The sequence below is a fragment of the Triticum aestivum genome, chromosome 3B (genome assembly GCF_018294505.1).
Source record: "Triticum aestivum cultivar Chinese Spring chromosome 3B, IWGSC CS RefSeq v2.1, whole genome shotgun sequence".
Classification (NCBI taxonomy): Eukaryota; Viridiplantae; Streptophyta; class Magnoliopsida; order Poales; family Poaceae; genus Triticum; species Triticum aestivum.
The window spans coordinates 3952494-4024125 of NC_057801.1; the positions used below are offsets into that span (position 1 = coordinate 3952494).

Consider the following 71632-nt stretch of genomic DNA (forward strand, 5'->3'; position numbering starts at 1 on the left):
AGAAAGCAATAGCAACATACTAAACGATCAAGTGCTAAGCTAACGGAATGGGTCAAGTCAATCACATCATTCTCCTAATGATGTGATCCCATTAATCAAATGACAACACATGCCTATGGTTAGGAAACATAACCATCTTTGATCAATGAGCTAGTTCAAGTAGAGGCATACTAGTGACACAATGTTTGTCTATGTATTCACACATGTATCATGTTTCCGGTTAATACAATTCTAGCATAAATAATAAACATTTATCATGATATGAGGAAATAAATAATAACTTTATTATTGCCTCTAGGGCATATTTCCTTCAGTCTCCCACTTGCACTAGAGTCAATAATCTAGATTACATAGTAATGATTCTAACACCCATGGAGTCTTGGTGCTGATCATGTTTTGCTCGTGAGAGAGGCTTAGTCAACGGGTCAGCAACATTAAGATCCGTATGTATCTTGCAAATCTCTATGTCTCCCACTTGGACTTGGTCCCGAATGGAATTGAAGCGTCTCTTGATGTGCTTGGTCCTCTTGTGAAATCTGGATTCCTTTGCCAAGGCAATTGCACCAGTATTGTCACAGAAGATCTTCATTGGTCCCGATGCACTAGGTATAACACCTAGATCGGAAATGAAATCCTTCATCCAGACTCCTTCATTTGCTGCTTCCGAAGCAGCTATGTACTCCGCTTCACATGTAGATCCCGCCACGATGCTTTGTTTAGAACTGCACCAACTTACAGCTCCACCGTTTAATAAAAATACGTATCCGGTTTGCAATTTAGAATCGTCTGGATCAGTGTCAAAGCTTGCATCGACGTAACCATTTACGACTAGCTCTTTGTCACCTCCATATACGAGAAACATATCCTTAGTCCTTTTCAGGTATTTCAGGATGTTCTTGATCGCTGTCCAGTGACCCACTCCTGGATTACTTTGGTACCTCCCTGCCAAATAATAGCAAGGCACACATCAGGTCTGGTACACAGCATTGCATACATGATAGAGCCTATGGCTGAAGCATAAGGAACTCCTTTCATTTTCTCTCTATCTTCTGCAGTGGTCGGGCATTGAGTCTGACTCAACTTTATACCTTGTAATACAGGCAAGAACCCTTTCTTCGCCTGATCCATATTAAACCTTTTCAATACTTTATCAAGGTACGTGCTTTGTGAAAGTCCAATCAAGCATCTTGATCTATCTCTATAGATCTTAATGCCCAATATGTAAGCAGCTTCACCAAGGTCTTTCATTGAAAAACTTTTATTCAAGTATCCTTTTATGCTATCCAGAAATTCTATATCATTTCCAATCAACAATATGTCATCCACATATAATATTAGAAATGCTACAGAGCTCCCACTCACTTTCTTGTAAATACAGGCTTCTCCAAAAGTCTGTATAAAACCATATGCTTTGATCACACTATCAAAGCGTTTATTCCAACTCCGAGAGGCTTGCACCAGACCATAGATTGATCGCTAGAGCTTGCACACTTTGTTAGCTCCTTTAGGATCGACAAAACCTTCTGGTTGCATCATATACAACTCTTCTTCCAGAAATCCATTCAGGAATGCAGTTTTGACATCCATCTGCCAAATTTCATAATCATAAAATGCGGCAATCGCTAACATGATTCGGACAGACTTAAGCATCGCTACGGGTGAGAAAGTCTCATCGTAGTCAACCCCTTGAACTTGTCGAAAACCTTTCGCAACAAGTCGAGCTTTATAGACAGTTACATTACCGTCAGTGTTAGTCTTCTTCTTAAAGATCCATTTATTCTCAATGGCTTGCCGATCATCGGGCAAGTCAACCAAAGTCCATACTTTGTTCTCATACATGGATCCCATCTCAGATTTCATGGCCTCTAGCCATTTGGTGGAATCTAGGCTCATCATTGCTTCCTCATAGTTCGTAGGTTCATCATGGTCAAGTAACATGACTTCCAGAACAGGATTACCGTACCACTCTGGTGCGGATCTTACTCTGGAAGACCTACGAGGCTCAGTAGACACTTGATCTGAAGTTTCATGATCAATATCATTAGCTTCCTCACTAATTGGTGTATTTGTCACAGGAACTGATTTCTGTGATGAACTACTTTCCAATAAGGGAGCAGGTACAGTTACCTCATCAAGTTCTACTTTCCTCCCGCTCACTTCTTTCGAGAGAAAGTCCTTCTCTAGAAAGGATCCATTCTTAGCAATGAATGTCTTGCCTTCGGATCTGTGATAGAAGGTGTACCCAACAGTCTCTTTTGGGTATCCTATGAAGACACATTTTTCCGATTTGGGTTCGAGCTTATCTGGTTGAAGTTTCTTCACATAAGCATCGCAGCCCCAAACTTTAAGAAACAACAACTTTGGTTTCTTGCCAAACCACAGTTCATAAGGTGTCATCTCAACGGATTTAGATGGTGCCCTATTTAATGTGAATGCAGCCGTCTCTAAAGCATAACCCCAAAACGATAGCGGTAAATCAGTAAGAGACATCATAGATCGCACCATATCTAGTAAAGTACGATTACAACGTTCGGACACACCAGTTCTTTGTGGTGTTCCAGGTGGCGTGAGTTGCGAAACTATTCCGCATTGTTTCAAATGTAAACCAAACTCGTAACTCAAATATTCTCCTCCACGATCAGATCGTAGAAACTTTATTTTCTTGTTACGATGATTTTCCACTTCACTCTGAAATTCTTTGAACTTTTCAAATGTTTCAGACTTATGCTTCATTAAGTAGATATATCCATATCTGCTTAAATCATCTGTGAAGGTGAGAAAATAACGATATCCGCCACGAGCTTCAACATTCATCGGACCACATACATCTGTATGTATGATTTCCAACAAATTTGTTGCTCTCTCCATAGTACCGGAGAAAATGGTGTTTTAGCCATCTTGCCCATGAGGCACGGTTCGCAAGTACCAAGTGATTCATAATCAAGTGATTCCAAAAGTCCATCAGTATGGAGTTTCTTCATGCGCTTTACACCGATATGACCTAAACGGCAGTGCCACAAATAAGTTGCACTATCATTATCAACTCTGCATCTTTTGGCTTCAACATTATGAATATGTGTATCACTACTATCGAGATTCAATAAAAATAGACCACTCTTCAAGGGTGCATGACCATAAAAGATATTACTCATGTAAATAGAACAACCATTATTCTCTGATTTAAATGAATAACCGTCTCGCATCAAACAAGATCCAGATATAATGTTCATGCTCAACGCTGGCACCAAATAACAATTATTTAGGTCTAAAACTAATCCCGAAGGTAGATGTAGAGGTAGCGTGCCGACCGCGATCACATCGACTTTGGAACCGTTTCCCACGCGCACCGTCACCTCGTCCTTGGCCAGTGCTCGCTTATTTCGTAGTCCCTGTTTCGAGTTGCAAATATTAGCAACAGAACCAGTATCAAATACCCAAGTGCTACTACGAGCTCTAGTTAGGTACACATCAATAACATGTATATCACATATATGTTTGTTCACTTTGCCATCCTTCTTATCCGCCAAATACTTGGGGCAGTTCCGCTTCCAGTGACCAGTCTGCTTGCAGTAGAAGCACTCAGTTTCAGGCTTAGGTCCAGACTTGGGTTTCTTCTCTTGAGCAGCAACTTGTTTGCTGTTCTTCTTGAAGTTCCCCTTCTTCTTCCCTTTGCCCTTTTTCTTGAAACTAGTGGTCTTGTTGACCATCAACACTTGATGCTCCTTCTTGATTTCTACCTCTGCAGCATTTAGCATTGCGAAGAGCTCGGGAATAGTCTTGTTCATCCCTTGCATATTATAGTTCATCATAAAGCTCTTGTAGCTTGGTGGCAGTGATTGGAGAATTCTGTCAATGACGCTATCATCCGGAAGATTAACTCCCAGTTGAATCAAGTGATTATTATACCCAGACATTTTGAGTATATGCTCACTGACAGAACTATTCTCCTCCATCTTGCAGCTGTAGAACTTATTGGAGACTTCATATCTCTCAATCCGGGCATTTGCTTGAAATATTAACTTCAACTCCTGGAACATCTCATATGCTCCATGACGTTCAAAACGTCGTTGAAGACCCGGTTCTAAGCCGTAAAGCATGACACACTGAACTATAGAGTAGTCATCAGCTTTGCTCTACCAGACGTTCATAACATCTGGTGTTGCTCCTGCAGCAGGCCTGGCACCCAGCGGTGCTTCCAGGACGTAATTCTTCTGTGCAGCAATGAGGATAATCCTCAAGTTACGGACCCAGTCCGTGTAATTGCTACCCATCTTTCAACTTTGCTTTCTCAAGGAACGCATTAAAATTCAACGGAACAACAGCACGAGCCATCTATCTACAACAAACATAGACAAGCAAAATACTATCAGGTACTAAGTTCATGATAAATTTAAGTTCAATTTAATCATATTACTTAAGAAGTCCCACTTAGACAGACATCTCTCTAGCCATCTAAGTGATCACGTGATCCAAATCAACTAAACCATAACCGATCATCACGTGAGATGGAGTAGTTTTCAATGGTGAACATCTTTATGTTGATCATATCTACTATATGATTCTCGCTCGACCTTTCGGTCTCCGTGTTCCGAGGCCATATCTGCATATGCTAGGCTCGTCAAGTCTAACCTCAGTATTCTGCGTGTGCAAAACTGGCTTGCACCCGTTGTAGATGGACGTAGAGCTTATCACACCCGATCATCACGTGGTGTCTGGGCACGACGAACTTTGGCAACGGTGCATACTCAGGGAGAACACTTCTTGATAATTTTTAGTGAGAGATCATCTTAAAATGCTACTGTCAATCAAAGCAAGATAAGATGCATAAAGGATAAACATCACATGCAATCAATATAAGTGATATGATATGGCCATCATCATCTTGTGCTTGTGATCTCCATCTCCGAAGCACCATCGTGATCACCATCGTCATCGGCACGACACCTTGATCTCCATCGTAGCATCGTTGTCATTTACGCCATCTATTGCTTCTACGACTATCGCTGCCGCTTAGTGATAAAGTAAAGCAATTACAGGGCGTTTGCATTTCATACAATAAAGCGACAACCATATGGCTCCTGCCAGTTGCCGATAAGTTCGGTTACAAAACATGATCATCTCATACAATAAAATATAGCATCACGTCTTGGCCATATCACATCACAACATGCCCTGCAAAAACAAGTTAGACATCCTCTACTTTGTTGTTGCAAAATATAGCAAGAACCAATCTCACCTACGCATCAAAACCACAGCGATAGTTTGTCAAGTTGATGTTGTTTTAACCTTCGCAAGGACCGGGCGTAGCCACACTCGGTTCAACTAAAGTAGGAAAAACTGACACCCGCTAGTCACCTGTGTGCAAAGCACGGCAGTAAAACCAGTCTCGCGTAAGCGTACGCGTAATATCGGTCCGGGCCGCTTCATCCAATAATACCGCCGAACCAAAGTATGACATGCTGGTAAGCAGTATGACTTATATCGCCCACAACTCACTTGTGTTCTACTCGTGCATATAACATCAAACCATAAAACCTAGGCTCGGATGCCACTGTTGGGGAACGCAGTAATTTCAAAAAATTTCCTACGCACACGCAAGATCATGGTGATGGCATAGAAACGAGAGGGGAGAGTGTTGTCTATGTACCCTCGTAGACCGTTAAGCGGAAGCATTATGACAACGCGGTTGATGTAGTCGTACGTCTTCACGAATCGACCGATCCAAGCACCGAACGTACGGCACCTCCGTGTTCAGCACACGTCCAGCTCGATGACGTCCCCCGGGCTCCAATCCAGCGAAGCGTCGGGGATGAGTTCCGTCAGCACAACGGCGTGGTGACGATGATGATGTTCTACCGGCGCAGGGCTTCGCCTAAACTCCGCGACGATATGACCGAGGTGGAATATGGTGGAGGGGGGCACCGCACACGGCTAAGGAACGATCCGTAGATCAACTTATGTCTATGGGGTGACCCTCGCCCCCGTATATAAAGGGGGAGAGGAGGAGGGGGCCGGCCTAAGGGGAGGCGCGCCCTAGGAGGGGGAAACCTACTCCAAGTAGGTTTACCCCCTCCCTTTCCTATTCCAAGAAGGAGGGGGAAGGAAGGAGTGGGAGAGGGGGAAGGCAAGGGGGGCGCCGCCCCCCCCCCCCTTCCTTGTCCTATTCGGACTCAAGGGGAGGGGCGCGCCTCTTGCCCTGGCCGGCCCCTCTCTCTTTCCACTAGGGCCCAACAAGGCCCATTACTTCCCGGGGGTTCCGGTAACCCTCCGGTACTCCGGTTTTTCTCCGAAAACACCCGGAACACTTCCGATGTCTGAATATATTCATCCAATATATCAATCTTTATGTCTCGACCATTTCGAGACTCCTCGTCATGTCCGTGATCACATCCGGGACTCCGAACAAACTTCGGTACATCAAAACTTATAAACTCATAATAAAACTGTCATCGTAACGTTAAGCGTGCGGACCCTACGGGTTCGAGAACTATGTAGACATGACCTAGAACTATTCTCGGTCAGTAACCAATAGCGGAACCTGGATGTTCATATTGGTTCCCACATATTCTACGAAGATCTTTATCGGTCAAACCGCATAACAACATACGTTGTTCCCTTTGTCATCGGTATGTTACTTGCCCGAGATTCGATCGTCGGTATCCAATACCTAGTTCAATCTCGTTACCGGCAAGTCTCTTTACTCGTTCTGTAATACATCATCTCATAACTAACTCATTAGTTACAATGCTTGCAAGGCTTAGGTGATGAGTATTACCGAGAGGGCCCAGAGATACCTCTTCGACAACCGGAGTGACAAAACCTAATCTCGAATTATGCCAACTCAACATGTACCTTTGGAGACACCTGTAGAGCACCTTTATAATCACCCAGTTACGTTGTGATGTTTGGTAGCACACAAAGTGTTCCTCCGGTAAACGGGAGTTGCATAATCTCATAGTTGAAGGAACTTTGTATAAGTCATGAAGAAAGCAATAGCAACATACTAAACGATCAAGTGCTAAGCTAACGGAATGGGTCAAGTCAATCACATCATTCTCCTAATGATGTGATCCCATTAATCAAATGACAACACATGCCTATGGTTAGGAAACATAACCATCTTTGATCAATGAGCTAGTTCAACTAGAGGCATACTAGTGACACTATGTTTGTCTATGTATTCACACATGTATCATGTTTCCGGTTAATACAATTCTAGCATGAATAATAAACATTTATCATGATATGAGGAAATAAATAATAACTTTATTATTGCCTCTAGGGCATATTTCCTTCTATATATATATATATATATATATATATATATATATATATATATATATATATATATATATATATATATATATATATCCAATTGGATGTAAGTTAGCATGAACTATTATTGTTGACATTACCCTTGAGGTAGAACGTTGGGAGGCAACACTATAAGCCCCTATCTTTCTCTGTGTCCGATTAAAACTCCGGAACCATAAGTATTGTGTGAGTGTTAGCAATTGTGGAAGACTAAATGATAGTTGAGTATGTGGACTTGCTGAAAAGCTCTATTATTGACTCTTTCCGATGTTATGATAAATTGCAATTGCTTCAATGACTGAGATTTTCGTTTGTTAGTTCTCAATGAAGTTTCTGAATCATACTTGACATTGTGAATAGATTGTTACTTGAGCATAAGAAATCATATGACAAAATTTATATATGTTGATGTTATAAGAATGATCATGATGCCCTCATGTCCGTATTTTATTTTTATCGACACCGCTATCTCTAAACATGTGGACATATTTTTTGATATCGGCTTTCGCTTGAGGACAAGCGAGGTCTAAGCTTGGGGGAGTTGATACGTCCATTTTGCATCATGCTTTTATATCGATATTTATTGCATTATGGGCTGTTATTACACGTTATGTCACAATACTTATGGCTATTCTCTCTTATTTTACAAGGTTTAACATGAAGAGGGAGAATGCCGGCAGCTGGGATTCTGGGCTGGAAATGGAGCAAATATTGGAGACCTATTCTGCACAGCTCCAAAAGTCCTGAAACTCCACGAAAGTCATTTTTGGAATTAATAAGAATTATTGAGGGAAAGAAGTACCAGAGGAGGCCCACACCCTGACCACGAGGGTGGGGGGCGCGCCCCCTGCATCGTGGGCCCCCTGGTGGCCCTCCGGTGCCCATCTTCTGCTATATGAATTCTTTTACCCTGGAAAAAATCATAAGCAAGCTTACGGGACGAAACTCCGCCGCCACGAGGCGGAACCTTGGCGGAACCAATCTAAGGCTCCGGCGGAGCTGTTCTGCCGGGGAAACTTCCCTCCGGGAGGGGGAAATCACCATCGTCATCACCAACGATCCTCTCATGGGAGGGGGTCAATCTCCATCAACATCTTCACCAGCACCATAACCTCTCAAACCCTAGTTCATCTCTTGTATCCAATCTTTGTATCCAAACCTCAGATTGGTACTTGTAGGTTGCTAGTAGTGTTGATTACTCCTTGTAGTTGATGCTAGTTGGTTTATCCGGTGGAAGATCATTTGTTCAGATCCTTAATGCATATTAATACCCCTCTGATCATGAACATGAATATGCTTTGTGAGTAGTTCCGTTTGTTCCTGAGGACATGGGTGAAGTGTTGTTATTAGTAGTCATGTGAATTTAGTATTCGTTCGATATTTTGATGAGATGTATGTTGTCTCTCCTCTAGTGGTGTTGTCTGAACGTCGACTACATGACACTTCACCATTATTTGGGCCTAGAGGAAGGCATTGGGAAGTAATAAGTAGATGATGGGTTGCTAGAGTGACAGAAGTTTAAACCCTAGTTTATGTGTTGCTTCGTAAGGGGCTGATTTGGATCCATATGTTTCATGCTATGGTTAGATTTACCTTAATACTTCTTTTGTAGTTGCGGATGCTTGCAATAGGGGTTAATCATAAGTGGGATGCTTGTCCTCCCAAGCACCGGTCCACCCACATATCAAATTATCAAAGTAACGAACGTGAATCATATGAGCGTGATGAAAACTAGCTTGACGATAATTTCCATGCGTCCTCGGGAGCGCTTTTCTCATTATAAGAATTTGTCCATCCTTTGCTACAAGAAAGATTGGGCCACCTTGCTGCACCTTATTTACGTTCATTGCTTGTTACTCGTTATAAATTATCTTATCACAAAACTATCTGTTACCTACAATTTTAGTGCTTGCAGAGAATACCTTACTGAAAATCGCTTGTCATTTCCTTCTGCTCCTCGTTCGGTTTGACACTCTTACTTATCAAAGGACTATGATAGATCCCCTATACTTGTGGGTCATCAAGCCCCGGCCCCCATTGGAGGACGACCCATGATAATACCCGCCTTCACCCCACTGATTTCCGCCAGTGTGATAGTGGTAGCACTAACCCTCATAGCCGACGTCACCGCCACGCCCACTAGCAAGGCCACCACGTCCGCCGCGGAAACCACCATGGCCTGCATCGTCGCCGTCGTGAGGAGCACTTGGTGCCCTTCCATCCCGGTCGTCCGGTCATGCCGTGGCTGGATTGTAGCGAGGAGGGAGGTTGTGGTCCAGTACCCCTGCCCACCATGGCCAGCGCATTCAGGCCCATAGTCGCCGGCGGCACACCAAGTCTCGTCGCCTGACCAATTCGCGATGGGAAACCAGGAAGCACCCGCCACGGTCTAACCCTAGTCAAAAGGACGTCACCTCGACCCCCCTTGTATGCATGCGTCGAGTCGGCCCGACTTAAGCCTGCAGCAGTCCAACTGATATGATGCAATCAAGCCCGAAATCTGCTGAACGAAACTGGGCCAAATACCCAGTTGTCATCGGGACGTCCTATGCCGAATCCGGCCCATCACGACCCAAAAGTGAATTCAAACGACCCTTCCTGGCACCCTGATCGCTCCTACTGGATAGGCTGCCGCCGGCGGCTGCGGCAGTGACAGCCTCATGAACTGCTACCCCTTCTTCCTGCGCCGCTGCACCATTTCCGAGGAACCAATGAAGTCACCAAGAGTAAGGGATAGAAGACTTACCTTCGGGAGTGGTCCCTTCCAAGGTCGCACCGCCGTCGGGGTAGTCCACCGGTCAACCACTCGCCGGAGGACCTCCACCTTGTCGACGTCGCCTAGTCCATCCCAGGCCCTGTCACTCCTAGGCATGATTTCGTCGATGCAGTCAGCAAATTCTCCTTCGGAGTAGCCCACCCGAAGGGATTCGCAAACGAAATCAGATGGCGTCGGAGATGACGCCTCCCCTGCCGTTCCGGCGACGATCCGGCCATCCTCATCGTCTGAATCATCTGAGTCCGAATCGGCGAGCGCCCAGAACCTATTAACCCGCTGGGTCCCTGATTCGGCCATCATGGGGGCGCCGCCGTGATTGCCCCCCCCCCCCCTCCTCTCCTCGTCATTGCTCTCTTGCTTGACCCTTGCTTCTCTCCTGCAATTCAACACACAAACTCTAAATATGGGTGAGAATTTCACTTCTCCGGCCTCTACACCAACTAGGATTTTTGTCTCGGTTACGCACAAAGTCTAGTCCTCAATAAATCCGTGAGTACCAGGAAAGTCTGGTCCTTAAGAATAAATAGGGACCTACGCATACGGCCTTTTAAGTATGAGTACTAGGATTTTTCATCTTAGTTACGCACCGAGCCTATTCCTCAATAAATGCGTGAGTACCAGGAAAGCCTGGTGCTCAAGAATAAATAGGAACATAAATTCGTGTTCATGGGGATTTGAACCCAGGTGTTGGGTTTGTACATCCACTCCCCCAACCAGTTGACCTAGGCTCACTCCCCATTAAAAATTGGGGGTGAATTTCACTTCCCCGGCCTCTACACCAACTAGGAATGCATACAGCCTTTTAAGTATGAGTACTAGGATTTTTAATCTTGGTTACGCACCAAGCCTAGTCCTCAATAAATGCGTGAGTACCAGGAAAACTTGGTCCTCAAGAATAAATAGGAATTTGAAATTCGCCTCCGTGAGGATTTGAACGCAGGTGTTGGGTTTGTACATCCACTCTCTCAACCAATTGAGATAGGCCAATGATGCATGTGGGTCGGAAACGCTGATTAGCGGACCTGAGATTACGTAACAAAAACAACAATATCTCCACCTTATTAAGGAGTGATATTAGATTGTATAATCAGGGCGAGCTAAAGTTGAATGGAGCAATTGCACTGCAACTGACCTGGCAGTGGCGGTTGTACCAAACACGAGCAAATAAGCACGTGATCAAATGTGTACTCCTTGTTTTAGAACACATAGATCACATTCAGCTAAGCAGACAAAATTTCCATCAATCGAATTTTGTTCAAAATAACCGACAGTAGGATGGAACTGCACCCAGACATACATAATTGCAAATATCATACTCACTCCGTCCCAAAACAAGTGACTCAACTTTGTACTGACTTTAGCAAAATTTATATCATACTCACTCCGTCCCAAAATAAGTGTTGCCCCGGCTAGGAAAGCATGCGATGTCACTTGGCGTAGAGGGTTTGATGTTGGGGCATCAGATCTCTCTGCAGTGGGTAGTCTGGAGTATGGACTTGACCCTCAGTGCGTGAACGGAAGAAATAGCTAGGCTAGCTAGTAGGGTGTTTCTTAGAGGTTTCCTTCCAGACAGAGGCAGGGGTGGCCAACAGCTTCTTCTGCTTTTTGGTTTTCGTACATACATACAGACATGCACCACTGTCTATGTCGGGTTCGCTTGCACTGAATCCTGCACGACTGCACCTGCCACGCTTCGGTTAATTTATGAGCTAGATAGGTTATCTTATACCCTGCTCCAATAGTTTATGGTTGAGACACTTGTCACTTTGACCCCCGTTTGCAGCTTCGTTGGTCAATAGCACGCCGCTGCAAGTCGTGCAAAGGGCCCCACCACATGCCTTCCTGTGGGCCCAGGGGCTCCACCAGCTCTCTTCTGCGCGCCATGCTTGGGCTAATGGAGTATATATACGCCCCACACCGCTGGATCAAGCACCAACACCACTCAATCACCACTCCCTAACTGGTAATCAGTCCGGCGGTAGCAGCAGGCAGGAGGCTACGCGTCACACTCAGCAGCTTGCTTCTGCACCGTTCGAACTACTGAGGCCCGAGGTACGTACTTCTACTTCTACGCCAGGTGCTCTCTCTCTCTCTCTCACTCTCACTCTCTCTCTCTCTATCTATCTATCTCTCTCTTGCTCTCTCTCTCTCTCTCTCTCTCTATCTCAGTGGTTTCTAGTGCACGTAAATAAGTTGCAAGGATGCAGGGCTCTCTCTATCTATCCATCCATCATTCCATCTATGGTTTTTGATTGTTATCATATGATGTGTGGTTTCACTATCTTTCCCTCCCCTCCCCTCCCCTCCCCACTTCTCTCTCTAGCTTCTGAAATTATATCCTGTGATGTCTTGTTTCTTCTCTTTCTTGCAATACCCCTACCCCCTCTCTGGGTTCTGAATGTTATCATTTGTGATGTATTGTGTATTTCCAAATGTCACGTAAATAAGTTGCAAGGATGCAGGACTCTCTCTCTCTCTCTCTCTCTCTCTCTCTCTCTCTCTCTCTCTCTCTCTCTCTCTCTCTCTCTCTCTCTCTCTCTCTCTGCATTCTTGATGTTATCGTGTGATGTCTTGTTTCTTTCTACTATAACGTAAATAAGTTGCAAGGATGCAGGACTTAGAATATATCCATAATAAAAGTCATACTAGGTGCAGGCTACCAGCAATTTATCATCACTTCAGTAATTTGACCTTTGTATCATGTATGAAGAACCAAATTGCGCAAAATAAATAAATATAGTAGCAGGATCTCATGGCCTTTAAACGAAAAGTTCCTTTGTAGGTCGCGCTCCATAAAATCCTGAACTATTTCAAAAGCAAACATATTATTCTAATTCGCCATTATTTGTTCCTTTGTTGTCACTATTTGACTCAAACTAATTACCTTTTCTGGCTAAAACTGATTACGAGCTTGCTTCTCCCGTTATCTCTTAATAGTTAGTACTCCATACGTTTCAAAAAACGAATGCATTTTGGCAACACCTCGCATAAGAGCGGTTGTGTAGGGTTCATGCATTGGCTCAAAGAGCCGTTGGTCATAAATGCTCATGCATGCATACCCTATTTCCTAATACGCATTGTAATGTGGAAATAAGTTAACAAAAAAAAACCCTCTTTGAACCAAAGGGAGATCAAGCTTCTGAATACTAATAAAAAAAGTGTTCGCAGGTTGATACAACCTTGACACACAAACACTCTTCACGCCCTATCTGGCCGCTGAGAGGATGCAGTTCTGGAGCCGTCCTACAGTAACACTGCCGATTGAGTACAATGAACAAGGTGTAGTTGACAACCTTACTGAAAATAATGTGAGAAGGATGTGGGCTAGCAGAAGGATAGGGGAGGATGAACTATACTTAGTGCATGTTCAGGACATTGTTGGTATTGGTCTCCCGACTACACTAGTCGTCAAGAAATTCCAGAACATGAACCCAATGCTATTAGTAGATGACAATGTCAAGAACCGTTGCAAGTCTGAGATGATCCTGTTAGCTAGCATCTGTCACGACAACATCATCAAAATCCTAGATGTTATTGAGAGGGAGGAAGCAATCATGCTCGTCTACAAGTACGAGGTGAATGGAAGCCTTGACTACTTGTTGCACCAGGCAAAGGATGCTGGTGGGCTGCTAAGCTGGCCAGAGAGGAGATCCATTGCCATCGGCGTGGCCAAAGGTCTCTGCCACTTGCACTATGGATGCAATAAGCCAATTGTCCACCACAACATCAACTCTAGCAACATCTTGCTTGATCGGGAGTTGAATCCCAAGATCGCCAGTTTTGGTGCTGCGCAGATGAATATGGCCGGGTTCAACCAACCGTTGCCAATCACGGACCTGCCTCCTGGTAAATTTGGGTATGCGGCTCCAGGTAGGTTGGGAAATGGAATTATGTCTTCACTTGCTTTGTCTTTTAAGTAGTAGTAATATCTGATTACCTGCAGAATATGGGGTTGCAACAAGCCAACTGACGGAGAAGGTAGACACTTATAGCTTCGGTGTAGTGCTGCTGGAGCTCGTGACTGGGCAGGTGGCCACTAGAGCTGGAGCGGATGGCCAGTTAGCAATTTGGGTGCGAGACAATTGCGATGAGCTTATGGCAAACAACATGGAACAGTTTAAGGTCGTCGTCGACAAGGGCATCCCAGATCAATCGCGATACATGGAGGAGATGGCCACCGTATTTAGGTTGGGCATGGATTGCACCGTCGAAGATCCACAACAAAGGCCATCCATGCAGATGGCTCTCAAACGATTGCGTCGTGGTCGTGGGCATGGTCGATTTGGTGGTCTTCTCACATGCTATAGCTTATAAGCTCATTGGCTGTCAAGTGCATTGGTTACTTAGAAAAATGAAAAAACTAAGGGCCCTCCCTACTGTTCACATGAAAATCAAAGAAAAATAAACATCCCGGATTACCATAGGCACCTATATATAAAATGTTTGCTTCCTCCCTCAAGAATGTTCATTACTTGCTTCTTTTTATGTGTTCATTACTTGCTTTTATCCGTGCACAATGTGGTTGCATGCTCGAAAACAGGAGGATTTTCATAATGCCATCTAAACAGTGTTTGATGTGTTACTCACGACAACATCATCAAAATCCTAGATGTTATTGAGAGGGAGGAAGCAATCATGCTCGTCTACAAGTACGAGGTGAATGGAAGCCTTGACTACTTGTTGCACCAGGCAAACGATGCTGGTCGGCTGCTAAGCTGGCCAGAGAGGAGATCCATTGCCATCGGCGTGGCCAAAGGTCTCTGCCACTTGCACTATGGATGCAATAAGCCAATTGTCCACCACAACATCAACTCTAGCAACATCTTGCTTGATCGCGAGTTGAATCCCAAGATCGCCAGTTTTGGTGCTGCACACATGAATATGGCCGGGTTCAACCAACCGTTGCCAATAGGTTGGGCATGGATTGCACCGTCGAAGATCCACAACAAAGGCCATCCATGCAGATGGCTCTCAAACGTTTGCGTCGTGGTCGTGGGCATGGTCGATTTGGTGGTCTTCTCACATGCTATAGCTTATAAGCTCATTGGCTGAATCAAGTGCATTGGTTACTTAGAAAAATGAAAAAACTAAGGACCCTCCCTACTGTTCACATGAAAATCAAAGAAAAATAAACATCCCGGATTACCATAGGCACCTATATATAAAATGTTTGCTTCCTCCCTCAAGAATGTTCATTACTTGCTTCTTTTTACGTGTTCATTACTTGCTTTTATCCGTGCACAATGTGGTTGCATGCTCGAAAACAGGAGGATTTTCATAATGCCATCTAAACAGTGTTTGATGTGTTACTGATTGCTTCACAATTGCATATACGAACTAACACCGCTGTTGGATCTTAAAGGATGTTTGTCTTTGGAGTGTTTGCTCATTTTGAACTTGCAATATTAACTTTCTACCTAATATTGAGTAAGTACGCAGCACATTGCTTAAATTTCTGACAACAAAGACTTGAATTATTTGGAATCTGTGTTACGGTGCTTGGCAAGTACATTCAGGTACTTACCCCTCTGAATTTTACTTACCATCGATATGGAGAGGTCCTTCTAATAAAATATTAAATTTATGTAATCAAGGGTATTATAGTCAGCAGTGTTCCTTAAGCCTAAGTGCTTTGGAAAACTTGATATTTCATAGACCCACCGTACACTATAAGATTACACAAAATATCTAAATTAAAAAAATTGATTCCCGCTACTTGAAAATTGGTCATTGTCAAGTGCCATTACTTTTTGCCGAAAATCAAAATGCGGAAGCTCGGCAAAAACAATGTAAGCCGAGTAAGTAAAAGTAACGCTTCCTTCACAGACTTGTTTTGCATAATGAAAGCCTTACCCGACGCAATCTTTCTGGCCGCCTGGATTTTCTGAAGGGCGCTCTTGGCCGCGGCTGGAGCCTCTTGTGCGCTCTGGCGGGCGTTCACAAGTTCGGACGCTTGCGTCTTAGAATCATGCTCCAAGGACTCGTACTTCTTGACGGCATCCTGGAGCTCTTGCTGGACCTCGCCGACCCGGGCCACGTGCTTCTCGCGCGTAGCGCGCTCCTTGGCCGCTTTGTCCTCGGCCTCGGCTAACGCCTTCTTGAGGGACGCCACCTCGGTCATGGCCCTTAATAAAGTTCATGACACTTTAGTCAGCACGAACCATTCATCCTTTCTAAAATATACGCACAGGTTATTGCATACCTTGGCTGTCCTCCAGCTGCTTCTTCATGAGGCCAAGCTCTTCCTCGGCCCGCTCCAGGCTCCGCTTCAGTCTGGAGACCTTCGCAGTATGAGCGGCAGCAGCTAGCAGCGACGCCTGCTTATTCACATAGACATCTTATGTTAGACTCCTGCGAAAATTGTTTAGATCCTCTGTTCGGCTTTTTCTTTCCGAACACCGAACAGAGCATCAGGGGCTACTGTCTACGCTGTGATATTCTTTCTAAATTATTACATCAAAGCCTGTTAAAAGGCTAGCGCAGGCTTCGGTCAGTCCGCTTTTGGTAGACTGAACCTTTTCGATCACCGTACCCATAAGGACACGGTGTTCATCTACAATGGAAGCGCCTCGCAGCGCTTCCAGCAAATTATCCGGTGCCTCTGGTTGGACAGAGGTCGCTGGCCGAACAGGCACACCTTCTCCTTTCGGGGAAGGCCGTTCGCTGGACTCCGGAGCTGTGTAGGTCTCCGGAATGGTATCCGGCTGAGGGCCGAATGGAACTCGGCCCCCATCATCAGTCCCCATGGGGGCTTTTTCCCCCATGTGTCCGGCGGCCGAGGAGTCATCCTTGGACGCCACCCTGACGATCTCCGGAACCTCCCGGTCGAGGAAGGTCCTTTGGGGCACCACCTCGTCATCACCCTTGGGCGAGACAGAGTGAGCAGGCGGCAGTGACATGCTAGCCATCTCCTTTGAGTCTAGCGAACCCTCTGTCGAGGATCGCGGGGAGCTGTCGCGGGCCGGACTGCAATGGCATAATTCAAACGTATTAATATTACAAAATGGAAAGGTCGGGCATTTGGATGTGCATAAGGTTCGTGGTACTTACGAGGCGGCCCGAGGCTTGGTCCGGGGCATTCGCTTCGGACTGCTATCGACATCCCACGTGGAGTTATCCTCAAGGGAGCCCTTCCCCCTCTTGGGCGCTTTCGTCTCCAGATTTGTGGAGGCCCCCCTCTTTTTCCTTCCCCCCTGGGAGGGGAGTCGCTTTCTTCCTCCTCCTCCTCGTCGTCTTCGGCAGCTGAAGAGTCGGTCTCGTCTTCGGACGACAGGTCCGAAGTACCCTTTCAACGAAGGCCACTCCTGGTCCCCTTGGTCATCTTCTTGGCCTTCTTCTCCGGCACATCGTAAGGCGCTGGAAACAACATCTTCGTCAGGAGTGGGGTTTCTTTGTCTTCGGGTAGCGGGGTCGGACAATTAATCCGCCTCGCTATGTTAGTCCAGGCCTAAAAAATTGATAAGAGGGCTTAGACTCCTTCCTCAAAATACGCCAGTAAAGGTTATACCTTGAAAACATGAAAGAACTTACCGAATTAGCCTGGCGCTTTAAGCTAAGCCCACGATCCTCGGTCGTAGGTGGTGGTGTCTTGCTGGCCTTGAAGAGCACTTTCCAGATATCTTCGTGCGTTGTGCCGAAGAGCTCTAGCAGCGTCTGGTGCTTGGCCGGATCGAATTCCCACAAATAGCAAGTCCGACGTTGGCACGGAAGGATCCGGCGGATGAGCATAACCTGGATCACGTTGACAAGTTTGATCCTCTTGGGTATCATGTTCTGGACACACGTCTGGAGCCCAGTCAGCTCGTTCAAAGAACCCCAGGTTAGGCCCTTCTCTTGCCAGGAGGTGAGCCGCATTGGAACTCCAGATTGAAATTCGGGGGCCGCCGCCCAGTTGGTGTCACACGGCTCGGTGATGTAGAACCACCCCGATTGCCACCCCTTCACCGTCTCCACAAAGGAACCTTCGAGCCAGGTGACATTGGGCATCTTGCCCACCATAGCGCCTCCGCACCCTACCTGTTGGCCGCTTACCACCTTCGGCTTCACATTGAAGGTCTTCAGCCATAGGCCGAAGTGAGGTGGGATGCGGAGAAAAGCCTCGCACACAACTATAAATGCCGAGATGTTGAGGATAAAGTTGGGGGCTAGATCATGGAAGTCTAGCCCGTAGTAAAACATCAGTCCGCGGACAAACGGGTGGAGAAGGAATCCCAGCCCGCGGACAAAATGCGCGAGGAACACCACCCTCTCATGAGGCTTAGGGGTAGGGATGATCTGTCCCTTGGCTGGAACTCGGTGAACGATCTCCTTGGCCAGGTATCCGGCCTCTTGGAGCTCCTTATATCTTTCTTCTTAACGGAGGAGGCCATCAACTTGCCTCCAGCTCCGGATCTGGACATGGTTGGAGTGCTTTCTCAGACAGGGAAAGCTAGAGCTTGGGCGCTGGAGCTCAAGGATGGAAGGGCAGAGGAAGGAGAAGGCGTGAGTAGACAAGGGTGAATTCTTATCCCCTTATAAAGAATCGCGAATATCAAGCGCCTCCTCACTCGCCTTAGAACCCGCCTATTCCCAAGGGCTGTATAAACGGCACGGTTGGGTTACCCATACACGTATTGATGAGAATCCCACAATGAGGGGACACGGTCTCTGCTTTGACAAGATGTGCCAATGGCAACCGCGTCTTGAAACGTGGGGCTGCAGTCAAAAAACGGTTCGAAATCATGATCGGACAGACGTGATGTCATGTTACAAAAAGTTGTCGGCGGATTGGATTCGTGAAATATTATATTCTCTCTACGGTTGTGTGCGGTGTGTGTTATAGGTCCGGACACATCGGTACGTTCGAAGACTATTTTGGAGTTCGGAAGGAGGAACCCGCCTTGCAATGCCGAAGACAGATCTACGCGCCGGATACCTTGTCATTGAAGCCAGGTTCAGGGGCTACTGAGGGAGTCCTGGACTAAGGGGTCCTCGGGCGTCCGGCCTGTTAGCCATGGGCCGGACTGATGGGCTGTGAAGATGCGAAGACCGAAGACTGCACCCGTGTCCGGATGGGACTCTCCATGGCGTGGAAGGCAAGCTTGGCGACCGAATATGTAGATTCCGTTCTTTGTAACCGACCTTGTGTAACCCTAGATCCTCCCGGTGTCTATATAAACCGGAGAACTTAGTCCGGAGGGATATACTCATTACCATAGTCATACAGGCTAGACTTCTAGGGTTTAGCCATTACGATCTCGTGGTAGCTCAACTCTTGTAATACTCATATCCATCGAGATCAATCAAGCAGGAAGTAGGGTATTACCTCCATAGAGAGGGCCCGGACCAGGTGGTAAACATCCTGTCCCCTGTCTCCTATTACCATCGACCTTGGACGCACAGTTCGGGACCCCCTACCCGAGATCCGCCGGTTTTGACACCGACAGTTCCTCCACCTGAATATATTACTCAAAGTGGCCATTATGCCAGGAGAGTGATCCAGTTTATCAAGGAAACCGGATCAAAAACCTGAACAAGTTGACCCGTTTATAGGAAAAGCAGGCCGAAAACCATACAAGTAACAAGGTTACAAGAAAGGAGAGGAACAAGACACTCAACATAAGGCAGGACATACCTAGCAGACTAAGAGGACCATCGCCACGAAAGACACAAGTAGTTGTGGGGTTTCATCGAGGGATCCCAATACCAAGACTTGCGAGCAATCTAACGCACCGCACCGACGTGCATACCAAACCCACGACGCAACACAGGAGCACCACAATCAACGAGTGCCAAACACGAACCTTGACTGGGAGCTCCGCCAGTGAATTCGGGATGATTAGCAAGTTGGGGAGGCTGGGTGGACATATAATTTCTTTCCACCGACTTCGCATTAGCAACTTGATAATTTAAAGTTAGTTATCCCATGCACTGACCCTGCGACTCATTTTTTTAAGGAAAATTTTTTGCCTGCTGCACTGCAGGGGGGCACAATCCAGACGATCAAGGTGGCTCAAGACTGGGTAGGGTAGGGGGTGAAAGGCAAGGGCTGATGATCACACCGATTGTGCCGGATGAGAGTCCTTAAACCGAAGCTATAGGCAGAAGAGCAATCAATTCTGCACAACTTTTGAGGCGTATTATTGCATTTGGGCCTAAGTTAACTCAGTGGACATTTGCTGGCTAGATCAACCTAGGCTGCAAATCTTATGTGCTGTTAAGTTCTAATTTGCTTGACAGTTTAAGACCACGATTTATAAGGATATCTATAGTACGTTTTTTAGGGGAACATATATCACGAGGGCTATATCTTGCCTACAGGAGACGATATTCCGTCTCATAGTAGGCGTTCGCTACACAGGCTAGCCCAATATGGCCGGTTTTAGGAAGCTTCTATTGCTGGTTTTAGAAGCTTCTACATGTTTTTTGACTGGTTTACTGTGCTTCTTCATTGGTTTCCTTAGTTTTTTTTGTTTTCTATTTTTCAACACATGACTACTTTTTCAATATACATTGTACATTTTTCATATACGTGTGAAACCTTTTTTGATACACGCTGAACCTTTTTTAAAATACATAATCTATTTTTTTCAAACATATGTTTTGAAAAAAAATATGTTAAACATTTCTCAAATACAGGTTGAACCTTTTTTAAAATTGCACGAACCTTTTATTAACAATTTACACCGTATAAACAGTTTTTAAATCTCATGAACACATTTTATATAACACATGAATATTTTATTGAATGGTATGAAAAGCTATTGAATTGCACAAACTTTTTTTTACTATGTATTAAAATTTAACAAAAATAGCAGTAACATCTTTTGAAATGTGTCATTTCTTTAAATGTCAAGAGCTTTTTCGAATGCTATCAAAACAAATTAAAAGTTGTGTGGTGTTTTTAACTGCATGAACAATGTTTAATGTGCTATGAACGAGTAATTAAAATTTTAAAATATATAATATATTTTAAAATATTCCAATGTAAAAGGAAAACAACGTACGTAACACAGCTGGGCAGGCCCACCATAAGTCTGCTTGAGGCAAGGTTATGCTCTATATCGTGTCAAGCGAGATATAAGAAGCACCCAGCATATATAAAAAATGGCCCAAACCCTATATGGCACCTTCAGTGCCGTTTAAAGACTAATTGGCCGAATGGAGCACCCCCCCCCCCCCCCACAACCCCCTCTGTGTTGGGCCGGCCCATTTATCCTTTTTCAGCAAGGATCTCAGCACTCGTGCCTATTAACTACTCTCTTTTCATTTTCTTCCTTTTCAGTTCACAGAGGCCCCATGTTTTGGGAAGCTTCCCAAATCGGTTTTCCTGCTTCGCTGAATGGTTTTTGGACGGTTGTTGTTTAGGTTTCTTTTCTTGTTCCTTTTCCTTCTTTTTTATTCTTACTTTTTATTCTTTTATTTTTTTCCTTAAATGCGTGAACTATTTGCAAATTCAAGAACATTTGTTTATAAAAATAGATCTTTTTTAAAAAAAAGTAAGCTTTTTATAAATATCAATGAACTTTTCCAAAATTCATGAACGTTTTTTCAAATCCGTCAACATTTTAAAAAGTCAATGATCTTCGAAATTCGTAACTTTTCTTCAAAAACGATGAACTTGTTCCAGAGTCGTGAACTCTTTAACAGAATCGATGAACTTCTTTCAATTTCGTGAACGTTGTTTCAAAATTGATGAACGTTTTTCAAAATCGATGGATTTTATTAAAATTTGTGAACTTTTCTTCAAAATCGATGATTTTTTTGTCAAAAATGTGAAATTTTTGTCAAATTGATAAACCTTTTTTTCAAAACTGATAATTGTTTTCCAAATATCTATGAACATGGTTAAACGGTCAATGGAACGACCGAATTAGAGATTTTTTTTGTAGCAGACCCGATCGAGCGAGCGATCCAGCTGTTGAGCGATCAAGTGTAGCGAGCTCTCATGCTAATGAGCCGGCCGAAAGAGAACATGCACGTAAGTGCTTGAAGCGCTGGTTAAGAGCTGCCTCCTATTTGTGGCCTCGTAGCGTTAAATAGGATATGCTCCACCCTAGGATAGCCAGGAAAAATGGGCCGGCACACTTTTCATGAGTTTATTTATTTATTCATTTGTTCTTTTTGTCTTTTAGTCGTTTCTATGAAAAAATCGGTTGTACTTTTTAGGGTGCTAGATATTTAAAAACATTTTAATACTAAAATATTTCTAAAATTTGTTTAATATTTATAGCTGTGGGCCCAGCAGGTGTGTAGCCAAAAAGAATATCATGATAAAGGCAGACAATATTATAATGAATTTCTCACATGATGTCCATCTATAAATATTTATACTCCATATCAATGCATTTACTATTTTTTTACTAGAGCTCATTTATTAGTTGATTTTTGTATAAATTTCTACTATCAAAGATTACTTTATCTTTCCTCTCATAAAGAAGATACATTAATTTGGGAATTCTAAGCTCAATGAAAGTAGGGGTACCCTTATTTTTTGATTTGATGCATTTATTCTACATTTAATAACTACATCACTATTTGATTCGCAAGTACTATTACACATTTGATATGCGCTTACCTTTAGCAAAAAGAACAAATAGACCATCATTAAGGCATATCATATCAGTATGATTAATGATTTCCTCACATGTGCCGTGTATATATAGATATGTAGAGTCGCCATGTATTACATCAACACAGCAACGCCTAGGTTCATACAAAGTGTAAACTACAATGGCAAGCGTTGCAACATCCTTAGCTATGGTTTTCATTGTAGTTGTCGCCATGTCCTATGGCCTCCGCGCCACCCACGCCGACATCAACTTCATTGCTCGCACATGCAAGAAGACCAATAACTTTGCATTGTGCATGGCCGTGCTAAGGGCCAACCCAAAGAGCGCCCAAGCATCCACCGAGCATGACCTTGCCAGCATTGCTCTGCAAATCGCCACCAACACCACCCGGAAGAACGCCGCGGCCATCTGTGACCTAGATTATAAACACCAGGGCACACCCGAGGCACCAGTGTGGCATGTATGTGTCAAGGCACATGTCCTTGCTGCAGCCGACCTCATCGCCGACGCTGGCCCCAGCTTCCACGTTGGGGACTATGCTGATGTGTTGAAGATTGTGTCTGAGGGGAAGGGCGCAGGAGATACATGCGAGAACGCATTCAAGGCGATCCACAAAACGCCTCCCTTGGCTGACATGGACCGTCAGACGACGGAGCATTGCGGTCTCGCCGGCGACCTCATCCGCCTGCTCCTCACCAAATGATCTATAATAGATCATTTCTCGGCTTGTCTGTTCCTCTCAGTAATAAATTTTTTTTGCTTGTCGAGAAAAAAAAGAGAATAATGTAAAGTGTTCCTACAATATTTTTCTATAGACATTTAACATTTTCTAATGCATGATTAACATTTTTTAAATATAAAGTGTTTCTGTAATATATATATATTTAGAATGTTTATAAGTATAAACAAAAAAATGTGAAAGAAAACAAAAATAGCGAGCGCTTTGAGGCCTGTGGCCTCCCGCGGCGGGTCCAGTCTCGTGCTCCTCAGGCGATACTAGCTTCTGTATCGCACGAAGCGAGACATAGCTTCGCCCTAGGGCATACAAGACATATCACCGTTTGGTACCACATCGCCCAGGGAGGAGGCCCAGAAGCAAATCATAACTTAGCCTGGGGCCTATGTGCTCTGTTTGCATCGCAGTAGGCTTTTCTTTCCTAGCAAGCTGTTGAACAATTTCAGGAAAAAAAAAAACCTGAATTTTCCCAGATCATCAATGCCATGATGAAAACACATTCGTTGAAAAACTAAGAAAAGTTCGTTGACAAAAATTCAGAATTTTTTGTATTTTACTGTTCATACCAACTGGGATTAGACGACAGTTTCGGTCTCAACATGATAGGGTTGTTCCTTTCTATGTTCTTAATTGTACATAATTGTTCTTCTTGACCAACTTATAAATCATTGTTGAATGATAAAATTTAGGTGGTGGGATTGCCATGTCCAGATACACTTCGTATCAACTTTCATTAGTAAAGGTAAATATATTTGTAGTTGGTACTTCATTAGTTGACTGTCTCCATTTATTACTCCCTCCGTTCCCAAATACTTGTCTTTCTAGGCATTTCAAATGGACTCAACATACGGATGTACATAGACATATTTTAAAGTGTAGATTCACTCATTTTGCGCCGTATGTAGTCACTTGTTAAAATCTCTAGAAAGACAAGTATTTATGAACGGAGGGAGTACATTCTTGGAACAAAATTCCGACTCATGGAAAGCATAATGAGAGTACATTTATTTCTTGATTTGCAAAACAATCTGTACATGTATTCACTGATGAATTCAAGAGACTTAGAGTACTCACTCGATCCTTCATTTACTTATTTGATTTCTTATTACACTCCATATAGCAAAAGGAATAAATATATTGTGGTTAAGGCAGATCATATCATAAGGATTTTCTCGCATGCCGTCCATATTATAAAAGTATATACTCCATGCCACTACATAAGAATGTTTTTGCTAGAGCACATTTATTAGTTGATTTTAGTATAATTTTTTCTATCAACATGCATTTTTCCTCTCATGAAGAAGGTAAATTAATTTACACTTATTTGCCAATTAGATGCATTGGACATTTAATAACTGGATCACTACTACTATTTGATTTGCTAGTAGTACCACTCATTTAACATACAATTACGGTTAGCAAAAAGAATAAATAGACCATCATTAAGGCGGATCATATCATAAGGATTTTTCCCCATAGCGCGTGTATATATAGATATGTAGAGTCCCCATGTATGACACCAATACATCAACGCCTAGGTATATACAAAGTGCAAAGTGCTAGCGAGTGCTGCAACATCCTTAGCTATGGTCCTCGTCGTACTCGCCACCTTGTCCTATGGCCTCCCCGCCGCCCGCAGCGACATCGACTTCATCGCCCGCACATGCAAGAAGACCACTAACCCCGCGTTGTGTGTGGCTGTGCTAAGCGCCGACCCAAAGAGCAGCCACGCGTCCACCGAGCATGACCTCGCCAGCGTCGCCCTGCAAATCGCCACCAGCACCGCCAAGAAGAACGCTGCAGTCATCTGTGACCTAGGCGGTAAGCACCAGGGCAAACCCGAGGGGCCCGCGTGGGATGTATGTGTCAAGGCACATGTCATTGCGGCAACCGAACTCATGGTTGATGCCCGCCCCAGCTTCAACGGTGGGCAATATGCCGAGACACTCATCTCCGGTGGCCGACATGGATCGCGAGACGACGGAGCGGTGCGGCGTTGCGGGCGACCTCATCGGCCTGCTCATCACCAAGTGACCAATAATAAATCATTTCTCGCCTTGTCTGTTTCTTCTTCTTAATAATAGATCATGTTTTGCATGGGCAGAAGAAAATGCTGGCTTTTTTTTTGAGAATAAAAAAATATGCTGGGCCAGTCTAGAAGGCAAGCCCACCTTATATCTGGTAGAGTCCAAGCCCAGAACGGCATTCCGTTATCCTCTAACGGCACGGCATTTATGGTCTCTCTCTCTCTCTCCTAGTCATTCTTCTCCGATCGCTGCCGTCCCCGTCTCTCCCTCTCTCCGACCAAATCCGCCCGCCGCCGGCGAGCACTAGCGTGGCTAGCACACGGCGGAGCAGGAGCGAAGCCGGCCCAACACGACCATGGCGCCGCCCCCGAGCACCAGCGCCCCCGACGGCGGCCTGGATCCCAGGGACGTGTGCGTCGTCGGCGTCGCCCGCACGCCCATCGGCGCGCTGCTCGGCTCCCTCTCCTCCCTCCCGGCCACCAGGCTCGGCTCCGTCGCCATCCAGGGTAACCAAATTTCTCTTCTTTCTCACTCCCCCGCCAGTAGTAATCAAGCAGTCGCTCAAATCGCCTCGCGGTGGCCGGATCCGAGCCGTCGGCCGGTCAGCCATCCTCCGACGTCTTACATCCGATTGATTGATCAGGCGCTCTCCGGCGAGCCAGCGTCGACCCGGCGCTGGTGCAGGAGGTGTTCATGGGCAACGTCCTCAGCGCCAACCTCGGCCAGGCCCCCGCCAGGCAGGCCGCCCTCGGCGCCGGCCTGCCCAACACCGTCCCCTGCACCACCATCAACAAAGTCTGCTCCTCGGGGATGAAGGGTATCCAAAATTCATCCCCTCACCTACAAAGTTGCTTGTCAGTTGTCACTGCTGCTCATAAACTTATGTTGTTCACCTGCTCCTGGCAGCTGTCATGCTCGCGGCGCAGTCGATTCAGCTGGGGATCAACGACGTCGTGGTCGCCGGCGGCATGGAGAGCATGTCCAATGCCCCCAAATACGCTGCAACGGCAAGGTTTCTACTAGTTTTTCTCTTGATTATAGCTTTCGGTGGAGCAAAGGTCCTCTCTTGTGTAGCTTAATTGCTCACAGTGACCTCCTGTGGAGATGAATCGCAGGCGAGGGTCGCGGTTTGGGCATGATGTCCTCATCGACGGGATGCTCAAGGACGGGTTGTGGGATGTGTATAATGATTTCCATATGGGGATGTGCGCTGAGCTGTGTGCTGATCAGCACTCCATTACAAGGGAGGAGCAGGTTGCCAGCATTTCTGACCGATTCTTGTCATTTTCAGACTTTTTGTACAGCCAGAACAGCACATGCTAGTTATCTGAACGAACTTTGCTCTTTCATGTAGGATGCTTATGCCGTCCAGAGCAATGAGCATGGAATAGCAGCTCGAGACAGCGGCGCGTTTGATTGGGAAATTGTTCCGGTATGTGCATTATTTGAGGGCCCAACCAAAACTCTTCTTCTGTATGAAATATTGACGCTTAGGTACCAATTTCAAACAATTCTTGTTGACCAGGTTGAAATTCCTTCTGGTAGAGGCAGACCACCAGTTGTAGTTGACAAGGATGAGAGTCTTGCAAAGGTAGTCCCACAATCTAGTTAATCTATTGACCATCTTAAGGAAGGAATTTCTTTTATGTCATTTATGCATGTTTTGATTTTCTTGAAAACCGACATGGTTCAGTTTTTTATGTTGCAGATTCAATAGAATACAGAAATTAAGTTGTGGCAATAGTAACCATCAGCATACCCATTTTATTCTTCTCCTTCTGGTTTTGACACGTTTGCTCTGGTAATCTATGTGCACAGTACGATCCAGTGAAGCTGAAGAAACTTGGACCGGCTTTTAAGAAGAATGGCGCTGTAACTGCCGGCAATTCTTCTAGTATAAGGTTTGCTGTTCTCGTACTCTGACTAGTCGTTTACTATCTTTGTGGATAGCTTCTTAGATGGAAACCTTGCAGAGTAGTTAATGTGCAGCCACTGTCCAGTATGATATCACAATGTTGAATAGAGCATTTGAATGTAAGCTAGTTGATATTGAGGATTGAGCTCTGTGATCGAAGTGTCCCTGATGAATACTTCTAAACTGAACAGTTTCATTCAGAATTATGACACTTCTGAGAGTAGCATTGTATCTTCATTTTTACATGATCAGACTACCTTCTCTATGCAGTATGCAGCCAAACTATGTTGTATGTCTTCAGTACTAAATGTATCATCTTAAGAGTGTACTGAAGCTAGATTATTTCATAGCTCGAATTTTAGGCTTTCTTTGTGGTTAATATGAATTATGTAAAGCAATGTTTACTGAAGTTTAACTGTAGTGTCATTCTTATATTCCCATGTTCAGCGATGGTGCTGCTGCAATTGTGCTGGTCAGTGGGGAGAAAGCCAAGAACCTTGGCCTTCAAGTTCTTGCGAGGATCAGAGGGTACGCTGATGCTGCTCAGGTAGATCTTACATGCCTTGTCATTAATCATTGTTGGTGAGACAAATTTCATTTCATTTGAGAAATCTTGACCCATTGTTCTTGTTATCATGAAAGACCTGTACCGACATTATCCTTTCCCCTGTCTCAAAACTGTGAACCTTGCTGCTCTCATTCAATGATCCTTTCCTCTATGATTCGTGCTTATTTTTTTCTTTTATCTTGTTATCATGCATTATTAGAAAGAGTTTGTTGCATTGACACTACTTACAACTTCAGGCACCTGAGCTATTTACAACAACTCCAGCTCTTGCTATCCCAAAGGCTATATCAAATGCAGGTCTCCGAGATTCACAAATAGATTATTATGAGATAAATGAGGCTTTTTCGGTATGTTAATGGTCTTTTCATTTTTTTTAAGAGTAATAAGACCTGAAGCATGAGGGTGAGACTTAGCTATATTCTGGACATTGGCAGGTTGTTGCAGTGGCAAACCAGAGACTTCTTGGCATCTCTCCTGTAAGCTGCTAAACTTGAGTAAACTATCTTTTTTCAGAAAATATGTAACTGTAAACAATTTTATGAATATTAATGGACATTTCACCATTTCAGGGAAAACTGAATTTAAGTGGTGGCGCTGTTTCCCTGGGCCATCCTATTGGTTGCAGTGGTGCACGAATCATAGTCACCTTGCTCGGGGTATGTATGTTTCCATCCCATACTTTTATATTTCATCAAAATTGTTTATAATCCGCAAGGGTATTGACCCTTCCTTTGCCTTGGTAGAGTAGCTCTGGAATCTCTCTCCTCTTAAGCTAAAAAAATAGCTTTTATTTAAGTTGGATATCTTGATCTTGCTGCTGTCCCGTCCTTTGGTATAGTTGCATTCAATTTCATACTGCTGAACTTGCAGTGTTTTTGCTCCACCACAGATTCTTAGACAGAAACAGGGCAAGTTTGGGGTTGCCGGGGTGTGCAACGGCGGGGGTGGTGCTTCAGCCATCGTCGTAGAGTCCATGTAAGTTTCTCATGTGCTCCTCAGATTTCCTTCCATAAAGAAGTCTTGTGGTCTTTACCACGCTGACGATCTGGCCGAAGTGGAATAGTAATAATAATCAAGGGTGCATTACAAGATAACACAATTAACAAGTGGAATAGAGCTTTTCCCTGAGCGATTCTGACCAGATGATGATGCAGGCAATCTTCGTCGCGCCTACGTTCCTCGCTGTGATGTGAAGTTTACCATGAGCGTACTGGCAAGGGCTGCGGTGTAAAGGTTGTTGTATGCTGACTGTATCTTGTGTGAGCTGTAGTGGGGAGGGCAGGACTGATCCATGGTGTGTGTATCAAGTCGAACGAACATGATGCATCGCTCAGCAACTAGATGTAGTAAGATAAGATGATGTGCAGCAGAGGAGATGAAAATAATTGGGTTTGCAGCCCGAGCCCGTAAATGTTGTGAAGCAAATAACTGTGTAACTGGGAGTTCCTTACTGGAGCTTTGTACTGGTAGATCACATGGATGGCTTTTGGTTCCCATGGGATTATAACCAAGCGCTTTGTATAGTATAGTTGGTGTGGCCTGGCTAGGATGCATATTAGGATACTGTCGAAATCAACCTTTTTTGGCCCATTCATTCAGGTATAAAAGGTAGTATTGCTACCTATAAATGCAAACACTAGGGGGAAAGTGTAGATGATGAAGGATTAAGCCCAGACGTGCTACTTGAGCCACCGCCGAGTGATTCTTGGCTTCTTCTTCTTCTTCTTCTTCTTCTTCTTGTTCTTGTTTTGAGTGATACACAATGGCTTGGCTCGTGTCTGATTAGCACTAGTAGTAGGTGGTGGGAGTCCGTAGTGGTGATGCGCATGGGCCACCGTCACACATGACAAGAGAAGAGAGACTAAATGCACCACAGCTGGTGTCTGTCATCGTGTATTCGTGTGTGTGTGTGTGTGGGTGTGTTGATCAATCAATCTCATCTCATCATGCGATGGTTAGGGGAGGTCAAATTTGGCTGCTCAACCCAATTCCCATTCCTCCCTCCATCTGTAAAGTGAAGGGCACCAGACAGATAGATAGATAGTTGGACAGGACCTCCCTTGCTTAAATTGTCCAAGAAAAGAAAAGAAAAGAAAAGACGTGTGCAAGGTTTCTACTTAGAATATAAATGTCCTTTTTTCTCTTTTCTTTTCTTTCTTGATGAGGATACTCCATGTCCTTTATTAATTACGGCTATCATCGCTCGGTCGACTTGGAAACAAAAACGCTTCTTTTTTTTTTTTCTCGCCCGGCACCACCACTATCTTCAATAACAGTTTTTGCATTTTACTACCGGTAACTTGGCAACACCTTAGTTATTTTCTCGATATCATTTTTCTAGACACTAGTCGTCGTCTACGTTCACTACAAATACGTGTGGTGTCTTATTCTTTAACATAAATATGAGCAAAACCCTTCTCTGAAAATATCTCGCCCAAAAGTAAAACACACATCCCTGATAAGAGAGAAAATAATTTTTTTTTTAAAAAGGCTTTTTTGCATGTTCGCTCTCAGGAGCCAAACTGAAGTGGACATGACAGATATCATATTCCCTTCCCTTCACCACATGTTCTCCCATGTGCAACGCAACGCAACGCACAGCCTCCATCCGACCTCAGTGCTCATGCGCGCACCCTGTCTGCTGCCTCTGCATAACAATTCCATGTCCCTGTCTCTCAGCTCCACCTACACCAAGAACCCAAGCTCGTACAACACACATTTCATCCCCCCCAGCCCCAGGATTCCAAAGAGACGACGAGACAGGCAGAACCCATACGCTAGCCAGGCCAGCGAACCCGGCGACGAATTCCCCTCCAACAGGTCAGTAAGTTTCAGTCTGTCGAATCCACAGACCCCGACACGCAATATACCCACATTCTTCAGTCAGCCAGTCAGTCAGTCAGCCGAGCCGAGACGACAACCCGGAAAAAAGAACCAAGACGGACGATCCACCCAAAGAATTTGCATCAAATGAACCAAGGAGCAATAGTACCCCCGCCCTAGCTAATTACACCACTATGGCTGTGACTGCCTCGGCCCGCCAGAGGCGTCGACGTCTCCACCGCCCTGGCGGCTGCTGTTCCAGCTAGAAGACTGGGTGAAGTCGGTCGTGAAGTCCTGGCTGCCGAACGCCATCCGCTGGAACAGCCTGATCTCCGCCGTGTTGGGCGCGTTGAACATCTCGCTCATCCCCGGCTGCACCCCGTTGGTCAGGTCACCGTCCGCCAGGCTGTCGAGAGCCCGCACCACCTGATGAGAGCAGATGAGCCAGTGATAAAAACGTTTTAACCTCTGATCCAATCCAATCCAATGGGATGTAGTGTGGTTGCTGCTCTGAAAAGATGATGTGATGCATGTAATCTCATCGATATGCTCGTACCTGGCTCATCCGGGGTCTCCGGGGTGCCGAGTGTCGGATGCAGGCCGCCGCCGCCTCGATCATATGGAACAGCTCGACCTCGTTGAAGTTGTTGTCCAGCCTGGGGTCCAACAGCTCCCCTGCGTTGCCAGTCTCGAGCGCTTGCGTGAGCAGTGGCCTGGCCTGCAGATAACTCTGGTGTTAACTCAGGAAATGTTGCTGACCACAGAGGATCAATCAATCTTATAAACCAGGGTTAAAACAGGGTTGTGTCAGAAGCTGTTCTCAGTTGGCTGGTTCACAACTTCACATGATACACATATTATTACCTTTATATGAATAATCATGATAAATAGTAATTGGAACTGAAGATGTGATCGTCATCACATTGTCTATAAATATATTTGGTAATGTAGTAGATTTTTCGTATTAAGATTCAGTTACTAGTGAATGGATCAGGGCTATCATGTGGCTACTTTTCCATTGTTTCAACAGAGGTGGAATCCTCATTTATTTATCAAACCCCGCATTTAGTACTAAATAAAGCTTACCCACTCGACAAGGCTCTCATCGCCCAATGGATTTGATGCATCGACAGGCTTTCTACCAGTAATGAGCTCTAAGAGGACAACGCCAAAAGAGAAGACATCAGATTTCTCAGTCAGCTTGCCACTGGATGCATACTCTGGAGCCATGTACCTATAAAGAAAGGGAAAAAAACAATTATTATCAGGAAAAGAAAAGCAAATGTGAAGTATTCTTGTCTTGTGTACAAGTCAGTTTCTTCTTGTACTTACCCAAAAGTTCCCATCACCCGTGTAGTTACATGCGTGGCAAAATCCATGGCTAGTCTTGCAAGACCAAAATCAGCAACCTGGTGCAGGGACAGTACCCAATTCAGTAACAAGGATCATATTACAGCGGGTTTCCCTTCCCAAGTTAGCATTGTTACCTGTGCCTCGAAGTTGTTATCCAGCAGAATATTAGAGGATTTTATGTCTCGGTGGATAATTCGGGGATGACCTGCCAAAGGGAAGAAAAAATTCAGGTGTGATGAGAAGAAAGCAGCGCATCGAAAGCAAATGAATGAATGAGAATGGGCATTACAATCTTCATGAAGATATGCTATTCCTTTAGCCGATCCAGCAGAAATTTTAACCCTGGCTGGCCATTCCAGAACCGGCACGCCACGTCCTATATATATATGACACGGCAGAATCATGAAGATACAACAGCTGTTCAGTCGGGACTCAGAACATGTAAAGATCGATGCCGCACAGCATCAAAATGAAAGGTTAACTAACACCATACATACGATACATACCATGTAGATGATAGTGCAACGTGTCGTTGGGCACAAAATCGTAGACAAGCAAGCGCTGGTCGCCCGAGATGCAATACCCAACAAGAGAAACCAGGTGGCGGTGATGCACGCGGCTGATGATCTCCACCTCGGCCTGGAACTCGCGCTCCCCCTGCCCGCTGCCGTCTTTCAGTTTCTTAATGGCAACCTCTCTTCCTTCAGGCAAGCAACCCTTGTAAACAGACCCAAAGCCGCCTTCCCCCAGCAGGTTTTGATCAGAGAAACCGTTTGTGATGTTGTGCATCTCCTCGTAGGTGAAGAAGCGACAGTTGCCCATGCTGTACTCTGACATTGTGTCTTTGAACTCGGGGCTCCCGGCGCTGTAGTTGGCTTTGGTTTTCTCTGAATGTCCTCCTGAACAAGAAATGAGTGTCAGTTATCAGTTCACAGCACATGAATGCACTTACAGAGCTCATTGCACTTACCTAGTAGCACTTGTGGAGAAGCAGATGGTGAGGGTGAAGGCATCACAAACCCGGCATGGTAACCGGTCATTCTCCTCCGTTTCTTCTTGTACCAACACCCGGCGCCGAGCAAACTAAGCACGAGGATCACCACGACGACGCCGATCCCCGCCTTTGCGCCATCATTCAACCCACGGCTGCTCGGCGAGGGGCCGCTGTCCTGCCATGAGGGGTCCTGTGGCATGTTCGGACCGATTGGTGTTGGCGGGGTTGTTGTTGGGGCGCTAGGCACAGATGGAGGACCAAAACCTGGCGTCGACGGCGGTGAGGGGGCGGTGGGAGTAGCAGGGACGGTGGGAGAGGTTGGGGAGGGGCTGGTGGGAGGTTTGATGATGGGACTGACGGAGGGCGGCGGCGCCTGCGGCTCGGTTGGAGGAGGCGGCGACCCCGGGTGCCGCGGCGGTGGTGACCGCGCCACGGGCGGCGCGGTCGAGCGATCCGGCGGGCTTGGTGGTGGAGAAGTGGTCTTTGGCGGCGGGGGTGACGCGGCCGGCGCAGGGGGCCGCAAAGGCGACTGCTTGGGCGGGTCAGCGGCAGGCGCGGGCGGCGGCGGCACCGCAGTGGGCGGCGAGGGTGGCGGCAATGCGGCTGGCGGCGGAGATGCGACGGGGACCGGCGGCGGCGACGCGGTGGGGTCCGGGGGAGGCGACGGAGAAGGGGCGGTGGGGATTCTGGCGTCTGCGGCGGCACGGCCGCGGAGGGCGCGGGAGGGGCCGCGGGCGGGTCGGCCGGGGTTTCATTGGGCAGCTTGACCGGGGCCGGGGAGGCGGGGGAGGAGGTGGCGGGCGCGACGGAGGCGGCCGGGGAGGCCTTGGTGGCCCCCGGCGAGGGGGAGGGCGAGGAGGCCATGATTGGAGCCTGGCCTAGCACAGCGGCAGCAGCGGGAGTGCCTTGTTGGTGTTGGACACGGAAGGTGGTTGTTCCATGCACCGAATCCGGCGGGGAGAAAGGAAAGGAAATCCGGCAGCGGATTCCGCGGAGTGATTCGCGCAGGAAGCAGGCAGAATTCTTTCCCCTCCTCCTCCTACTGCCGGCGGCGGCGGCCTCAAGAAACGGAGGAAATGGCAAGAAGAAACCCGAACCTGCCTGGATTCGCACCGAATTCCGGAGGAGGAGGAAGAAGAAGGAAGACCCAAGGAGAAATCGCCTCCTCTAGAAACAGCTGGAACAGATGGGAGAGTGGATGCGGACGCGGTGGCTCACTCAGATCAGATCAGATCCAGCAGTAGAGCGGTGGTGGCATTGAAGGCGGGGATGCAGCGGGGAAGGTAACCGCGGACGGGAAGAGAAACAAGCATGAGACGAGACGAGACGGGCACTGGCAAAGCAGAGGAGAAACAATGAATTCTTTCCTAAACCAAAAATGAATTCCCCTCTCAGTCTCACCTACCCGTGATCTTGCTGCCACCCACTGATGACTCCCTCCCTCCCTCCGTTGGACTGAATTCCACTCTAGTGAGCAGAGACAGAGAGGAAAAAGGAAGACCGGCTTTGCTAAGACTTTTATCACTTTCCATTCTCTAATCTCATTTTTTTAACACTTCCCTCATGTGTTCATGGATGGAGTGGGCGCCTTTTCCCTTCTTCTTTTTTCTCTCTCTCTTGCCACGCGGTTTCTCTTTTACTTTTACTTTCTTGATGATGATTGAGCACCGTGCCTTGTTTAGCCTAGCCCTAGAGTTAATAGCATGCCCATTCCGGCTCTTTTTCTTTTCTTTTTCTTTTTCTTTAGCCTAGAGTTAAACCACATACCACAAAAAGCCGCCAGCCTTTTTCTTTTTCTTTTCTTTTCTTTTCTTAATTAACTATTACTCCCTCCGTTCCTAAATATATACTGCGTCCTTGATTCCCGTGCTTCAGCTCTGATCATAAATTTAACCAACGAGCCCGATTGCGATGGGAGCAAAAGTTATACTACCAATGAATTCGTATTCAAAACAAGTTTTTCAATTAAAATTTTTCCTCCTGCCGCAGCCGGTCTCGTCTCATCGGTTAATTTTATGCTCAAAGTTGAACCTCGAGAAAACGCGAGCGCGCTACATTTTGAAACGGAGGGAGTGGAGCAATGCGCGTGGGTTGCGACCGCCCCGTTATTTACCTGTCCAAACTAATGTGATCCTGCGAATAAATGCTTACCAAACATAATACAGCAGACAAGTTCAAACTACATCTAAAAACTTGAAATTAAGACAGATGTTCACCACTTCCTCGCCGTCCCTTTGCCCTTCCCGTCACCGGCGCAGCTGTACGAGTCTGCGGCAGGAGGTGGGTCCATGTCGGACCCGTCGTTGGAGGTGGAATCAGAGATGACGATGTAGCCTTGCAAGTGCCGGACGACGTGGTCTTGCTTGCGCTTGAGCTTGGCCACCCTTGCTGCCTCTACCGCTGCCTCCGCCGCCTCCCGCTCGGATTGCTCAATGTCGAGGCGGAGCTGCTTGGTGTTGATCCTCCGGAGCCGTCGGGCCTTCATCTCCACCTCAGTCAGTGACCGGCGGCACACCCACTCAAGGAGACAGTCGTCCTTGTCGGGCACCCGGTGGTGGCGGGCGGACTGCACAGACGCGTCGGACCCACCCGCCATCTCCCTTGCCCTCTGCCTCTCACGGCGAGCGGCAGTTGCCTCCGACTCCAGACTACACATCCGCGGTTGTGGCAGAGCAGGCACTAGAACCCAGTGCTGCCCGCGCGGAGCAGCGGGCCAGAGGTGGAGGAGGTCGTCGGGCGAGAGGAGCAGCTTGTGCAGGCCTCTCAAAGCCGCGCTTGGGGTGGGAAGGCCGGTGCCAATGTCGGCGCTGCGGCGACGGGCGACAGATGGCATCGCATCGGACCCAGAGGTGCCGCCCGTATCGACCCGCGAGTGCTCGAGCGCGATACGGAGCGCCAGCTCCTCCTCGTCTCTGGAGCTGCCGGCGGAGTTGCTGCCGGTGCTGGACATGCTCGCCGACGCTAGGGATTTGGCGGATTGAGGAAATTGAAGCATTGGGAAAGGGAGGGGAGCGGAGCGGAGTGAGCTAGGGTTTCTGCCAGATAGGAGTTTTTGTGGGGTCGGGGTGGGTCAGCGGTAGGCGGGTTGACGTGGCAGACGTGCCTGGGCGTGCCTAGGTCGCCTCATATTCGTCCTACATTTACGACAGATATAAGGGGTGTCGGTCAGTCCGGGTGTTTGAGGCCCGTCTGAGAGCTTCTGTTGGGTCGGATTTTGTAACCGATCAATGATCGGACGGCCTGGCCAGAAGTATGAGACGGATATAGGGTGCCCGGCCATGGACACTCTTATCTAGTTATCCTAGCTACCGCGCTGTACATTTTTCGCTATCCGAAAAGCAGAAATCTTTTATTCGGGTGAGATTGTTTATTTGATGAACAGTTGCTGGCTTTGGAATTTAGCTCTGCAACGCAGATGCGTGCACATGGCCTCGACATGGGTGTCGACTCTGCAATGGAATGCCCCATTAGGCTTTGAAATATTTGACCGGCAATATTTTTCATTTCATTTTTGTATATATGAAACTTAAGTCAGATTCGGCAGCTCGAGGAGGACGCCCGCGTGTAAATACTAAATGTTGACAGTGAGCGTGAGAAATTCTATGTTTTGCCAAGGTGATAAGAAAATTCTTATCTCACAACGAAAGTGAAATAACTGTTAGGGATTAATTTACTCCTAATAATCTTGCTCACGATCGATGGTTGCCAGTTTCAGCAATCGACATTAGTTCGGCTCAATTATCAACTGTTTGTTGTTTGTGGTGCAATCTTACCGTCTTTGTAATTATCGCATTTGTACAGAGGGTGTAATTATTTTATGAATCAGATGTATATATAGGCATGTTTTTTTTAATGTATTTATTCACTCATTTCAGTTTATATGTAATCCATATAGAAATATCTAAAATATCTTATATTTGTGAACGTAGGATGTGCTTTAGACTCGACATGTGCAATTGATTGGAAACCCAAGCATCACCCGGGATTTTGATTTAGAATAATTGTGACGTGGTGAACCAACCTGTGGTTGGATGATTAGGTGGACAGTGGTATCCCCAGCCCATCAGGGTTCAAGTCCTGATGCTTGTATTTATCCTGGATTTATTTTAGGATTTTCGGTGATGTGCGTTCAGTGGGAGGAGATGTTCCCGTCGACTACGAGACGCCTTTGATGACTTCATCAATCTCAAGATGATATGCCGAGCGAATCTATCGGAGGTGCTGATAGGGACAGGGTGTGCGTGTGTGTTTATAGAGATGAGTGTATACATATATATGAGCGTCTACGTCTGTACTGTGTTAAAAGAAATTGTGACGTGGCGTTCTAGTCAGACGTCACATGGGCATTACAATTGAAAGTCTGGCTAGACAAGGTAAATGTGAAATATTGCACAACCAGGCGGTAACATGAGAACTCGTAAAAAAGTGGTAAAATGAGGAATTCTTTTACTTGGCAAGATCTTGATAAGATTTACCGCAGCCATATAGTACTGTTTCTCAAAGTCCTGGTGGTCATATGGTCAGTGTTGTTATTGGTGTGCCTCATAAATCCGGCTCCATTTTTTGGTACTCCCTCCGGTCCTTTTTACTCTGCATATTAGGTTTGTCTGAAGTCAATTTCATCCAACTTTGACCAAGTTTATATAAAAAATTATTGACATTTACATAACAACACCAATATCATTAGATTCATCTCGGAATATATTTTCATATTATATTTATTAGATATTATAAATGCTAATAATTTCTAATATAAATTTAGTCAAACTTAGCTAAGTTTGACTTTCGGCAAATCCAATGTGCAGAGTAAAAAGGACCGGAGGGAGTACCACTAGGCACCGGAGGACAATGGACCTCATGCAAAATAATTACCATGCAGCTCCGCTTTGGAACGTAGTAGCAAGGAGTGGACCGTTGGGAAATTGTGCGTTGGATTCAAATGCTTAATCTGTCGGTTGGTGTTGAACAGTTGAAAGCTGAACATCCAAGTAAACTTACATCATGAAGCATTAAAATTTAGGTCAAGGTTTCTTAAAGTTGACTCAGAGGTGACCCAATTCTCTCGTCGTAAATTACGCGTGGTAGACTGAATAAATAACACTAGACTAGCTCGTCGCCATAACTAATCAACGTTGATTCGATTGAACGCCTTTGACTCCAGCTACTTAAATTAACAGTGGTGACAGGACTAGTTAGGCTGGTCATAGTGGGGAGTAACTTATACTACTGTCATGCATATGACACTAGCCTAAGTTACTACTACCTCCGTCTCGGTGAATAAGTCATTCGCGCAGTTCTATGTCGACGATTTAACTATTTAAATATGTATTATATGTGACAAAAAATATATATTTAGAAACTACATCTGTGTAGAAATCTTGTGATATACTTTTCATGACATATAACACATATTTAATTCCTCAAATCGATGGCCTAGAACTACGCGAATGACTTATTCACCTAGACTGAGGTAGTACCTTCATAGTGCAAAATAACATAGTAGTAGTGTCATAGATGACTTCATTAATTAGCTTGTAGACTCATCTTGTCTTGAAAAGCGCTATGTTACAGTAACATATTATGTTACCACTTCTCATTAACTACATGCCACATAAGCAAAAAAATCTCGGAATGCGCTATATTACTTGCTAAGTTAGTCCCATTATGACTAGCCTTATAAGCACGCAGGGATACTCCCATTCGATACGAAATTCTAGGTGGGGCATCTCCAACAATTTCCTCCCGTATCCATCCATGAACAAGAAGGACCAGTGCGTGCACGCGAATGCAGGAGGCGATCATTCAACTATAGCCGCATACATTTTAACAACACTTTGAATCAATCGCACGAAAATCGTTCAAACACATCCGGATTTCATATAAACATGACATATTTCATTACAGTTACATCAAAGCGGTGCTAGTACGACTCTGGAGGTATAGTTAATATCTAATCTAAATGGTCACCGGCGCCCGTTCCCCGTGAACTGAAACTTCACCTTCTCCAGTTTCGCCTCGGCCTCTCCAGCTCCGCCTCCGGAGACCCGGGAAGTGAAGTTGTCCACCTCCATGTCGCCGCTAAGCAACTAATAAGGCCACCGATGTTGAGCCCACCAAGCTTGGCGTCGGTTGGAGGGGTGGAGCGGTGTCCTTCCTATGACCAGAGCGACGACGACCCTACCATGCACTACTCGCCCGCGGATGTGTCGGCTTCATGGTCGTCGTGGGGAGGGGGGCCGACTCGCCGATGTGCTCCTCATCATCGGTCCTGCCGAACGCCGCCTCGCCCACGTCGTCGCTCTCCCTGTAGAGTGGCGCGGAGGAGGAGGTTGGCGCCAATTCATCGTCGACAGCGTCCTCCATTGGGATGTCATTATCCTCCAGCTGACAGCAATGGCGGCCATCTCCTTCTTCTGGTCCAACATCGGCCCGTCCGGAAGAGCTTTGGCGCCGGAGGAATCCATGGTGGGAGTGGTGTAGAGAGGGATCGGAGGCGAATGACTGCGACTACTATAGCCGGGGCAACAGTTTATATAGCAATGGTGGGCGACAGAGAGATGGACGGGTGGCGCCGGTGGAGGGGCCTCGGCAACTGTGTGCCATCAATGTGGGCGACGGACGGACGGAGGGGCGGCCGTTGTGTCGTTTGAATGCGCAATAGTTGCCTGCACTGGGAAGCAGCCCATGCGGCACTCTCTCGGCCGACGTCAGTGAGCGGTCGTGTCCGCTCTGGCCGGGCATGAATGCGGTCGCTGACGCTTTGGAACGGCGCTGAGCGAAAACACGCGCGGGGGGGGGGGGGGGGGGTTGGGTGGGCCAGGGCGGCCAGAAGAGGGCTTGGGAGCAGTCCGGACTCCCGCGAACCCCCTTCCCCCACGTTTGTCTCAGGTTTACGGGAGAAAACACGTCTGGACAGCGCCATGGACCGATACTTGACCACGTTGGATGGCTTCGGTGGTCCAGACGCTGCGGAAGGTTTGCGGGTCGACGTTGAAGATGCCAAAATTAGTAACAAATAATATGCATCAGAGGTAGTACAATAACCTTCACTGACCTTGTGGGAGTATATACTAAAGTAGTGATGTAAACCATCTTATATTAATTTACAGAGAGTACATGTTACTTCCTCCGTCTCAAAATTCTTCTCTTAGATTTGTCTAGATAGAGATGTATTAAAGTCAAAGCCCATTTTGTGAATTGGCATGCAAATGTCACTAGTGACGTGTAGAAAGGGTAGTGATTTTGACCATTTCACACTTGCATATATAGACTTGTAGGGTCCGCGTGCAGAAGAGTTAATTAGTACTGCTCGAAACTGATTATGGTAGTTCAATAATTGAATGGTGGTACACTAATTTCAGCCCAATTAATTAGCCAACGGCGCAGTCGGCAGTGCCAGCTGAGCTCATGTGCATATGGGTCACTTCACACAGTGTATTTCCTGTTGACCATGGCCTCCCTAAACAAGTCTCACATTGTGAGTTTGTGACGTGTTTCCTTTTCAACTTTTGTTTGTTTGCCAACCATGTATGACTTGTCTCGTATTAATACTAGATTAATGAATAGTACTGTATTATGCATGCGATGCATTACTTGATCATGCTATAATACCAACAAAACAAGAAAAAGACGGGTCACTTTTAAGGGTTCTATTGTGGTTTCAGTTAGTCACGAGAAGTTTCTACAAATTTCAGTGAGAGCTAATTAACATCCAAACGAAATACTCCCTCTGTCCCAAAATAAGTGACTCAACTTTGTACTAACTTTGTATTTGATCACTTATTTTGGGACGGAGGGAGTAATACTTTCAACAAACTCCTACATCTAAAAGGAGAATTAAGTAAGTTGTTTTTTAGTTTGAAAAAAAATGGGCCCTTATTGGACAACAGCCTTAGGCTCAGTTCGTGGTGGTTGCTATAAAGAATAATGCGCTCACAACTAAACGTGTGTGTGTGTGTGTTCGGATGCTTAGAAGGGCTCGTCGATCTTTAAACTCCGAAACTCCAGTCTTTGGTAGGTGCTATTCAAGTGTGTGCATGTGGTGATGCTTGCGCGAGTACATATATATTGTGCTCAGTGTTCTATGAAAATGTGGCTAGTTGAGCTATGAAATAAGAAAAAATGTTAGTCAAAACGGAAACACTCACCGACTTAAAATGCAAGGTTATGTTTAACGTTCCTTTCATCGTCCTCCCTCCCCACCCTACCTGCACTTTTGGTTTGCCGGTTTTTCCCATCAGGTTACAACTAAAGTCCATTTTTAATACGAATGATACTAGGTAAATCATGACTATTGTTTACAAAATACTTGTGCCCCGTTGCGACCGCACGGGCTATTATCGGGTCTTGTTGTAGACGACTCATAGTAGACTGAATAAATAGCAATAGACTAGCTTGTCGCCATGATTAATTAACCTTGATTCAATCAACGTTGACCCACTTGGCTAAATTAACAGTGCTACTAGTGTGCTAGTGCTAATTAAACATGGGGTGACGCTACTCAATAATAGAAAAAAGATGTGTGTGAAGTTTGGTGGTTAGAAGAATGCAAATCGGCATCTTCTTTTTCGCTATCTTTCTCAAGTCCACCGACACTAGAGATCGTTCCGGGTGACGTGGCATGCAAATGTCACTAGTGATGTGTAGACAGTGCGATGACTTTTGACCACTTCATAATTCTTATTGATCTTTACATGTTTGCACAAGAGCTGGCAATGATTTTTAAGAGCTCGCCGCAGCTGTGATTTGAGAGCCCAATAATTGATGGGCAGCAGTGTAGTTGCTTAATTAGTACTCCCATATAAGATATTATTACATCTAATTTGCTCATAAACGAGTCTCATGTGACTAATCTCGGCATCTTTCGCTTTCCATGCAGTCAATCCAACAGCTAATCTCCTTCACATCCACCCAACCATCTGTCACTACGCATTATGACTTGTTTCAGACAGTCCAAATTGCCTCATCACATGTGCTTTTTGGGATAATTAAAAGTATACAAATCAAAGAGAAGGGTTGTTGTTTCTTGTTTTCTTCAAGAGAGTGCTTGATGTACTACTTTGCCATTTCTTTTTTGCACGATTGCTAGGAATATAGAGTAGAGTATCCATTGAAAAAGAGAGGCAGTGGCGGCAATTATGCAAGTGGCTTGTTAAAAGGTGGCTATATCGTAGCCACATACAAAACATGTTTCTTCAGGCATAAAAACAGGGGAGTCTTGTTTAATACTACAACCTTTGCTTAATAAAACAGGGAAGTCTTGCTTAATACGTACAACCTTGGCTGGATCTAAACCTGCTCATGGATTAGTCGGACTTACCTCTCGTGCATGGCTCGGGCTTCATTTTACAGCTCAAAATAGAGCTTGAAATAGATTTGGGAATGGCTTCCATGTGTGTGCACTGAAAAATTGTTTGGGCCGGGCTCGAGTTTAAGAAAATAAAAACTTTTCAGGAAAAAATTGCTATGTCTGTCTAAATTTTTTGAAAAAATGCCATACGATAGCAATCGCTTGTTATAGTGATATATTGGCCAACCCATTTAGCTGTGCTAGATACCTATTGGGCATGAACCAGTGACTCGTTTTAGGAAGCTTGTGGATGGTTGTTCACAAGTTTTGGGACCCTTGTAGAAGATTCCAAAAACAATTCTATTTCTTTTACTTGTTTTCTTTTTGTTCTTTCTTTTATTTTTATATTTTATTTTTTATTTCTGCTTTTTTATTCAAAAAATTCAAAATGTTTCTCTTGTTAAAACAATGTTTGGATTAAAAAAAACCTATTTTTCCAAAAAACGTTTGAGTTTTTTTCCAATTTTGTATAAATCTTCAGAATTTAAACATTCTTCAGAACTTTTGAAAATCTTTGGCCCTTTAAATTTTTATCTAAATTTAAAAAATAGTACACAATTTCAAAAAATGTTTAAATTTAAAAAAACCATTCATATTATTCATAATTCTTCTAAAGTTGTGAACAATTTTAGAATTTTGGAATTTTTGTCAAATCGTTGAACATTTTTAAATTTGCAAACAATTTTTGAATTTTTTGAATTCTCGAATATTTGGTTTTGATTTCTTGATTTTTGTTAATTCGTGAACATTTTTTGAACTTGCGAACAGTTTTTTGGTTGCTCGAACATTTTGTGAATTCACAACATTTTTTGAATTCGCAAAGTTCAAAATTTTGAAAAAGTGTCTGAGCTCTTTGTAAAGGTTCACTTTTTCAAAAAATGTTCTTGTTTTCTAAATTTATTTTGATTTTTGTTTAAAACGTGTGTTTTCTCTTTAGACGTGCATCATTGTCTTTTTTTTTTGTTGAGAATGTGCAACCTTGTTGATGGCGTCAAACGCGAGGGAGCGAGTGCGTCCCCAATCGCCCCCAGATGGATCGATCGAGTGCGAGAGCGATGCTTAGTTGGGCCAGGCCCAGGTACCTTGGCAACAAGCGACACCTATCACTGCCCCCTTTTGGATGATTTAACAAAGGCGGCTGCTAGGGATGGGACTTCCTATTTGCCGCCATGTTCGGTGATACTTCGCCAGGGAGCGGAGCGGGCGGAGCGCCCATTTTGCCGCTCGCCAAAATTGTACTGGATGACGCTCCGCTCCGCTGCGGAGCTACAGAGCGGAGAGTTTCCGAACGGCCCTGAAATGGGCAAACAAAAGCGCGAAATTAAATCCACTTGATAGTCGTTGTAACATTTTGTTGTTAGCCAATAAACCGTCTGGTAAATCATTCACATCTGTGGTTTGAGAGCCGAATAATTGATGGGCGGCATTGTAGCTGCTTGATCAGTAGGCTACTAATTCTGGCTTCATTAGCAACCGGCACGGCACAAAGCCGGTGCGTGAGTCACTTTGACTTCACACCGTCGCTGAATCGCATGTGTGCAATCTCAGCATCTTTCGCTTTCCATGCATGCAATCCAACAGCTAATCTCCTTCACATCGAACCAACCATTATGACTTGTTTCAGATAGTCCAAATTAGATGTGACGGATTACCTATCACGCATGCTTTTTTTGGGATAAAAAGTACTCTATATCGCATGTGAAGGGTTGTTGTTTTTTCTTTTCTACAAGAGAGTGCTTGATGTATCACCGTGTTTGTCATTTTTTGCACAAATGGTAGGAGGGTAGAGTATCGGTTGAAAAATAATGTAGAGGCGGCAATTATGCAAGTAGCTTGTTTGTAAAGGTGGCTATATCTTGGCTACACATATAAAACATGCATAAAACACGTTTCTTCATGCATAAAACAGGGGAGTCTCGCTTAATAGTACAACCTATGCTTAATAAAACAGGGGAGTTATCAGCTTTGTTTAATACAACCTCAGCTTAATAAAACAGGGCATACTTCTCCATGTACCAAGTGTCAATTTCACATGGATGTGCGGTACAACCCCCATTTTTTTTCTTTTCTTTTCTTTTCTTGTGGGTTGTTGATTCATGCCGTCGATTGCTTTTGTTCCGTGGTTGCTGCATCAATTTCCCCATCGAGCCAGAAAAATATATTTGGCAATAGGTACATGCATGGCTATAACACAACTGTTGGTTGAAGCTAAATAGTGATAGTGCTAGCTACACAGTCACTCGACACTAGATTAGCGCATAATCAAACTTGATGTTAACGTTAGGCTCGAGCTCGGCTCAACCAAGCTTGGTAACCAAATGATTTAGTGTTCGAACCTCATGTTAGTCTCGAGCATTGTTCGATAAAGCTTGGCAACTAAAGAAATAAATGTTCAGTCAAAAATACAGTTAACACCACAAAGCTCGGCTGAGCTTGATCTCGGCTGGACCTAAACCTGATTACTGGCAGGTTGGGCTTGCCTCTTGGGCCAGGCTTGGGTATAATTTTACAGCTCGAAACGGAATTTGGGTCGGGCTTCCATGTGCGCGCACGGAAAATGTGTTCGGATCTCACGGTCCCTATTTCCCGCCTAGGTCGATGGATATCGACCAAATGCGCACCCCCTTGCAACACACGAACCATATTGGGCCGGTCCAGTTCAGCTACTTTTGCTGAGTCTTCGCACGGGTTTTAGGATGGTTAACCTTCCCAGACCGGTTTTTCATCTGGTATTATTCTTTTTTTTTCATTTTCATTTTTTGTCTTATTTCTTTTCTGATTTTTGATTTTTTTACCTATTCTTTTTCATCATGTTTGTTTTCTATTTTGGTTTTTTCTTCTTCACATCTATTTTTTAGTTATGATTTTTTTTTGAAAATCATGAACATTTATCATTCATAGAATTCAAAAATTGTCAACAAATACAAATATGTTCATTAAAATTCAAAAAAAGTTCATCATTTATGAAAAATATTCATGAATTTCAAAAATGATCATAGGATTCAAAAAATATATAACATAATTTTTTCTGTTCAATTCAAAATTTCGAAATTCTGAATATTTTTTAAGTATTCCCTAACTAATTTTAAAGACGTAACACTTTTTCTCTAAGGATATGTTTTTTGTACCCATGACCAATTTTCAAATCATACCGTTCCTACAAATGTGCGAACATTGTCACGAATTGTTTTTGAAATCATAAACAACATTTTGGATTTGCAAATATTTTTGCCGAAACCACCAACATTTTCTGAATTTGTGAATATTTTTGCAGTTTTTTGATTATTTTTTCAAATCGGGAATATTTTTTGAATTCATGGCCATTTTTTAAATCACAAACATTTTTTATATAATATTTTCCAAATGAACGAACATTTTTTTCCAAAATCATGAACAAAATGAAGAACTTATTTTGTATTCGTGAACATTTTTTCAGTTTCAACATTTTTTAAAATCTGGAATATTTTTATAATTCATGAATATTTTTGAAAGTCATGAACACTATTTGAACCCCCAAATGGTTTTTCAAAATGGCGATCAGTTTTTGAATTAATGAACATTTTCAGAAATGCACGAACATTTTTTTAATTGAAGAAAGTTTTTAATTCATGAATATTTTGAAAATTTATTTTATTTGAAATCTTGATAATTTTTTTAATAAAGCAAAAAAAAAAACAAGGGAAACGCAAGGAAAAAAACACGGGCACCCCACCCCCACATGAGCTGGCTCGACAAACCCGCTTGGGCGAGAGAGGGTTCGCTCTCCATCATTTCCCACCACGTGGTGTCGGGGAATAGGCGCACCCTTCGGGTCTGGCTCGAACATCATTTTGTAGCTCGAAACAAAATTTAGGCCAGACTTCCATGTGTGCCCACTGAAAAATGTGTTCTGGTCGGGCCCGAGCTTGGGAAAATAGACATTCTTGGGCTTTATGCCGGACTCGGGCTTGTACTTTGAGATTCCGGCTTTCTTGAGTCCGGCCTACCCAACATGCCCTGACATATATGATTAAGTTTAGCTAGACCAAGTGAGTTGTTTGCATGGTTTTCACTTTCAGTGAGATTTCGGTGAAATTCACTGAATTTCAGTAATTTCAGCAGACACTGAAATATTACGTTTCGGCCAAAATATTTCAGCAATTTCAGTATAGCACAACAATTCCAATATTTTTAAAAATATTTTTTAATTTTTTCAAAATTTTAATTGAATTCAAGTGAATATTTCGGCCATTTGGCTGAAACGGAAACTGAAATCACTGAAATTCACTGAATTTCAGTGATTTCGGTTGGTGCTGAAATTTTTCTGAAACTGAAATTGAAAACCATGGTTGTTTGTAATTTTATTTTTGAGAGTAGTTGTAGAAATTTTGAAACGGACAATTTTGCTAAGTTTTCTTTATCGTTGGCGTTGGGCAGACATATCTGGCTGCTGCAGCCAGATGATATGGTAGCAATTCCGTTGGTTCTTGTTAATCTATAAAGCAAATGCCTTTTCCCTAAAAAAAGCTAGACCAAGTGAGTCATTACTATTAAAAAATAATGTTCAGTTGTATGAAAAACAGACTCAAATATCGATCGCCGAAAACCTCCTCCAAATCTAAGATTTCTACTAGTGTGTCAATCTCTGTCATACGCGGATGTCTACTATTGCGGCAGTTAAGTGAGGTTATGTCATCTATAGGTTCTTGTAGGTACTTGTGTTGTTTAATTCCTCGATGTTGTCCATCGTCGGAGTAACCTAGCGTGACACAATGGCAACACGTTTGGAGATAGCTCCAGCAAGAATTTCGAATTAAACAAGTTTGAATGTAGATACAACAAGAATTTCGAGGCATGGGGGTTCTAGTCTCCCGTGTGTTTAGGGTCACATTTGTCTCTAACTGATATTGATTTGATAATGTACTTTTTTCTATATACTTGATCAAAGTTTACAAAGTAGTATTTTGATAACACATTCAAGGCAACGAATGCCTATACATCTCCTCGTCGATCAGCAGAATGTACCAAGATTTTGTGTTCATAAAATTTGTTTGGAGCTTGCGGTCTCTATTTCCCACGTAGGTTGATGGATATCGACCAAATGCGCACCCCCTTGCAATGCATGAACCGTATTGGGCCGGTCCAGTTCGGCTATTTTCTCTGAGTGCTCCCCATCGGTTTTAGGAAGGTTAACCTCCCCAGACCGGTTGTGTGTGTATTTTTATTCTGAATTTTTTTATTCATATTTGTTTTGTCTTCTTTATTTTTTGATTTTGTTATTTTCCTTTTTTTAATGTTTCTCGTTTCTTTTCTTCTTCTTTTTCCTTTCACAAACATCTATTTTGAATTCTATGACTTTTTTTAAAGATGTGAACATTTAATTTTCATTGAACTCAAAATTTGTTCAACAAATACAAATATGTACCTCAAATACAAGCATGTTCATTAAAATTCAAAAAAAAATCATCATTTTTTGAAAAATATTCATGAATTTAAATGGTCATACAATTCAAAAATATTTCTAATGTAAAAATTGCTCATCCAATTCAAAATTTTGAAACTGTGAACATTTTTAAGTATCCAGTAACATTTTTCGAAGATGTGAACACTTAATTATTGGCAAATATTTTTTTGTAATCATGAACAATTTTTCAAATCATACCATTTCTACAAAAGCGCGAACATTTTTTCAAGTGAAGATTTTTTTTTTCGAATTAAACAACAAGTTTGGATGTAGCTACAGCAAGAATTTCGAGGCATAGGGGGTTCTAGTCTCCCCTATGTTTAGGGTCACTTTTGTCTCTAACTGATATTGATTTGATAATGTAATATAGTTATACTTTTTCCTATATATATACTTGATCAAAGTTTACAAAGTAGTACGTATATGGCTTTACAAATGCACTGTATTTTGACAACACATTGGAGGCAACGAACGCCTATACATCTCCTCGTCGATCAGCAGAATGTACCATGCAATATTTTGTGTTCATAAAATACTACTGTAGATTCCTACAAGCTACAAAGTTTAATTCCTGTACCAAAGAGAAGTCTCCACCGGGATCAGCCGGTGTTGCGCATCCCTGCGGCGATCCCGTTGATGGTGATGAGCAGAACGCCGCGGAGCTTGCGGTTGTCGTCGTCGCGTCTTGGTGTCCATTGTGGTTCTTGATGATATGCTCCATGTACCAGTCAATGGCCCGCAACTTCCTGATTGCCGAGCCAGCTTCTCGAAGATCCTTCACTGTCTTGAACAAGGGAACAACTCTTAACCTGCATGTTCACCAAGGACCGGACATTGATTTAAGCCAATGTCGCCGCTGTAGACAAGATCAGTGCCAAAACAGTAACAGCACAAAGACACAGTGTTCTACCGCTCGTTCAGTTAAGTATTCAACTCTGTTCTTAATTTTTGCCCCTTGGTTAACTGATTTGATCATTCATTGAGGTTCAGTGATACATTGATCATACATACATTCATTAGTTGACTGGAAATATCAAATATCAAATATCAGTGATACATTTCCCCCCTTCCCTCCCCTCCCCTCGCCACCGCTGGCGCTCGCTGACGGGCAAAGCCCGGTCGGCGACGGCGGCGGCGGGGCTTCCTCTCATCTTCAGTTTCCTTTTTCTTTTTTTCATTTGATTTATTTTGTTTCTTTTTCGTTTTTCATTTCTTTCGTTTCTTTTTTTCTTTTGGTTTTGGTTCTACATTTTTTGTATATGTCAACAACATTTTTCTAATACACATTTAACATTTTTTCGATACAAATTTATCATTTTTCTCATACATGGTCAACGTTTTCCTATACATATTTTTAATATTTTTCAAATACAAAATTAACATTTTCTATTACATGTTCAATATTTTTACTATGCACATTAAACATTTTTCAGATATTTTATCAACATTCACTAAATGCAATATTAACATTTTTAAACACTTTGTCAACATTTTTCAAATGCTTGATTAACATTTTAAATAAATGATAAAAAAATCATAATTTTTTATATAGATGATCAACAATTTTTCTATCACGTTCAACATTTTTCCGAATGCTTAATTAACATTTTTCAAATACTTGTTCAACAGTTTTTAAATACTTGTTCAACACTGTCCAAATACTTGTTAAACATTTTTCAAATACTTGTTCACCATTTTTCAAATGATTTTTGTAGAGTGATTGTAATATATATATTTTTAGAATATTCTAAATTATAAAAAATAAACAAATAAAGCAAAAAAACAAAAAAAAAAAGAAAAGGAGGCTGGAGCTTCCTGCGCGGCTGACGCGAGGGTGCCCTCTGTCTCGCTTACAACGAGACATAGGGGCGTCCCAATTGCTATGTATCGGTTGTACCGAGCGATACGGTAGTAATCGCCCGTTACGTTGATATATTTTGCCGGCTCATTTGGCTACGCTAGATACGCACTCAGCGTGAACCAGCAACTTGTTTTAGGAAGCTTCTGGAAGGTTCTTGACCAGTTTTGTGACACTTCTACAAGGTTCCTAAAATGTTTTTTTTCCTTTACTGGTTTTCTGTTTATTCTTTTTTTCCTTTTTATATTTCAGTTTATTTTTTCTTTACTTTCATTTTTTATTCACAAATTTCAAAACATGTTCAAAATATTCAAAAATTGTTCTCCTTTTGAAAAAATCTTTGGAGTTTGAAATTTGTTCATGGTTTTCAAGTGGAGACAACATGGTGCAGATTCAAAGTACTATTAATCCAAACTTGGCCACTTTGGATCCATCCACTTGGATCTAATCAACATTTCTTTAACACACAAATATAATAACTCATCATGATCATAATGATATAACTATATCTAAATTATGACTGTATCAAAACTTATATAACAGTATATAAATACACTATAAAACAAAAAAGAAATGGAAAATAATAGTAGCACGGGGCTGGGGCACGCTGTTAATAATTATCAGTAGCGCCGGTGGGAGCAAATGCTACTGCTATCTGAGTTAGCAGTGGGGGGGGGGGGGTCAGGCTCATGCTACTGCTAAAATTTAGCTGTAGTGCCCTACTAGTAGCGCGGGTACCCGTGCTACTGCTAGGCCAAAAATCCGCGCTACTGCTAGGGTTTTCCCTAGTAGTGAACCACCCAAGATTTTTTTTTCAACACCATTCATCCATCATATTCAACATTCTACTATATGCATATGAATCATTCATTCAACATCCATCATATGTAGCCAACTAGTTTTTTTTTGAAACGAGGCAAAAGACTTGCCATTTCATTGATTAAGAAGAAGAGAATTGCCCCGTTAATTGGCGGAAAACCGGGCTAAAACCGATACAACTCAACCCATATGACATGGGCACCACCGGCCAACTTGGCCACCGACAAGAAACTCGGGGCTACAAAGAAGAAAGACATCCGTCGAAGAGTCGCAAGCATCATCGTCATCACCGGTTGCCTCGAACGGGCGACTCCGACTTCACCGTAGAGCTCCACCATCGAAGTCAACCCGCAAACAGCCGCCGAAGCCACGACGGCACATGCCAACAGATGGCCACACGCGCAAGCAACCGTCAGCTCCGACTTTGACGACGAGCTTCGAAAGGAAAATATGCAGGACTTGCGCCGAGCGTGCCCTCCATAACGGAAGGGCACCTCAGACACGGCGGGAAGAACCGACTACCGAAGTCCATGCTGCGACCCGAGCTCCTCTCAACGCCCTCATCGTTGCCAAAACAGAAACCAACGCCCCGCCTCAGCAAGCCACGCAGCGAAGATGCCGCCATCCACCGGTCTCCAGTCGTAGCCGGCTCCGAGACGATGCCACCAAGGAGGAGAAAGACGCGAAGACGCCCCCATCGCCCGATCCAGCTGATCTGAGGTTTCCCTCCGGAGCCAATGTCGTGGAGAGGAGGAGCACAGCTCCAAGACGACGCTTTCAAGAAAGTAACGACACCCGCGGGCGCCGCCATCGCCGGCTCCAATGAAGATCGGAACAAGGATTTCTCCCAGAGTTGTGCCACCATCAATCGCCACCGACCGCCGCCCACGCTCCACCATCCCAGCCGAGGTCGACCTCACTCTGATCGCGGGATCCCACGATCCACCGCGCCCAGATACGCACCACCCCCTGGCCGAAGCCGCCAACCACCACCGCAGCACCATCGCGGCCACCACCACCGCAGCAACCACCTGCATCGCAAGGAGCAGCAACCAGAACGGAGCACCGAGGCGCCAGATCCAGATCGAACCGCTCGAGCGAAGCATCTGAGCAGGAGCCGGCACTCCACACGCAGCACACCTCGCGCTACAGGGACGTCAAGCCCGCCACGCCCAGCAGTCGCTGCGCCCGCCGCGCGTCGGCCGCCGGTCCGCGCCCCACGCGCGCATCCGAAGTTGTCGCGCACACGCACGCCGCCTGCGCACGCCGTCCACGCCCAGGCCGCGCCAGGAGCTCGGACCGAAGCCGCCGCCTCAGCACCCCTCCCTCCGCCCGCAGCCTACACGGAGCTCCGCGCGCCGGCCGCCATCCGCCGCCCGCCGCCGCGAGCTCCCCCTCGCGAGCGCCCAGGAAACGACGGGGAGAAGAGGCCCCGCCGCCGCCGGATCCGCGCGGGCTTCGCCCGGCGGAGCCCACCGGCGACGGCGAGGGGAGTGAGTGGAAGGAGGGCGAGCGGTGGACGGGGCTGAGCCGCCGCTCGTGTCGCCCCAGGGAGGGAGCGACGTGAGGGCTGGGATGAAGACAGCCAACTAGTTAGAATCTCTCCAACATCCATCATATGACAATTCATTCAATTTTTTTGGTGATGAACTAGGATTCGTATCAAATCTACATAGAATCTCTCCAACTAGTTACTAGAGTTCATATTGAACCCCATACATCATATAGAATCAATCTAAACAAATCTAGGATCAACCAAAATTAAAATATAGTACAAAAATAGGGTTCATTTGTACCAAATAATGCATCAAATCGAAAGCTTTTTGACTAAAACTAATTGGAGGGATTGAGAGAGCTTACTTTTCTCGTTTCGGGGCCATCTCGATCTGCAAAAACTATGATGAAACTAAGGAGATCCGAGAGGAGGAGTGGAGTGGATGAGAGAGGGGGAAGAGCAGTTCTTCTCTGTTCTTGTGGCGCGGATAGGAGAAGAGATGGGGTGGGTGAACCGGCCCCTGCGGCTTATAATTGCTCAGACCCTACCGCCGGAGACCCTGGCGGTAGGGTAAGTCAACCTACCGCCGGGCCTTGCGGCGATAGGGTCGTCGGATGGAGGGGGCAGTTGCCGTTTGCTGCTGTTGACGTGGATTAGTTGCCTACCACCACTGGCCTGGGCGGTAGGCTATGCACTCCCACCGCCAACCGGCCCGACAGTAAGAAAAAGAGTCTGATCCTGCTAATTTTTTCGCAAAGGGTCAAAACACAAAAATCGGCTGTGACAGATCAGACACATACTCTAATACATGACCGCGCGTGCTCCTTTGTCTTCAAGCGGAAAAAGTCCAAAGCAAACCTTGAATTTGTAGTTGAAAGCTAAATCAAACCCTGAACTCTCATCCTTGAAATCATATACCAAACTCTCTAATCCTGGCCTATTTTGAATCTTCAGAGGACTTAGCCGGTAATTGCTGAATTGGGCCAGCACATTAGCATAGTCGCTCGTGCACACGCACTGCACTGGTTTATCTTTTTCTTTTTTTTTCTTTTTTACACAAGACTAATTTTTCTCAGTACCCAATGTACATTTTTAACACACACATTAAATACTTTTTGATAAACTTTTGATATTTTCAAATACATTATGTACATTTTTAAATTACATGTTTTACATTTTTTAATGACAATAAACATTTTATAAAACTACACAAACACACTTTTATATGGGTCAATATTTATAAAATTTGTATACACTTTTTTCAAACACATGCCATGTATATTCTGTTACGGATATGGCATTTTTTTACCACACGCAAACATTTTTTTTACATTGTACACACATTTTTTGGAAATGTCACAAACACATTTTTTGAAATCTCGTGAATATTCTCGAAATGTTTCAAAAAGTTTTCGCACAATAAAATTTTGTTCGTGCTTCAAAAATGTTTATGTTTCAAAAAGTGTTCACTTTTTCAAAGTTGGCGGTTTTTTTAAAGTATTCAAAATTTTAAAAAATGCTTGCACTTTGTAAAATGTTCGAAAATTTTAAAAAAATAAATACGTTTTTAACACTTGTTTGCCCCTAAAAACGTTTTAAAAGTTCGACGCTCTGGTTTCTGATTAAATATCTCGGGCCTCTAATTATGTCAGTCATAGTTGTCTGGTGTAGTGGTTAGCATAATGAGTTCAACCCTACCAGATCCCAGGTTCGACTGCATGGCAGTTTTTTTTTTGTTTCGGAATTATTATGTCGCGCGTTAAGAAAAAGAAATAAAGAATTTTTACGTTGCGTGTTAAGATAAAAAAAACTCGCTTCATGTCTGGTGGGCCTGCCCAGTCGACTCCACAGCCAACATTCCGAAACATTTTTTGAAAACATTATTTACGAAATTTCAAAAACATTATTTAAAAAATTCAACACAATTTTGAAAATCTGAAATATTTTTCATGCATGTGAAAAACATTTGGAATTCGGAACATTTTTTGAAAAATGTGATTTTTTGAAATCATGAGCAATTTTGAAAAATGCGAATAGAATTTCAAAATTCCAAATAATTTTTAAAAACACAAAAGGAATTAGTTCGTGCCAAAAATAAAAAACAGGAACATTTTTTTAACTTTTGAACAATTTTAGAAATGCGCGTAAACTTCACGAATTCTTGTTGTGTTATAGTGGGCCGGCCCAAATTCTTGTCTGTGACAGTAGCAGGCTATCCCGGTCGGGATTGTAGTATTCTCACTGTGCCAAACATGTCTAGGGGCCAAAATAGATCGGAATTACAAGTTCAGAGTGCCAATTTTCTGGATTCAAAGTTTAGGGTTTGATTTAGCTTTCGTCTACAACTTTAAGGTTTGTTTTGGACTTTTTCCTCTTCAAGCGCATGCTACCTCGCTCACTGTTTGTTTACGATGTGCTATGCCTGCCACCACCAAAGCCATTGGTAGCTAGAGAAAGGACTCGGCTCGGATTCCTGCCGAGCTGTCCCTGCTAATGCTGTCCATCTCTTCTCCCAAGGACGCAACCTCCCATCGGACGGCTGAGATCCACTCTCGCGTCATCTACCTGAGCTTCAAGTCCACCGCCGTCCACACAACCGCGTGTGACCTGCTCCGCCGAGGATTCACAGACCATGAGACGGAACGGGACCTGCCGTGCGGCGTACCCTGCCTTCTCGCCGGCCACCCAACTCCGGCGCCCCCGCGTGCCTCGTAACCACCGAGGTAGACGACGAGTTCTTCCACGCGACGGGCCGGCGCTTATTGGGCCAGTACGGGCCGTAGCTGACGGGCTACCATCCATCATCGGGCTTCACTTTCGCTTGTACGGGCAACTCGATCGAGGCAGGAGGGGCCGGTTACGTCGTTACATTAGTACCGCATCGCCTAGGGACAGGACGCCGGAGCGGTTTATATGCTCGTTTTCCGGCACCGAGGACAACCACCTGGCGAGGGTGGTGAGCAATCTCTCATATTAAACTAAACCGCATATTGGTTGATTGTGGCGATCTTCATGCCAAGCATCGTTGTGGGTCTTCTCTTCCATTCTATATTCTATGGCGGTACAGCTTGAGTCTGTCAAGCAAGCTGACGCCCCTTGGCATGTATGTTCACTCCGACATGGAGTGATTGGCTTTTTTTTTATGTCTCCTTTTTTTTCCTTTTCTATGTATAAGGAGCAGCGCACCTTTTGCTTTACACAGAATATACATAGACGCTTATACACACATATACACTTACCGCTATGAGGCCACACACGTATCGGCCCCTATGAGCACCTCGAACACGGTGTTGATGTAGACACTAGCTCATACATATGCACATGGATTTACCCATATGAACGCACGCATGCATAACCTACACTTATAAAAATCTCCGAGAGATTGAGCCAGGAAAATCCGAGCATCAATGTTAAGTCTAGTTTATGACTTGAATTCTGATGAGCTAGAGATACTACTGTTCTCCTAACTATCCGGTTGCAGGTTGGTTCGCAGCCGACATAGTTTTTGTGGATATTTCCCAGTTCATCCAAAACATGGTGAGGCAATTGTCTTTTTTCTTTTGACACTAGTATATTTATGTAACTGCTCTCGCCTTATGTTCGTAAACCCATCTGCTTTTCATTTTTTTTGGTATAAACCCCTCCACCTTACATACAATGTATGGCACATTTTGAGGTCCTAGGAAAAAGTTCAGTCTGCACTTATACCCAACTAATATGTGGTATGTGTGATACAAAATTACAATCATAACTACATACTTCTGAATATAGCTATAACGACATCCATTTTATATGATATTTCCTTTTGTGAATATCAAGTTTACATGATATAAAATTGCACATTAATAGTGATGTAATTGCTGATCAAACATGCATGTGCCTTAAAACCGAATCCGAGGCCATAGTTTTTACTTGGATATCGCATTGGCTTCGCTGTTGAGGTGCTCACTTTTAAATTTGCAAAGAAAAAAAGAGGTGCTCATTTTTAAATAAAAAAATTTGGGGGGTCAACATTTTGTACGGATGTGTCTGCGACTTGTAATCCATTGTTGATCGCTGTGCGAACACCATTTCGTTTGAACCACACAAAAAGGGAGCTAGGTTAAAAGCAAGGATGACATGGCACCTAGCAAGCTTCCGGTTGTCACTCCATGGACATGCTCACTAGGAGTCAAAAACAATTGAATTTCTGTGTTTTCTTAATGGTCTCCTCCCTCATATTTCAAGGGTATTCCCCTGGTTGGGGAGCCGTGTTTCCGTGGGATGCTCTCGCGTCCTCGCGCAGGACGGGTGAGCGCGCCCGCGCCGGCAACGCCGCCCCGATCTACTTCCTCCGGCATCCCCTGCTCCCGCCGTGACCGGATCTGGGATCTCCACCGCGTCCTCTCTCCATCGCCCCCCCTTCAAGCTCCTCCACCTCGCTGGCCGATGCAGTCGAGCTCGTGTGCTTTCCGGCCGGCGGCCGCTCCGACCTCGCCGCCTGCTGCCCTCTCGCCGCTCAACTTGCCGCCGCAGCACTCGCCCTCCGCAGGGCGGCCCCAGCCATCCGAGGCCACCTCCGAAAGACCGCGATGACGGCGGCCACTCCGGCACCACCGGCGGCCGCTCCGACCTCGCCGCCCGCTGCCCCAGCTCCCGCCGCTCTGCTTGCCGCGGCAGCCCTCGCCCCGACCATTCGAGGCCACCTCCAGAAGCCAGCAATGACGACGACCACTCCAGCACCATTGGCCTCCGTCGGCCCTGTTTAGACTGTTCTGGCAACTGAAACTTCGTTGCGCCCCTCTTGCGGGCAGGTGCGTGCCTCCATCCAAATGGATGGAGGGTTGGAGGCCGTCGTCACTGCTAGTGCGGGCTCCGACCTGGACCTCTGGACGTTGCTGCCTTCACCGGCGGGTGAGGCCCCTGCAGCCCCTCCTAGGTTCCTGTGGGTTGGAATGTCCGCTGATGCCACCGACGACGACACCGATGAGGAGAGTTGGCACCGGCACCGCAGACGCCGCGTGTCGGGGATATACCCCGCGGTGTAAACCGGCCGGAAGTTAACCCGGCCGGACTTGGCGGATTATCTGAAGACCTCGCTGACACTTGGCGAGTTACTGGCGACCCGCCTTGACCTGACGGTTTACAAGCAACCCACCTGGTCATTATGACTCACTGGTGATCCGGCGTGCGGGACAGACAGATGACAAGGCCCAAGACCCAGAAGGTCGGTTCACGTTTAATGGTGGGCCGGTTTAAGAGGAAAAGGCAGGAGGAATATTATCTTACAAGGAGCTAAGACCTGGACTTGTATCCGGTTTGTATTAGCGATAGACTAGTCCTAATCCTAATAGGACTCTACATGTAACCCGCCCCTCCAACATATATAAGGAGGGGCAGGGCTCCCCAAAAGGGGACAAGTTCCACAAGTTGGACAAGTTAGGTTTAGACAATAGCTCTCGAGTTAGAGCACTCTTGTAACCATGATCATCATCATCAATATCAATGAAGCAGGACGTAGGCTTTTACCTCCACCGTGAGGGGCCGAACCTGGTAAAACCTCGCGTCTCTCGTCCCGCTCAACCCCTCTCAAGCTACCACATAGATGCGTTGGCCTCGCGACTAAGTCCTGACACTAAGGACATCTGCCGTGACAATTCCACGACACCGCGGGCTGCCTCAGTGGCGTGTGTGGAGCCTGATGCGAGGGTGTGCGGGGACCGACAAAAGGTGGCGCCTCCTGTGCGTCCGACCTGTGGAGATTGGCGAGGATGTTTCGACCATGAGGCGACGTCGGCAATTCCTGAGTGTCACACTCCATGCGGGAATGTGTTGGAGGGCTGGCAGCTCGTCTCAAGAAGGCGGCACCCGACTTCCGCCGCTTTCTGCCGCCCTGCTGTCAATATGGGGCGCTCGCCTCCGGCATGGCTGAGAGATAGGTGTTTTCGGTGCCTCTGTCGAGGTCATCGCGCACACTCTTGCAGGGATCCTATCCGATGCATGGACTGTCTTCGATCCGGTCACATCGCCCGCTTTTGCCGTGCAGGGAAGCCTGTTCCCCAAACTTCGCCGCGCCATGTCCTGCTCCATCGCCTGCACCCACCAGTGAAGTCACCACATCAGATGTGCCGTTCCAGCCTGTCTTGACTGTGCAATCCGGATTGGCCGAGGAGACCGAGTTGCTTCTTGACTGCCTTGCGCGAGTTGAGAGTGTTTTAGGGAGAGCGGAGGCCGCCCTCGCCAAACTTGAGGTTGTGCCAGTTCTGTCTCCGCTGCCTGAGCTTCAGATTGGATCTTCAGTTGGGGAGGAAGCAAGCCTCTATGGACATTTCTCCCCTCGTGCTACTTCATGTCTGTCGTCGAGGCTTGTGTTGTTGTCTGTCTCTGGGAGTGTAGTCTTCGACGAGGTTGTGACTCCAGTGCTACAGATTATGCCCGAGCTACAGGAGCGTTGTGGCGAGCCCACTTCACCTCTTTCAATGGTGCTTCCGAAGGAGATGGGGCATGTGATGTCTGTGGGTGACGAGGTTGATGAGGTAGGTGCTTTGGCACCTAATTTTGAGGCGCAACTACAGGGTTCACCTCTGCCATGTGGGCAACTGGAGGCACGAAAGTCCATTGTGTCAGTGGTACCCGTGGCTGATAATGTTCTGGTGGCGGTGTCTATGAGGAACAAGGTCGCGTCTGTCGGTGCCGAGGTTGATGAGGTAGGTGCTTTGGCACCTCATTCTAAGGCGCCGAAGTCCATCCGCCCGCCTGTCTTTGACCGTGAAGATATGCTGGCACGTATTGACGAGACAGTCTTCAAGAAGAAGCTTGGCGGCTTGCTCGCCTCCTTGGAGGCAGCTAGCCCTGGGTCTGGCAAGACGATTGCTTGCCTTCTAGTGGAGGAATCTTCTACGTGCAAAATCAAGAAGGCGAAGAAGGCTCTCAGGAGCATAGGCAAGAAGAGTGACGCCCTTGGTATGGCGTTCGTGGCTGCTTAATGGATGATTCTCAGTCTCTTCAACCACCATCTCGGATTGGCTCGTCTCCGTGGATTTGGTGTCGTTCGTTGTCTTCAACCTTGGTTTCGTTGGGTGTTTCTTTACGACGCAGAAGTGTGAGGGATTATGGTTGTTACACGTGATGTATGTTTGTCAGGTTGATCATGGGGTTAGGGGGTTTCTTTCTTAGTGAGTAGTCCGCATGTGGTCTATATGTATCGGTTTTCGCCCGATTTTCCGTTAATTAACTGGGCAATTCTCTTCTTCTTAATTAATCGATGAGGCAAATTTTTTGCCTCCGTTTCAAAAAAAAGGGTATTCCCCTCTAGCTGAGCAATTTTAATAAACAAGTTTCTTCAATCCAGAAAGGATTGATCCACTTAACCAGTGCTTTTTAGTCCTAGTTGAAACTTTCCAGAAGACTCATTCATTTTGGTACCTTTTGGGTATTTTTTTTCCAGTTAGACACTCAGTTCGTTCAAAAAACATTTGAGGCAAACGTTTTATTCTTTTTGGCACTTCTACAATTGTGTAGCGGCTCTGCCCTTTACAATGGAAAAGTTATGTCAACAGTTACTCCAATAATAAGTGGTGTACGTGATACCAAACTATGAATATAGCTCTAACGGCATGAATTTTACATTATTTTTTCTTTTGTGAATACTATCAATTTTATAATTGCAAACTAATAATGAAGTAATTGGTGATAAACATGATTCTTTCATGTACTTTTGATCTGATGTTGTACTTTTACTTGGATCTCACAATTACTTCAGAACATGGTTTCTTCGCTATTTTCACTCAGCTAGTCTGAGTCGGCCCGTAGATGCGAAGTGCCCAAAATCCAAGTAGTCTGCCAAAAGCATCCCACAAGAATATTTGCACAAAAATCCTACACTTACGGAAAAGATAATACAAAATCAAGGTGGTCAAAAACATCAAGATGATTAAGGAGTGAGCAATTAGTCCCCACGGGGTGCCGTGCTTCCCTCGTTCAATACCGTTGGATTGGCATCCTATGGTGGCTATAGGCATTTGGTAGTGCTCATTTCCACAGTTAAAGATGGGGGGTTTCATAAGTGATTGTAACCCTTGTACTTGTTGCAGACCGTGGGTATCGATACACACTGCCATCATTTAGAAATCAAACCTGCCTAACTTGACATTCTCCAGCGACACACTAGATTGTAAGAGCATCTACAACTGAACCTCTCAAATCCACCTTATACGCCCGGGCGGGCCGCCCGGTCACTGTCCGATCACGATTTTTTTTATCTAGATGGGCCCCTCAAATGGCCCTCAAAATGTCCGGGTTGACCGGCACCCCCCATATCCAGCCCAAAGATGAGGTGAATATGGGGGAGCCCAGGCACACCCGCCATCTCGGCCTGACGGCGTGGCCCCACACGGACTCACCGGGAAACCCGACAATCCGACGGGCGCCTCGACCGTCGCTGCGGTGTGAATGCCGCGTGGCGCCGCTCCGATTCCCCGCCCGAAGCTGTAGCCGACTATTTAAGCCGGCCGGCGGCCCCAGCCCTAGCACATTCGCATCTTCCCTCCCTCCGCCGCCACTCGAGCCCGTTAGCCATGCCCCCACGCCGCCGCTACAAGACGATCCAGCACCGTCTCTTCCTCCTTGAGCAGGTCCAGATCCGTAGGGAAGTGGGGCTACCTCTGGAACCGGAGGAGGATTTCACGAAGGTGGTGGAGGAGGAGTCGACGAAGGAGGAAGATGAGGAGTCGACGAAGGAGGAAGAGGAGGAGGAGCAGGACCGACAGAGGAGGCGCCGCCGCTGGATGTGGGGGAGGAGGAGGCGTCGGCGATGGAGGAGGACGTGGGCGTGTGGCCGGAGCAGCACGCCATCCTGGACTCCATCCACGCAGAGTCGGCTGCCGAGGCCAAGCGTCGACGTCGGCAACAGATGGAGGCGGCGCAAGCTCCGGCGCAGGCGGCTCCGACTTCGGCGTAGGCGACTCAGGCCATCTCCGACAACGACAAAATTTGAGTAGTATATAACATAGTACGGAGCTATATATTTCGCATGCTTTTGTATGAATTTAGAGGATGAATATGAGAGAGTTGTATGTGGAGAAGGAAATATGAGACGTGCCCGATCGTGTTTGCGGGCGTTTGAGAGGCCGGATTTGCTGATTCTGGCTGTAGATGCTCTAATACAGATCCGATACAAAATCACTCACAAGAGGAGGGATCTAGGGTTTGAAGGAAGGACGAAGAGAGAAAGCACACGCAGGTGCAAGGGATCTATCTGATCTTCGATGCCACCTTCTGGATACGACGTCAGCTACAAGTAGGTAGTTACTTGCCAGCATGAGTTGGCTCTGTCATGGGGTGGAATTAGTCCCTCCTGGTGGGGCCGTCTTGTCAGTGAGCTGCGTGTGAGCTGTTCAAGAGGTGTTGCTGGTGGGTCCTTCCTGTCAGATGTCAACCGGTGCGTGACGTGCCCCTCTCCTTGAGAACTAGCTTGTCCCCAAGCTTGAGTATCCGAGAACTGTTCTGGCATATCGGTCAAAGGTTCCCATGTAGCCATGTGAGCCAGCATAACTTCCCACTTGACTAACACTTGCATGTGTGTTCCATTAGCCATCTTAAGCAGGCGTGTTTGCAATATAGCTCCGGGAGCATACATCCAGAAGGTCTGAGCATACCGGAGTATTTTTTTTTTGAATTTTCACCTGGGGGGTGGGGGGGGGGGGGACTCCCCCACCTGAATTGTATTCATTTGCCTCTAAGGCTTCGCAGCGTTTTGCAGGATGGGTTCAAGTGAACCAGAATTACAGGGGGGCACAGGATGAGAAGAGATGAAGCAAAACAACACACACCACAACATATAAATAGGGGAGAACAAAGAGGGAAGACACGCCCCGACACAACACGAAGCTCCACCAGAGAGATCGAACGACATTGGCCAGCCGAGACAAAACCACGGTACTGCACCATTGGCGCAATCGGAGGCCTAACACAACCGAGACTGCACAGCGCCACGGCACCATCTCCGTCGGGGGTGCCTTCGAAAGGTCACGCGAGGCTGAGACAGCGTCACGGCGCTTGTGTACCGCAGGAAAAGTCGGCATCGCCAAGCAGACAAGCCGATGACACTGTACCGTCGACGCAATCGAAAGGCTCCGCGAAACCGAGACTGCACAACGCCGCAACACCACCTGCGCTGCGGGGCACATTCGAAAGGTTGCGCGAGGCCGAGACGACGCCACGACACCCAAGTGCACACCGACAAAGTCGCTTGACATCGCCAAGCAGAGACACACTGAAGAGCGCTGGAGCATGAACACAAGAAGAACACCGCCAAAGAAGGGCTCCAACCACCATCGACCCCAAACCGGCCGCACCACCACCACCTCACACTACTAGGAAAAGGCCTACTAATGGCGCACCAGTTTTGCCTACTAATGGCGCACTACTGGTGTGCCATTAGTATCACGCCACTAGTATTTCTTACTAATGGCGCACCACCGGTGCGCCATTAGTATCTGGTATACTAATGGCGCACCACGCAGTGCGCCATTAGTATAGAACACCATGCGCCATTAGTATGCCTCCCAGGGGGCCATATTTAACCATGTGCTTTGGCATACTAATGGCGCACTGTGGGTGATGCGCCATTAGTATACTTATTAGTTTTTTTTTACTTTTCTGACTTTTGCACAAGTTACAAAATATATTATTTGACAGAATATAGACAGTAGCACACAGCAACAGCAGATTCATCGAATACAATAGAAGATTAGTCTCCGAATACAATTCATCATATTAGTCTCCGAATTCAAAAGGCCGAACAAAGATAAAACATTACAAGTCTCGAGACCGCGAGTATCGAGTTTGTCTTCACATTACAAGTCGATATCGATCATCTAAACTACCATCACATAAAAGAGAGCTGCGGTCATCACGATGAGCATCATCGCGATGAAACTGGTCTTCATTCGGTTCCTCCAACGCTCCCTCATCTCTCCCGCTAGATAGCGGGCGTATCTAGATTCCGCCTTCGCCCTAGTGGTGTACCCTTTGTAACTGTTACCGCTGAAACGGTGAACCTGTCTCCGACACTCCTCCCAGTCGTCATAGACTCTGGGAATCTTACCCTTGTACACGACATACGACGACATCTCTATGTACAAGCCAAACAACAGACAATACATACATAAGCAATATATAAGTATGCAACAAAAGGATCGGAAGAGAAAAGCAAGACATTAATAGCACGATTCATGGTCCTACTAATAAATAGCATCAGTTACATCTAAGTTGAACGACTGTCCAAACCAAAGAGACATACAATTCATTAAAGTTTAATTACAACATGAGCCAATCAATGTTTCAGAACTACACATCACTAGTCCCGACTTGACTCATGGACAGGAGCATGGATGAAGCCGCCGTCTGTCGTGATGGTCATGAAATCGCGGGCGTTGTCAGCCTGCATTTGTAGCATTCCGTCCATCTCAATGTTGGACGGTTGATATCTGAGGAAGAACTGCCCCGAGGTATGAAGGACACCTTGATGGATGATGTCCGCAAACTCCGACTGGATGCGAAAGAATTCTTGTCTGATGTCCGCGTCCTGGATTGCCGACAAGCTCGCGGCCCAATCTTTGAGATTATTTGGTAGCAGAAGGTGATGATGGTCCCTCACGATCGCCCGCATGTGATGGAGGGCGTAGTAGGCATCCTTTTGATCGCCAGGCGGCTGCTTGACGCAACAGAACGTCGTATTGTGGGCGAACACGTGCTTGCCGTACTTACGAACTGCCCTAGTGAAGGTGCCTCCAGATTTGGCGTAGCTGGGGAGAACATCATCAAGAACTTTCTTAAAATTTGTGTAGTCTATCTTGGAGTTACGGTTCGGGTCGAAATACGTGGCCATGGAATATTTTGGGCTTAAGAGGATGAGTGTGCAATGTGTGTCACTGCACAGAACACGGAATGTTAGAAAAAAAAGAACAATCGAAATCTAAGAAATCATATGTTACGGGGCGGTTAAGGGATGACTTACTCGGGAAAGTAAGCCACAAGGAAGTTATCCTTATCTGGGTTTGCCAGAATGACGCCTTCGAGGTGTGAACTCGCGACTTGGCGGTCCCCAGCGCTGCTCAAGAGCTTGGCACGCATGTAGAAGGGGTCAACGATCACGATGTCCGAGGTCTTGTCTCTAATGATCCGCATCTCCATACTCAGCGGAAACAGCCGAACGAAGGTGTAGTGCAGCGGATGAAGGTTAAACATAGCAAATGTTGGAAATATGCCCTAGAGGCAATAAAAGTATTATTATTATATTTTCTTGTTCATGATAATTGTCTTTTATTCATGCTATAATTGTATTATCCGGAAATCGTAATACACGTGTGAATACATAGACCACAATATGTCCCTAGTGAGCCTCTAGTTGACTAGCTCGTTGATCAACAGATAGTCATGGTTTCCTGACTATGGACATTGGATGTCATTGATAACGGGATCACATCATTGGGAGAATGATGTGATGGACAAGACCCAATCCTAAGCATAGCACAAGATCGTGTAGTTCGTTTTGCTAGAGCTTTTCCAATGTCAAGTATCTCTTCCTTAGACCATGAGATCGTGTAACTCCCGGATACCGTAGGAGTGCTTTGGGTGTACCAAACGTCACAACGTAACTGGGTGACTATAAAGGTGCATTACAGGTATCTCCGAAAGTGTCTGTTGGGTTGACACGGATCGAGACTGGGATTTGTCACTCCGTATGACGGAGAGGTATCACTGGGCCCACTCAGTAGTGCATCATCATAATGAGCTCAAAGTGACCAAGTGTTTGGTCACGGGATCATGCATTACGGTACGAGTAAAGTGACTTGCCGGTAACGAGATTGAACGAGGTATTGGGATACCGACGATCGAATCTCGGGCAAGTAAAATACTGATTGACAAAGGGAATTGTATACGGGGTTGTTTGAATCCTCGACATCGTGGTTCATCCGATGAAATCCTCGAGGAGCATGTGGGAGCCAACATGGGTATCCAGATCCCGCTGTTGGTTATTGCCCAAGAGCCATCTCGGTCATGTCTACATGTCTCCCGAACCCGTAGGGTCTACACACTTAAGGTTCGGTGACGCTAGGGTTGTATGAATATGAGTATGCAGCAAACCGGATGTTGTTCGGAGTCCCGGATGAGATCCCGGACATCACGAGGAGTTCCGGAATGGTCCGGAGGTAAAGATTTATATATAGGAAGTCTTATTTTGGTCGCCGGAAAAGTTTCGCGCGTTATCGGTATTGTACCGGGAATGCCGAAAGGGGTCCGGCGGTCCACCGGGGGGGGTCCACCTGCCCCGGGGGGCCACATGGGCTGTAGGGGGTGCGCCTTGGCCTATATGTGCCAAGGGCACCAGCCCCAAGAGGCCCATGCGCCAAGGAGACTTGGGGAGGGGAGAGTCCTAAAAGGGGAAGGCACCTCCGAGGTGCCTTGGGAAGGATGGACTCCTCCCCCCCTCTTGGCCGCACCCCTTCCTTGGAGGAAGGGGCAAGGCTGCGCCCTCCCCCCCTCTCTTGCACCTATATAAAGGGAGGGGAGGGAGGGGTGGCCGCACCCATAAGCCCTGGCGCCTCCCTCCTCCCTGCAACACTTCTTCCTCCTCCCTTAGTTGCTTAGCGAAGCCCTGCCGGAGTTCTGCTGCATCCACCACCACGCCGTCGTGCTGCTGGATCATCATCAACCTCTCCTTCCCCCTTTCTGGATCAAGAAGGAGGAGACGTCATCCGCTCCGCACGTGTGTTGAACGCGGATGTGCTGTCCGTTCGGCACTAGGTCATCGGTGATCTGAATCACGGCGAGTACGACTCCATCAACCCCGTTCCATTGAACGCTTCCGCATGCGATCTACAAGTGGTATGTAGATGCAATCACTCTCCCATGACTCGTTGCTAGATGAACTCATAGATGGATCTTGGTGAAATCGTAGGAAAATTTTTAATTTTCTGCAACGTTCCCCAACAGTGGCATCATGAGCTAGATCTATGCGTAGTTCTCTATTGCACAAGTAGAACACAATTTGTTGTGGGCGTAGATGTTGTCAACTTTCTTGCCGCTACTAGTCTTATCTTGCTTCAGCGGTATTGTGGGATGAAGCGGCCCGGACCGACCTTACACGTACGCTTACGTGAGACTGGTTCCACCGACTGACATGCACTAGTTGCATAAGGTGGCTAGCGGGTGTCTGTCTCTCCCACTTTAGTTGGAGCGGATTCGATGAAAAGGGTCCTTATGAAGGGTAAATAGAAGTTGACAAATCACATTGTGGCTTTCACGTAGGTAAGAAAACGTTCTTGCTAGAACCCTATTGCAGCCACGTAAAACTTGCAACAACAATTAGAGGACGTCTAACTTGTTTTTGCAGCAAGTGTTTTGTGATATGATATGGCCAAAGTTGTGATGAATGATGAATGATATATGTGATGTATGAGATCATGTTCTTGTAATAGGAATCACGACTTGCATGTCGATGAGTATGACAACCGGCAGGAGCCATAGGAGTTGTCTTTATTTTTGTATGACCTGCGTGTCATTGAAGAACACCATGTAAATTACTTTACTTTATTGCTAAACGCGTTAGCCATAGAAGTAGAAGTAGTCGTTGGCGTGACAACTTCATGAAGACACGATGATGGAGATCATGATGATGGAGATCATGGTGTCATGCCGGTGACAGGATGATCATGGAGCCCCGAAGATGGAGATCAAAGGAGCTATATGATATTGGCCATATCATGTCACTACTATATATAATTGCATGTGATGTTTATTATGTTTATGCATCTTGTTTACTTAGAACGACGGTAGTAAATAAGATGATCCCTCATAACAATTTCAAGAAAGTGTTCTCCCTAACTGTGCACCGTTGCTAAAGTTCGTCGTTTCGAAGCACCACGTGATGATCGGGTGTGATAGATCCTTACGTTCACATACAACGGGTGTAAGACAGTTTTACACATGCAATACACTTAGGTTAACTTGACGAGCCTAGCATGTACAGACATGGCCTCGGAATACAAGAGACCGAAAGGTCGAACATGAGTCGTATGGAAAATACGATCAACATGGAGATGTTCACCGATGATGACTAGTCCGTCTCACGTGATGATCGGACACGGCCTAGTCGACTCGGATCATGTATCACTTAGATGACTAGAGGGATGTCAAATCTGAGTGGGAGTTCATTAAATAATTTGATTAGATGAACTTTATTATCATGAACAATAGTCTAAAATCTTTGCAAAATGTCTTGTAGATCAAATGGCCAACGCTCATGTCACCATGAACTTCAACGCGTTCCTAGAGAAAACCAAGCTGAAAGATGATGGTAGCAACTATTCGGACTGGGTCCGGAACCTGAGGATTATCCTCATAGCTGCCAAGAAACAATATGTCCTAGAAGCACCGCTAGGTGAAGCACCCATCCCAGAGAACCAAGACGTTATGAACGCTTGGCAGTCTCATGCTAATGATTACTCCCTCGTACAGTGGGGCATGCTTTACAGCTTAGAACCGGGGCTCCAAAAGCGTTTTGAGCAACACGGAGCATATGAGATGTTCGAGGAGCTGAAACTAGTTTTCCAAGCTCATGCCCGGGTCGAGAGATATGAAGTCTCCGACAAGTTCTACAGTTGTAAGATGGAGGAAAATAGTTCTGCCAGTGAGCACATACTCAAAATGTCTGGGTTGCACAACCGCCTGTCCCAGCTGGACATCAACCTCCCGGACGAGGCGGTCATTGACAGAATCCTTCAGTCGCTCCCACCGAGCTACAAGAGCTTTGTGATGAACTACAATATGCAGGGGATGGTGAAAACTATTCCTGAAGTATTTTCAATGCTGAAGTCAGCAGAGGTAGAAATCAAGAAGGAACATCAAGTGTTGATGGTCAATAAAACCACTAAGTTCAAGAAGGGCAAGGGTAAGAAGAACTTCAAGAAGGACGGCAAGGATGTTGCTGCGCCCGGTAAGCCAGTTGCCTGGAAGAAGTCAAAGAATGGACCCAAGCCTGAGACTGAGTGCTTTTATTGCAAAGGGAAGGGTCACTGGAAGCGGAACTGCCCCAAATACTTAGCAGACAAGAAGACCGGCAACACTAAAGGTATATTTGATATACATGTAATTGATGTGTACCTTACCAGTACTCATAGTAACTCCTGGGTATTTGATACCGGTGCCGTTGCTCATATATGTAACTCACAGCAGGAGCTGCGGAATAAACGGAGACTGGCGAAGGACGAGGTGACGATGCGCGTCGGGAATGGTTCCAAGGTCGATTTGATCGCCGTCGGCACGCTACCTCTACATTTACCTACGTGATTAGTTTTAAACCTCAATAATTGTTATTTAGTGCCAAGTTTGAGCATGAACATTGTATCAGGATCTCGTTTAATACGAGATGGCTACTCATTTAAATCCGAGAATAATGGTTTCTATTTATATGAGAGAAATGTTTTATGGTCATGCTCCGATGGTCAATGGTTTATTCTTAATGAATCTCGAACGTAATGTTACACATGTTCATAGTGTGAATACCAAAAGATGTAAAGTTGATAACGATAGTCCCACATACTTGTGGCACTGCCGCCTTGGTCACATTGGTGTCAAGCGCATGAAGAAGCTCCATGCTGATGGACTTTTAGAGTCTCTCGATTATGAATCATTTGACACATGCGAACCATGCCTCATGGGCAAGATGACCAAGACTCCGTTCTCCGGAACAATGGAGCGAGCAACCAACTTATTGGAAATCATACATACCGATGTGTGCGGTCCAATGAGTGTTGAGGCTCGCGGAGGATATCGTTATGTTCTCACTCTCACTGATGACTTGAGTAGATATGGGTATGTCTACTTGATGAAACACAAGTCTGAGACCTTTGAAAAGTTCAAGGAATTTCAGAATGAAGTAGAGAATCAACGTGACCGAAAGATAAAATTCTTGTGATCAGATCGTGGAGGAGAATATTTAAGTCACAAATTTAGTACACACTTACGAAAATGTGGAATCGTTTCACAACTCACGCCGCCTGGAACACCTAGCGTAATGGTGTGTCCGAACGTCGTAATCGCACTCTATTGGATATGGTGCGATCTATGATGTCTCTTACTGATTTACCGCTATCATTTTGGGGATACGCTCTAGAGACAGCTACATTCACTTTAAATAGGGCACCGTCTAAATCCATTGAGACGACACCGTATGAATTATGGTTTGGGAAGAAACCTAAGCTGTCGTTTCTAAAAGTTTGGGGATGCGATGCTTATGTCAAGAAACTTCAACCTGAAAAGCTCGAACCCGAGTCGAAAAAATGCGTCTTCATAGGATACCCTAAGGAAACCATAGGGTATACCTTCTACCTTAGATCCGAAGGCAAGATCTTTGTTGCCAAGAACGGATCCTTTCTGGAAAAAGAGTTTCTCTCGAAAGGAGTAAGTGGGAGGAAAGTAGAACTCGATGAAGTACTACCTCTTGAACCAGAAAGTAGTGCAGCTCAGGAAAATGTCCATGTGGTGCCTACACCGACTGTAGAGGAAATTAATGATGATGATCAAGGTACTTCGGATCAAGTTGCTACTGAACTTCGTAGGTCCACTAGGACACGTTCCGCACCAGAGTGGTACGACAACCCTGTCCTAGAAATCATGTTGTTAGACAACGGTGAACCTTCGAACTATGAAGAAGCGATGGCGGGCCCAGATTCCAACAAATGGCTTGAAGCCATGCAATCTGAGATAGGATCCATGTATGAAAACAAAGTATGGACTTTGATAGACTTGCCCGATGATCGGCGAGCGATAGAAAACAAATGGATCTTTAAGAAGAAGACGAACGCGGATGGTAATGTTACCATCTATAAAGCTCGACTTGTCGCTAAGGGTTATCGACAAGTTCAAGGGATTGACTACGATGAGACTTTCTCTCCCGTAGCGAAGCTTAAGTCCGTCCGAATCATGTTAGCAATTGCCGCATACTATGATTATGAGATATGGCAGATGGACGTCAAAACGACATTCCTTAACGGTTATCTTAAGGAAGAACTGTATATGATGCAGCCGGAAGGTTTTGTCGATCCTAAGAATGCTAACAAGGTGTGCAAGCTCCAACGATCCATTTATGGGCTGGTGCAAGCATCTCGGAGTTGGAACATTCGCTTTCATGAGATCATCAAAGCGTTTGGGTTTATGCAGACTTATGGAGAAGCCTGCATTTACAAGAAAGTGAGTGGGAGCTCTGTAGCATTTCTCATATTAGATGTAGATGACATACTTTTGATGGGAAATGATATAGAACTTTTGGACAGCATTAAGGCCTACTTGAATAAGTGTTTTTCAATGAAGGACCTTGGAGAAGCTGCTTACATATTAGGCATCAAAATCTATAGGGATAGATCAAGACGTCTCATAGGTCTTTCACAAAGCACATACCTTGATAAGATTTTGAAGAAGTTCAAAATGGATCAGTCCAAGAAAGGGTTCTTGCCTATTTTGCAAGGTGTGAAATTGAGCTCGGCTCAATGCCCGACCACAGCAAAAGATAAAGAAGAGATGAGTGTCATCCCCTATGCCTCAGCCATAGGATCTATTATGTATGCCATGCTGTGTACCAGACCTGATGTAAACCTTGCCGTAAGTTTGGTAGGAAGATACCAAAGTAATCCCGGCAAGGAACACTGGAAAGCGGTCAAGAATATCCTGAAAAGGACAAAGGACATGTTTCTCGTTTATGAGATGACGAAGAGCTCATCTTAAAGGGTTACGTCGACGCTAGCTTCGACACAGATCTGGATGACTCTAAGTCACAAACCGGACATGTGTATATGTTGAATGGTGGAGCAGTAAGCTGGTGCAGCTGCAAGCAGAGCGTCGTGGCGGGATCTACATGTGAAGCGGAGTACATGGCAGCCTCAGAGGCAGCGCATGAAGCAATTTGGGTGAAGGAGTTCATCACCGACCTAGGAGTCATACCCAATGCGTGGAGCCGATCAAACTCTTCCGTGACAACACTGGAGCTATTGCACTTGCCAAGGAGCCCAGGTTTCACAAGAAGACCAGGCACATCAAGCGTCGCTTCAACTCCATTCGTGAAAATGTTCAAGATGGGGACCTAGAAATTTGCAAAGTGCATACGGATCTGAATGTCGCAGATCCGTTGACTAAACCTCTTCCGCGGGCAAAACATGATCAACACCAGAACTCTATGGGTGTTCCATTCGTCACAATGTAACTAGATTATTGACTCTAGTGCAAGTGGGAGACTGTTGGAAATATGCCCTAGAGGCAATAATAAAAGTATTATTATTATATTTCCTTGTTCATGATAATTGTCTTTTATTCATGCTATAATTGTATTATCCAGAAATCGTAATACACGTGTGAATACATAGACCACAATATGTCCCTAGTGAGCCTCTAGTTGACTAGCTCGTTGATCAACAGATAGTCATGGTTTCCTGACTATGGACATTGGATGTAATTGATAACGGGATCACATCATTGGGAGAATGATGTGATGGACAAGACCCAATCCTAAGCATAGCACAAGATCGTGTAGTTCGTTTTGCTAGAGCTTTTCCAATGTCAAGTATCTCATCCTTA

The 71632-nt window shown here is 45.4% G+C and overlaps 4 protein-coding genes and 1 pseudogene across 5 annotated transcripts; 4 read left to right on the forward strand and 1 right to left on the reverse strand.

Moving 5' to 3' along the window:
• Positions 1-13314: 13314 nt before the first annotated feature.
• LOC123064182 (receptor-like protein kinase 7) lies at positions 13315-14404 on the forward strand. The gene is made up of 2 exons (XM_044487719.1): positions 13315-13960; positions 14034-14404. The coding sequence occupies exons 1-2, from the start codon at positions 13315-13317 to the stop codon at positions 14402-14404; spliced, it is 1017 nt and encodes a 338-aa protein (XP_044343654.1).
• Positions 14405-22748: 8344 nt separating this feature from the next.
• LOC123068181 (pectinesterase inhibitor) lies at positions 22749-23472 on the forward strand. Its single transcript, XM_044490666.1, has one exon. The coding sequence runs from the start codon at positions 22802-22804 to the stop codon at positions 23342-23344; it is 543 nt and encodes a 180-aa protein (XP_044346601.1). The 5' UTR covers positions 22749-22801; the 3' UTR covers positions 23345-23472.
• A 1200-nt stretch (positions 23473-24672) lies between these two features.
• LOC123064183 (pectinesterase inhibitor-like) lies at positions 24673-25411 on the forward strand (annotated as a pseudogene).
• Positions 25412-25597: 186 nt separating this feature from the next.
• Positions 25598-29415, forward strand: LOC123068180 (acetyl-CoA acetyltransferase, cytosolic 1). The gene is made up of 13 exons (XM_044490665.1): positions 25598-25910; positions 26048-26221; positions 26311-26416; positions 26520-26658; positions 26759-26836; positions 26930-26995; positions 27223-27305; positions 27767-27866; positions 28124-28234; positions 28322-28363; positions 28457-28543; positions 28777-28862; positions 29042-29415. The coding sequence occupies exons 1-13, from the start codon at positions 25760-25762 to the stop codon at positions 29073-29075; spliced, it is 1257 nt and encodes a 418-aa protein (XP_044346600.1). The 5' UTR covers positions 25598-25759; the 3' UTR covers positions 29076-29415.
• Positions 29416-30660: 1245 nt separating this feature from the next.
• LOC123068178 (proline-rich receptor-like protein kinase PERK8) lies at positions 30661-34525 on the reverse strand. Of its 2 annotated transcripts, none has more exons than XM_044490663.1 (8): positions 33034-34525; positions 32570-32959; positions 32353-32439; positions 32198-32268; positions 32043-32119; positions 31797-31944; positions 31267-31428; positions 30661-31136 (listed from the first exon to the last, which is right to left on the reverse strand). In XM_044490663.1, the coding sequence occupies exons 1-8, from the start codon at positions 33254-33256 to the stop codon at positions 30903-30905; spliced, it is 1392 nt and encodes a 463-aa protein (XP_044346598.1). In that variant the 5' UTR covers positions 33257-34525; the 3' UTR covers positions 30661-30902. The 2 variants fall into 2 exon arrangements, with proteins under 2 accessions (XP_044346598.1, XP_044346597.1); XM_044490662.1 differs by having other exon boundaries at positions 32570-32962; positions 33034-34523.
• Between the last annotated feature and the right edge of the window lie 37107 nt (positions 34526-71632).

Bases quoted from the DNA above. Each gene is read 5' to 3' on its own strand.
- LOC123068180 (XM_044490665.1), top strand. From the start codon at position 25,760: ATGGCGCCGCCCCCGAGCACCAGCGCCCCCGACGGCGGCCTGGATCCC. The intron at 26,996-27,222 runs GTAGTCCCACAA...CTATGTGCACAG, and splicing joins AGGATGAGAGTCTTGCAAAG to TACGATCCAGTGAAGCTGAA. The intron at 28,364-28,456 runs GTAAGCTGCTAA...TCACCATTTCAG, and splicing joins GACTTCTTGGCATCTCTCCT to GGAAAACTGAATTTAAGTGG.
- LOC123068178 (XM_044490662.1), bottom strand. From the start codon at position 33,256: ATGCCACAGGACCCCTCATGGCAGGACAGCGGCCCCTCGCCGAGCAGC. The intron at 32,269-32,352 runs GTAATGCCCATT...TCCCTTTGGCAG, and splicing joins AGCATATCTTCATGAAGATT to GTCATCCCCGAATTATCCAC. The intron at 31,945-32,042 runs GTAAGTACAAGA...CTTTCTTTATAG, and splicing joins CGGGTGATGGGAACTTTTGG to GTACATGGCTCCAGAGTATG.
- LOC123068181 (XM_044490666.1), top strand. From the start codon at position 22,802: ATGGCAAGCGTTGCAACATCCTTAGCTATGGTTTTCATTGTAGTTGTC.
- LOC123064182 (XM_044487719.1), top strand. From the start codon at position 13,315: ATGCAGTTCTGGAGCCGTCCTACAGTAACACTGCCGATTGAGTACAAT. The intron at 13,961-14,033 runs GTAGGTTGGGAA...GATTACCTGCAG, and splicing joins ATTTGGGTATGCGGCTCCAG to AATATGGGGTTGCAACAAGC.